This window comes from Oncorhynchus tshawytscha, linkage group LG01 (assembly GCF_018296145.1).
Source record: "Oncorhynchus tshawytscha isolate Ot180627B linkage group LG01, Otsh_v2.0, whole genome shotgun sequence".
Classification (NCBI taxonomy): Eukaryota; Metazoa; Chordata; class Actinopteri; order Salmoniformes; family Salmonidae; genus Oncorhynchus; species Oncorhynchus tshawytscha.
In genome coordinates, this window is record NC_056429.1 from 76,357,528 (window position 1) to 76,418,971 (window position 61,444).

At 41.7% G+C, this 61,444-nt stretch overlaps 1 protein-coding gene across 3 annotated transcripts; it reads right to left on the minus strand.

Moving 5' to 3' along the window:
- Positions 1–6,229: 6,229 nt before the first annotated feature.
- Positions 6,230–59,505, minus strand: LOC112257022 (1-acyl-sn-glycerol-3-phosphate acyltransferase epsilon). 3 transcript variants are annotated; one of them, XM_024430615.2, is made up of 9 exons: positions 59,453–59,505; positions 58,465–58,549; positions 36,876–36,945; positions 36,628–36,743; positions 36,414–36,503; positions 34,276–34,366; positions 26,938–27,099; positions 9,551–9,674; positions 6,230–9,076 (listed from the first exon to the last, which is right to left on the minus strand). In XM_024430615.2, the coding sequence occupies exons 2-9, from the start codon at positions 58,534–58,536 to the stop codon at positions 8,851–8,853; spliced, it is 951 nt and encodes a 316-aa protein (XP_024286383.1). In that variant the 5' UTR covers positions 58,537–58,549; positions 59,453–59,505; the 3' UTR covers positions 6,230–8,850. The 3 variants fall into 3 exon arrangements, with proteins under 3 accessions (XP_024286383.1, XP_024286376.1, XP_024286390.1); XM_024430608.2 differs by lacking the exon at positions 59,453–59,505 and having other exon boundaries at positions 58,465–59,442; XM_024430622.1 differs by lacking the exons at positions 6,230–9,076; positions 9,551–9,674; positions 59,453–59,505 and adding an exon at positions 15,502–16,784 and having other exon boundaries at positions 58,465–59,442.
- Between the last annotated feature and the right edge of the window lie 1,939 nt (positions 59,506–61,444).

Consider the following 61,444-nt stretch of genomic DNA (forward strand, 5'->3'; position numbering starts at 1 on the left):
ATGGGATGCTCGAGGTGAGGGCGTTCATGCAGGAACCAATGGGATGCTCAAGGGTCGGGGAATAACCACATGCAGGAACGCCCCAAATTGTGGGCTGCAATCACACACTATTGGGGAATTGGAGAGAACAGGAAATGGTGCAGATGGTTGTGAGCACATAACTTGTGCATGCACTTCGGACTTTCACCGATCACTTCATTATCGTTCTCCTGGCAGCAGAATATTATGCTGGCAGCATAATCTTGGATTTATTTAATTTTCTAAATAAGAGTCCTCCTACAAAGACATATGGAAGCCCTGAAGCCCAAGGCAACAAAAATCTACTAAAACTTAGACTCTTGGAATTATCTTGTTTGAATGAATTAGTATCTCGTTTGAAAGACAGTTATTTTGTCTAGTTTATTATAAAGCTTCTCAGAACGTGTAAATGCAGTGGTTCCCAAACGTTTAATAGTCCCGTACGTACCCCTTCAAACATTCAACCTCCAGCTGCGTACCCCCTTTAGCACCAGGGTCATCGCACTCTCCAATGTTTTTTCCATCATTGTAAGACTGCCACACACACAGTATACGACCATACATTTATTAAACATAAGAATGAATGTGAGTTCTTGTCACAACCTGGCTCGCGGGATGTGACAAAGAGTTCATAGGACCAGGGCACTAGTAATAATATAATAATAATCAATAATTTTGCTCTTTATTTAGCCATCTTACATATAAAACTTAATTGAATATTGTGAATAACTCATCCTAGGTTCATGAGAAGTGTGTTCTTGAAAGGCTGCACATAATTCTGCAATGTTGGGTTGTATTGGAGAGAGTCTGTCTTAAATACATTTCCACACACAGTCTGTGCCTGTATTTCGTTTTCATGCTAGTGAGGGCTGAGAATCCACTCTCACATAGGTATGTGGTTGCAAAGCGCATCAGTGTCTTAACACCGCGATTTGCCAAGGCAGGGTACTCTGAGCATAGCCCAGTCCAGAAATCTGGCAGTGGCTTCTGATTCAATTAAATTTTCACAGAACCTCTTGTTGCAATTTCGATGAGGCTCTCTTGTTCAGATATCGGTAAGTGAACTGGAGGCAGGGCATGAAAGGGATAATGAATCCAGTTGTTTGTGTCATCCGTTTCGGGAAAGTACCTGTGTAATTGCGCACCAAACTCACTCAGGTGCTTCGCTATTTCACATTTGACATTGTCCGTAAGCTTTAGTTAATTTGCACACACAAAATTATACAATGTATGTTGTAAAAGCGTTACATGCTTGCTGCCCATATCATTGCATGTTGCAGAAAATACACAAGAGTTCAGAGGCCTTGCTTTAACAAAGTTAACCATTTTCACTGTAGTGTCCAAAACGTCTTTCAAGCAGTCAGGCATTCCCTTGGCAGCAAGAGCCTCTCGGTGGATGCTGCCATCAGTACAGATACCAACACATCTTGACCACCAAAGTCCATTTGATGTCACAAAGCTGTCCAATACTTAAAAAATATCCTCTCCTGTTGTCCTGGTTTACAGTGGTTTACAGAAGAGGATGTCTTCCTTAATTGACCCTCCATAAATGTAACGGACATATACCAGGAGCTGTGCCAGGCCCGCCACATCTGTTGACTCATCTAGCTGTAACGCATAGATTTCACTGGCTTGTATGCGAAGCCACAATTGTTTCAAAACATCTCCTGCCATGTCACTAATGCGTTGTGAAACAGTGTTGTTTGATGAAGAAATTGTCTGTATAGTTTTTTTTTGCCTTTTCCCCCAGCATCATCCCAGCCATATCTGCGACAGCAGGAAGAATTAAGTCCTCCACATCAGTATGGAGCTTGCCTGTCCTAGCCACTCGGTAGCTCACCATATAAGATGCTTCTAGACCCTTCTTATTAATGGTATCTGTTGCTTTTATACATGTCTTACTACTCGAATCTCAAAAAACTCCTGTGGCTTATTTTTCAAATTGGCATGTTTTGTTTCTAAATGTCTGCACAAGAGCGAAGGTTTCATTGAGTTGTGAGATAGTACTTTTGCACAGATAACACTACTCCCAATATAAGTGAACCCCAAATAAATGTAGTTCTCATCATATTTGCACCTCTTCGATGGTCCATTGTCCCTGTCTGTTGTTCGGTGCTTTCCCGGGTAAGGGGGCAGCAGCTCTTCGGCTGCATCAGTTTCACAACTGTTAGTGTCCATGCTAGCTGGGCTAACAACAAGTGTAGAATTACTGATGCTAGCATTGGTTGTGCTCGTGGAAGCGGAACAGCTTGTGTCGTCGACAGGATGTTACTACCAGTAGAGCTGGTATGTGTCTCTATGGATGCGGGCATTTTTTTTAACCATTTATCAATTTTCGAGCAAAAGGAATGAGCAGCAGCTACGTTTGGCTACATACGGACCGTTAGTGGAGTTCCCGTGAGAGAGTAATGGTTAATGTGATTGTTTGTTAATTATTTGACTAGGCTACCTGTATTTGACATAGTGTTGTTGTTTCGCTGAACACTAGATGCTTTAATTTTATTTTTGGCAGTGAAACGAGGCTACTCAGGCCTGTGCATTACCAGTAGCCATATGGTCTCATGAGTTTTCTAAAGCAAGCAGCATAACAGCTGCACCAACGCATAGGTACTCACACAACCAAAGGACATGGGAACAATAACCGACAAAGACAGAAGGCACATATATAACATACTAATCAGGGGAAATGGGAACCAGATGTGTGTAATCAGATATGACAGTCAAGGGTTGATGATGATGAATTCCAGTCAAGGGTTGATGATGATGAATTCCGTTCAGTGAAGCCTAGAAAGCTGGTGACTTAGACCTCCAGAACTGGTGAACAGAATGAGCATAAGTACCAGGGGATCCGTGACAGCTAATTCAAATGAAATGAAATCAAAATGTATTTGTCACATGCGCTGAATACAACCTTACAGTGAAATACTTACTTACAAGCCCTTAACCAACAATGCAGTTTTAAGAAAAAGAAGTGTTAAGTAAATAATAGATAAGTGAAAAATGTAAATAAAAATAACAAATCATTAAAGAGCAGAAGTAAAATAAGAGTAGTGAGGCTATATACAGGGGGTACCTGTCATGTTCTGACCTTTATTTCCTTTGTTTTGTATTTATTTAGTATGGTCAGGGTGTGAGTTGGGGTGGGCAGTCTATGTTTGTTTTTCTATGATTTGGGGATTTGTATTTTTCGGCCTAGTATGGTTCTCAATCAGAGGCAGGTGTCATTAGTTGTCTCTGATTGAGAATCATACTTAGGTAGCCTGGGTTTCACTGTTTGTTTGTGGGTGATTGTCTATGTTAGTTGCTTGTGTCAGCACAGGTCTCATTTATAGCTTCACGGTCGTTATTTGTTTATTGTTTTTGTATTGTTTGTATTCAGTGTTCAGTGCTTTCTTTTATTAAATATTCATCATGAACACATACCACGCCGCATTTTGGTCCTCCGATCCTTCTCGCCTCTCCTCTTCAGATGAAGAGGAGGATGACCGTGACAGTACCGGTACAGAGTCAATGTGCGGGGGCACAGGTTAGTTGAGGTAATTGAGGTAATATGTACATGTAGGTAGAGTTAAAATGACTATGCGTAGATAATAAACAGAGAGTAGCAGCAGTGTAAAAGAGAGGTGGGGGGGGACAATGCAAATAGTCTGGGTAGTCATTTGATTAGCTGTTCAGGAGTCTTATGGCTTGGGGTTAGAAGGCTTTAAGAAGCATTTTGGACCTAAACTTGGCACTCCGGTACCGCTTCCCGTGCGGTAGCAGAGGGAACAGTCTATGACTAGGGTGGCTGGAGTCTTTGACCATTTTTTGGGTCTTCCAGGGACACCGCCTGGTATAGAGGTCCTGGACGGCATGGAGCTTGGCCCCAGTGATGCACTGGGCCGTACGCATTAGTCTGTATCGCCTTACGGTCGGACGCCAAGGCAGTGATGCAACCAGTCAGAATGCTCTCGCTGGTGCAGCTGTAGAACCTTTTGAGGATCTGAGGACCCATGCCAAATCTTGGGTCCTCCCTCACTAACTTTAAGCACCACCATCATTGAACAACCATGGGAAACCGTGTTTAAACCCTTTACAATGAAGATCTGTGACGTTATTTGGATTGTTATGAATTATCTTTGAAAGACAGGGTCCTGAAAAAGGGACGTTTATTTTTTTGCTGAGTTTATATATATACACAGCTGGCTCCCCAACTGGCTGCGAGTTAGTTTTAAGCCAAATATGTTAAATTCATAGATTATGCAGTGCCCAGCCAGTGGAGAAACAAGTACTCACTTGTCATACTTGAGCAAAGGTAAAGATACCTTAATAGAAAATGACTCAAGTATAAGTGAAAGTCTCCCTGTAAAATACTACTTGAATAAAAGTCTAAAAGTATTTGGTTTTAAATATACTTAAGTATCAAAAGTAAATGTATAAATAATTTCAAATTCCTTATAATAAGCAAACCAGATGGTGGAATTGATTTTTTTTATTTACAGATAGTCAGGGGCACTCAGACATAATTTACAAACAAAGCATTTGAGTTTAGTGAGTCTGCCAGATCATAGGCAGTAGGGATGACCAGGGATGTTCTCTTGATTAGTGTGTGAATTGGACCATTTTCCTGTCAAAATGTAACTAGTACTTTGGATGTCAGGATAAATGTATGGAGTAAAAATTATTATTTTCTTTAGGAATGTAGAAGGAAAAATTGTCAAAAATATAAATAGTAAAGTAAAGTACAGATACCACAACAAACTACTTAAGTAGTACTTTAAAGTATTTTTTACTTAAGTACTTTACACCACTGTGACCACCGCATTTAGAAGGATAGCTACTGACTGAAATGTAGCATGCTGGCTCACACTGGCCATGCAGTAGCCAACAAGCTAATCGTGGATTCCAAAAGACACAGCTATCTAGACTTGGGAGCTCATGGGCACAGAGGCTACATTAGCCAATTGGTTAGACATGATTACACCACAGGCAACAATAACTGGCGACTAGTTCGTTTTCGGACAAATCTTTTAAACTTAGTTTATCCACTGATCACAGAATTGAGCTAATTGCTTTAATATAGTTAGCTAAATAAGTCCAAGAATGCATTGTATGCCACTGCATAACTTTTGTAATATGCCAGGGAGATATGTATACTGTAGCTAAGAAAGTAATACTAACTGTATGTTGTGTAGTAAGATGTTACTAGTCCATGTGCCTCACCTTAATAATTTGGTCCATTAACCTTAATTTCACTTACTGTTCTGACTTGGTGGGGACGTAGCCTATAGCTTGTTTTAGAGAAATGTAATCATCGAATATTGTAAGAGCTGTCATTGTCTGCCCCTTTTATTTATCCTACGGTTCCGACTTGGTGTAAAGGGAGAACACTAAGAACGGCCTATGTTCTGAATTCTGTCGCTGTACATTTCAAAAGTGCTAAACAAATAGTTATATTGACTACGTCCATCCTAGCTCGCTTAATGGCTTAAACGAAATTATGAACTGCCTCTTATCCGCTTGTTGTCCCCTTATTCCATAGTTTGTACATCTCAATTTCCATTAGAAACCACGTGTTTAAACAAGTCATCCATATCAGCTGTTTTTTAAAAAGGCAATAAATGAGGCTGAATTAAACTGTTTCGCTGCCAGATAAGGTTCCGCTGATAGCCAGGTGTAGCATCGGTAAGATGTTGGTACAGCTTTATGTAGGCTGTTTGTGGACACTGTCAATGTTATAGTGCAATTAATGTATTCTTTAGTGGCTTTGCTGGCATTCATCCCACTTATTTCTTTGCCCCACCAAGATTTACATGCTAAAATCGCCACTGCCTATTTGATACATTTGGGTTAACTTGCTCATGTCAAGCAATACTACATACCAGTTTGTGGAAAGGTAAAAATAACAAGGGATCGTTTTTTGAATGATCGGACAGTGAAACCAAAATAAATTGGTAGCTAGCTGGTGAGACTTATTCATTTCCCAATTAATTTGGTGATGAAGCTGAAGCTGGTTTCCCAAGTCGTTCAGACGGTGCCAACTGCTCATACCGGCGGCACGAGCTAGCTAAACAGATGGCTCTGTAGAGCATCTGTGAAGTCACACACTCAAGAAGGCTCAACCAATCACCCAACAGGTACTATGTTGACTGATGAATATTCAGGATATTGACTGCACCCTTCTCGTTCAACCAGTTTTCAACCAACTAAAAAGTAAGAAATTCAATCCAAATTATTTTGAATGTCATTCCTTTATTACTAAAGTCTCAAAAACACATATGAACACATGCATGCTTGAATCATCACTGAACAAGTTTATGGTTTCTGATCAGGTTCATTTATGTGCTATAGGGTAAAGGAGAGTACATAAGGTCGAAGTACATAAGTATGTCTCTTTGGCTGCACTGCATTAACAAGTATTCAAGGTCAGGCATAAGAGCAGCACAATCTTCTGAACGTTCTAAGCAGTGCATTAGATAGTTTTAGAGGGACATTTTGAAATTAACATAAAAAAATTGAAATCTATTCAATCAACATGCAAAGATTATAAACTTCAGAGCCTTCAATTTTCATTCCATATATTTTTATAGGAATGTTTGATCTGTAGCGATGGCAGCGGTAGAAGTCCCAGTACTACAACATTTCAGCAATAGTCTATCCATGTACATATCAGAAAATAAACGACATGGACATTGAAAAAAAAAAAACTCCTCTTAGCTTAATGAAACACCAAGAGGTACTTTATTTACCACAAAACATTTCAAATATTAAAACATTACTTTAGAAATTCCACAAGTTTCTCAAAATCAAGTACTTTAAAACAAAAATATTCCTGCATATACTACTGCCCACCAAAAGCTCATGAACTGTGGTGCTGCGGTCTAAGGCACTGCATCTCAGTGCTAGAGGCGTCACTAAAGACCCTAGTTCGATTCCAGGGTGTATCACAACCGGTCGTGATTGGAAGTCCCATAGAGCAGCGCACAATTGGCCCAGTGTCACCCAGGTAGGCCATTAATGTAAATAAGAATTAGTTTAACTGACTTGCCTAGTTAAATAAAGGTTAAATAAAAAAATACAAAAAAACTGAACAGACCAATAAACTGTGGTGTGCAGAACAGTTCAAGTGCTGTCCAGTAGAGGGAGTCCCAGTGCAGTCATTACATGCCGTCCTCAGTAGAAGCGAAGCCAAGGACTGACTAACTCCTACAGAAGGCATACATTTCTGTGGACAATTGGCACAATAGTTTCTACAAGAATTGTTTTATTATTTACAATCAGCTTGTTTGCTTTTTTAATCAAATTGACAGAATTAAACAAATTGAATGAAGTAACGTTTTAACGGTTTTGTCGTTACATTGTTATTAAGGGAAGGATAAGTAAGCGAGGCCTTGGCGTGGCAGTTGCTATTACAACTGCCTAATTAAATCTTTATCGGAAGAGTCCTTTAATAAATAAATAAGCTAAGAATAGCGTCATGTAAAGTGACAGTGGAAAAAGTCATGTTTATATTATGAAAAACAATGGACATAGTATTTTTTTGTTATAGTGATGCATATTATGCAGTTGGCTTTGTATAAAGATATTAATTCTATATAGGAATCCTCTACAGTTGGCCTTCTCAATACATAGCTATCCATACCCCTTGTGTAACCTATAACATGGCATAAAGGCAGTGTACACAACATTTCCTCTGAATAACAAGCTGTACCAACAGAATTTGTTTTAGAAAATCTAATGAAAATGTAGTACACTTGCAATCTTTAGGTCAACTACAAAAGACAATACAATATTGGTTCTTCAGGTAGAGCAGACAGGACATTGACCTGATTACTGATGTGTTGCTCCACCTAAAATATCCATTTGATACCCCTGCACTTGTATGTAGTTTGGCAACAATGTGTGGAACTTTTGCAACAACTCAAACAAATAAAACAAATACAGCAGACACCTTGGAACTTGGCATTAAAAAAAGAGAACATTAAACATGTATGGCTAAGTAACCATCACTAGACCTAAACCCTACATCACCCTCATGAACATATCAATCAATTGGATAAACACTAATCACTCTTTTTTGAATGAGTACTGAATATTAAATCTGTTCTCTAATGCTGGGTTCACATGCTTCTTAGAATAGTAAACTCGAAGCTACTGGGAAGCTCAGACTCAGAGTATGATACATGTTATTGTTACATGTGAACTCCCCACTCCGATTTACTACTTGGAAACTCAAAGAACGTTTTTGGATGTTGTAACCTCAGTTCTGAACATTCTGGGAGCTTTTGGGGAGTTTCTGTCCCGAGATGTCAATAATTCCAAGATCACATGAGCGCAGCATAACATCTCAAACAGAGAGCTGAACTCTTAACTCTAGTCAACTAATGAAAGATTACATCATGTTGAAAAGGGATGCTGGACACTGGACATGCAAAAGTAAAGAATTGGCTACATTTATTATGTAACAGGCCTAAAGGGTTTAGGCAAGAAATCTATCGAGTCATACTTTATGGCTGAGATAAAGGGGGAAATTCAAGAAAGAAATATGCCTAATTTCAACATACCCCATTTATATTTTTCTCACCTTATCTGGATGCAAGTTCTGATGCACACAACAATAGAGCAAAAAACAAGCAGCACAAGAAACAAAACTGCTTCTCTCTCCCAATCTCTCTTACAGCTGTTTAGTTAGGAAATGAGCCATACATTTGGAAAGAATTGTAGAAGCCCATAAACCTTAACAGCAACAAGTGCTTTGTTTGAAAATAACACACTCACCTGCTTGATGGGTGAGTGAAAGGGCAAGGTATTTCCATACCCAGAGCAGATGGCATGATGACCACCACAAGCTTCCTATGGACTAACATTCACCCAGAGCCATCCCAACAGAGTCCCATACACCCAGGTTCGGACATAGAGTTTCCTGCCAGACTCCGTCATCAGCATTGGCAGTGTTAGCCCCCCCCAAAATAGCAGCGATGGCAACGTCTTCATAATACTCAGATGGGACCTTTGACCTTCTCCAGGGAATTTGCCTTTTTTGTCTGGATCCTCAGACTCATAGAAAGTAGTCAACATCCTGTGGATAAAGAGAAGGTTCATTTTAGAGTTAACACATATCCCCAGTTTGTGTATAAAATTTGCCAATTATACCAATTTATAACTGTAATTGTCAGTTCTAGGTTTGCAAATAGTAGCTAATTCCGAGATCTTCCAGAAATTATGATTGAAAAATTCACGGCATCAAATGAGAATAACCAAGAAGTCCGGACTCCTCCAATCAGATTTTCCCATAAACCTGGATATTCTGTGCACACTTTTATTGTGTAGTCAGGGCACTCATATGATTGAATGAGCAATCAAAACAGACCAGCTCTAACATCCTTAAAATTAACATTGCAGTCCACCATTTGAAGTGGTGGCAACAGTTCTGATGAATTTTCCTAACATGAACTGAACCTTGGCCTACACGTGGAAATTGTGTGTAGCAGGTTGGTCAGTGTCGTAATGTCAGACAGGGTTAGAGAGAGGGGGTAAGTATGAGGATACTCACTGGTCCTTGATCTCAAATCGCTTGTGCAGCCACCCACGGAAAAACACAGACTCTGGAGGAATTTCCTTCATGTCCACACGTTCAAAGTGGATGTGAACTCTTGGAGATTCCTTACACAGGAATTCTATCAAACAGAGAAAACATGAATGAGAGACAGAACAACACAAGGAAGAGCATAGGAGCCGAAGGCCACGTAGTCAGCCATCAAATCAAAAGTGTGTTCAACAGGTTGTTTATGAGGCACCATGTAGGTTCAGAAGATTATGGATGTGACCCTAAATTCTTCCATCCTCTAACTCCAAATTAGGGAATTAAGCGACTACAATTTGCACTCAGGTGGTTTCCCCCATAATTTCCAAAACACTATAATCTGAGCATAATTTGAATGCCCAGTTTAAGAAACTATTAGAATCCTCAAGAGCCCTGCCTGCTGTGTTTTTCTTTGATATCGGTGCTCAAATGTAATGATCTCTCTCTCTCTCCACCTATCGTCTTTTGCTTGCTTGTCCGAATACAACCGCATTGAAGGGTTGTAAAGGTTCTCGTATCGTCTCACCAGCTCACACAGACACTCCTCCAAACTGGACAGACAATGGCGCTTAGCAAACCTCAAAATAAACGTCCATCTCTTCGTCTTTATAAGGAATGATACTTCGGGTCTTAATTTCCAGGTAGGAAAAAACTGTGTTGAATGACGGAGCGTATTACAAAGAGCTGCCCCTTTTGTGACGAAAAACGGAATTGCAACACTGCGCTACGCGCCGTCGGCCCTGTTTGCATATTGTCTGTAGACCCGTTTAGAGTTCAGAAATCGACATTTTCAAAAAGCAGACCTTCCAAAAATCTGCGTTTGAAACAATTTCACCTGCGTTTTATATTGCAAATCGATCGAGCGTCAATAGTGCTTCAATTGAGTGATCGGGGCGTGCAACTAAAGTTTCCCTTCACAGAAAATACATTAGTGCAACACATTTGGCAGAAAATAGCTTCATTTTCATCAGATGACAAGAGAAGTGCAATGCTATTTGGCTGGCAGCCACAAAAGAAAATGAAGCAAGGGCATTTTTTTGTTGTTCCAAAAACAATGCATGGCCATCACATTTCTAATGCTTATCATAGAAAGAATGTAGCCAATGTTTTGCTCAAAGTTAATCTTGTATTTTACCTGAGAAAAGCAGGCTACATCGAAAAGTACCGGAGAAATGCAGCTACACATCAGTCCAGCACTGATGTCTGCTGATCGAATGCCTGTTCGTGAATGTCGAGCGGAAATTACAATAAAAAGCATTTTAGATCTGCGTTTAAAAAACACAGCAAGATAATTCTTCAGCGTTTAGTTTTTTTTCCTGAGTGAAAAACACAGAATTCTGCGTTAATACCGAAGCTTAATTTGCTAGTTATCGACGTAATTGGCTGAATTGAGAGACTGGGCATTATGTACCGGTAGCGTTCTGCCATCTGAAATCTGTACAGCTGCCACTGCTATCTTGATTTCCTTGCGTTTTTTCTAATCTCTGTCTGCTCCTTCCTCCCTCTTTTCTGAGCAGAGCAGGAAGGCCCGTTGCCCTAGCAATTCCAGACTCCACACAGTGTGTACACATGCTGCTCCAGGGCCAGTACAGTTCTTCCGTCAAACAAGCATGCATCAACATTTTGTTAATTTGCACCATGTCTCTTGTTCACATTCACTTGTAAATGTCAAAACAAAAAAAATGACATTCGGTAGCTCCTACCTACACTACAGTTCAAAAGTTTGGGGTCACTTAGAAATGTTCTTGTTTTTGAAAGAAAATCAACTCTTTTGTCCATTAAAATAACATCAAATTGATCAGAAATACAGTGTAGACATTGTTAATGTTGTAAATGACTATTGTAGCTGGAAACAGCAGATTTATTACGGAATTTATACATAAGCCTACAGAGGCCCATTATCAGCAACCATCACTCCTATGTTCCAATGGCACGTTGTGTTAGCTAAATCCAAGTTTATCATTTTAGAAGGCTAATTGATCATTAGAAAACCCTTTTGCAATTATGTTAACACAGCTGCAAATGGTTGTGCTGATTAAAGAAGCAATAAAACTGGCCTTCTTCCCAGGTGGCGCAGTGGTCTAAGGCACTGCATTGCAGTGCTAACTGTACCACCAGAGATTCTGGGTTTGAACCCAGGCTCTGCCGCAGCCGACCGGGAGGCTCATGGGGCGACGCACAATTGGCCCAGCGTTCGGGTTAGGGAGGGTTTGGCCAGCATGGTTATCCTCTTCTCATTGCACACTAGCGACTCCTGTGGCGGACCGGGCGCAGTGCACACTGACCAGGTCGCTAGGTATAGTGTTTCCTCCGACACATTGGTGCAGCTGGCTTCCGGGTTGGATGTGCGCTGTGTCAAGAAGCAATGCAGCTTGGTTGGGTTGCATTTCGGAGGACGCATGGCTCTCGACCTTCGCCTCTCCCGAGTCCGTACAGGAGTTGCAGCGATGAGACAAGACAGTAACTACTACTAATTGGATACCACGAAATTGGGTATGAAAAATAAATAAAAAAATGTTAAGGGGTTAACTGGCCTTTAGACTAGTTGAGTATCTGGAGCACCAGTTCGAATACAGGCTCAAAATGTCCAGAAACAAATAACTTTCTTCTGAAACTATTATTTTTCTGAGAAATGAAGGCCAAGAAACTGAAGATCTCATACAACGCTGTGTAATACTCCCTTCACAAAAGTGCAAACTGGCCCTAACCAGAATAGAAAGAGTGGGAGGCCCCGGTGCACAACCGAGCAAGAGGACAAATACATTAGTGTCTAGTTTGAGAAACAGACGCCTCTCCAAGTCCTCAACTGGTAGCTTCATTAAATAGTACCCGCAAAACACCAAACGTCAACAGTGAATAGGTGACTCTCGGGATGCTGGAGTCCTCTGTCCAGTGTTTGTGTTCTTTTGTCCATCTTAATTATTTTCTTTTTATTGGTCTGTTATTTTCTTTGCAACCCTGCCTAGAAGGCCAGCATCTCGGAGTCACCTCTTCACTGTTGATGTTGAGACTGAGCCGATGCCAGATGGTGAGGAAAGGCATCACCTCCGCCACGCTGACCCTCAACACAGGGGTGTGTGCTTAGCCCCCTCCTGTACACCCTGTTCACCCACGGCTACATGGCTACGCACAACTCCAACACCATCAAGTTTGCTGACGACTCGATGGTAGTAGGCCTGATCACCAACGACGATGAGTCAGCCTACAGGGAGGTGGTCAGTGACCTGGCAGTGCTGTGCCAGAGCAACAACCTCTCCCTCAAAGTCAGTAAGACCAAGGAGCTGATTGTGGACTACGGGAAATGGGAAGGCGAGTACGGCCCCATCCACATCACCTGTTCTGCCTTCGGCTATGCAACCCGGAACTGTTCACCGGACGTGCTACCTTGTCCCGAACCTGCTGTTTTAGTCTCTCTACCTCTCTCCACTTCTGAATGCTTGGCTATGAAAAGCCACTGCAGCCAAATGGCTGCAGTGGAGCAGGTCAAAAGCGTCAAGTTCCTCTGTGTCCAAATCACAAAAAACTTCAAATGGTCAAAACACACAAGATCGCGCCTCTTCCCCCTCAGGAGGTTGAAAATGTTTGGCATGGATTCTCAAATCCTCAAAAAGTTCTACAGCTGTACCATTGAGAGCATGTTACCAGGGTGCATCACTGCCTGGTATGGCAATAGCACCGCCCTCGCTTGCATGGTTCTACAGAGGGTAGTACGGACAGCCTAGTACATCACTTGGGCCGAGCTCCTTGCCATCCAGGACATCAATATCAGGCGATGTGAAAGGCTCGGAAAATTGTTAACTCCAACCCCCAACCCATAGACTATTCTCTCTGCTTCCACATGGCAAGCGGTACCGTTACATCAAGTTTGGCACCAACAGGCTCTTGAACAGCTTACATCCCCAAGGACTAAGACTGAAAAATAGCTACACAGACGGAGTTAACCGTGGATCTTTATTGACCTTTTAGTATTGCACACTCACAGGACCCTACACACACCATCATCTCCTCACTCACACATAATATGCACTTACTTTTATACTGACTCTCCACACACGCACACCTACAAGCTGCTGTTACTTTGTTTATCTTATATCCCGATGCCGAGTCACCTTACCCCTATACATATCTACCTCCATCACTCCAGTATCCCTGCACAATGTAAATATGGTATTGGAACTGACCCTGTATATACAATTGAAGTCGGAAGTTTACATACACCGTAGCCAAATACATTTAAACTCAGTGTTTCACAATTCCTGACATTTAATCCAAGTAAAAATTCCGTTTTAGGTCAGTTAGGATGACCACTTTATTTTAAGAATGGGAAATGTCAGAATAATAGTAGAGTGATTTGAGCTTTTATTTCTTTCATCACATTCCCAGTGGGTCAGAAGTTTACATACACTCAACTCAATTGGTATTTGGTAGCATTGCCTTTAAAATGGTTTAACTTGGGTCAAACGTTTTGGGTAGCCTTCCACAAGCTTCCCACAATAAGTTGGGTGTATTTTGGCCCATTGCTCCTGAGAGCTGGTGTAACAGTCAGGATTGTAGGCCCCCTTGCTCGCACACGCTAATTCAGTTCTGATTACAAATTCTCTAGGATCGAGGTCAGGGCTTTGTGATTGCCACTCTAATACCTTGACTTTGTTCTCAAGCCATTTTGCCACAACTTTGGAAGTATGCGTGGGGTCATTGTTCAGTTGGAAGACCCATTTGCGACCAAGCTTTAACTTCATGACTGATGTATGGAGATGTTGCTTCAATATATCCACATCATTTCCTCATGATGCCATCTATTTTGTGAAGTGCACCAGTCCCTCCTGCAGCACATCAGAATCTTCTAAAGCCATAACATCAGTTTCAGGAATTTTCCAAGCCGTTTAAAGGCACAGTCAACTTAGTGTATGTATACTTCTGACCCACTGGAATTGTGATACAGTGAATTACAAGTGAAATAATCTGTCTGTAAACAATTAATGGAAAAATTACTTGTCAAGCAAGAAGTAGATGTCCTAACAGACTTGCCAAAACCATAGTTTGTTAACAAGAAATTTGTGGAGTGGTTGAAAAATTACTTTTAATGACTCCAACCTAAGTGTATGTAAACTTCCGACCTCAACTATATGTGTATACATACACACACATACAGTACCAGTCAAAAGTTGGCACCTAGTCATTCCAGTTTTTTTTTCTTTACTATTTTCTACATTGTAGAATAATAGTGAATACATCAAAACTATGAAATACATATGGTATCATGTAGTAACCAAAAAGTGTTAAATCAAAATACATTTGATAATTGAGATTATTCAAAGTAGCCACCCTTTTGCCTCGATGGCAACTTTGCACACTTAGTAAATAGTCAAAATAAATTAAAACCCTTGAATAAGTAAGTGTCCAAACTCTTGACTGGTACTGTATATAAATACATAAAATGCTGCCAGCTGATTCCTGATTTCGACAGGCTGAGAAATGCTGCCTGCCAGTCTGTCTCATCCTGACACGTTCATTACATTACAGCTGGAGATCGAATTTGAAACAATCTTGCAAATGTCAGAGGCAGACAGCAAGGTTTATTTTAACCGCCGCCGTTGAAAACTAAATATTAGTCTAAAAGAAATGTGAGATGTCTAGATGCTTTTTACAGTGGAGATCAAGTTAATAAATTGGGGTTTTAGGCTGGGTTTCCGTACAGCACTGTGACATCAGCTGATGTAAGAAGGGCTTTATAAATACAATTGCCTGGCTGGACTGATGAGCCAGTGGATTGCAAAGTCAGATGGAGGTAAATAGGCATTTTAATGCCGTAGATTTAGCTGGTGGTAACTTGTGGAATAAACACGGGCTGGAATGCGGTTTTAACCAATCAGCATTCAGGATCAGAACCACCTTTATAGAAGAGTAAAAACACCAGGAAATCTGCTCCAAGTGATTTTAATTTAACAAAACTGTTCAAGTATTCCCATACATAATAGAAAGACACGTTAACGTATACAAATGTAAGTAAGGTTTGAAATTGTGTTAGTCAAATATATGTTTGGGCTTCTTGGTCAATTTTCAGTCTACAAATTATTTGTAATTATATTGGAGAGAAATGGTGAAGATACAGCACAAAATCCCAGCGGATGGTGGCTGTATTACATGTTTGTCTTGATAGCGATGTATTGGACGTGTCACTTCTTGGTAGAAGAGGTTACTGAAATTTTTCTTGATTATACATTGTTTAAAAGCTAACAGTAGTGGGTAAGTGCTCAACATATATAATCAGTAACCTATAACGATCATTATCACAAGCGCTGTTTGGCGCAATGGTAACGCATTTGAATCGCAGACATGATTCATGAAATCTCATTCTAACCAAAAACGGGGCATGCTAAATATAAATACATTATGATTTAGTTTCAGTATCAGAATTTCTTTTATGATTTTGTTTGCAGTGCATACACTCTGGCAGCTAACCGCCAGTTCACCCTATGAACACAAGGGAGAATTGGACGAGGCGTATGGCGTGCCATCCCTGCGCATGCCATCTCTTCCATAAAGCGCAAGTGGCATTTATATAGGGTTTGAGTTTGAATAAAACCAGTTAATTTAGTAAATCTACCCTGCTGTAATGTTTAAGACATAGGCATAATTTGAGTGATTCCATTTCATCAGGCCCATCCCTCAGCTTTTTACCGAAAGAGGAGCAGGAAGAACACGTTATTATTTCAACTGCTGATTGCCGCTTTAAGAAGTTAAATTGTAGATTAAATACCAAAATATGTTAGATACTATAAAAATGTCACATCACTCACAGTTAGTGAATACACAGCATAGCAAAAATGTTACAAATCCCTTTATACATCAAAATAATAACCAGTGGTTATAGAGGGTGCAGCACTTCACCACCTCAGGAGCAAATGTCAATTGGCTTTTCATCGCTGGGCATTCATAGGTCCAGACAGCAGGTCCGGGGGGTAGGAGGGCAAATGTGTCGAAACCGCAGGTCTGGGACAAGGTTGCACGTCTTTTGAAAAAGGTTTAAAAAAAAATCTGTATAAAAACAATTCCACTCAAATTGCCTCTATGCATGGGTGCATCTTTGAATTTGCTGTTGAATGGCATGCTCCTTCTCCATTTTCAGGAACATCAGCCCACTTCCCCAAAGTGACCACCACTTTCTCTCTTTGGGCACTCAGGAGAGTCTTCTGGGATGGTCCTAGAGACAGATAAAAGTTACACAAATAATTGTAGCTAATTTCTCTCTCCATGTCTACATCTGACATAGTCGTGGCCAAGGTACAAATCTGTCGTTCTGCCCCTGAACAGGCAGTTAACCCACTGTTCCTAGGCCGTCATTGAAAATAGGAATTTGTTCTTAACGGACTTGCCTAGTTAAATAAAAGGTAAAATAAAAATACAATAAAAACAGGGCTACACAGAGAAACAGTTTTGCAATTTTAGTTGCAGTTGAGTTGCTTGGTGGCGTTACACAAAACACTTCAGATGGAATTAGCTAGTTACCTTCAACTAGAGTTGCAACAAAGTTATCCAGTCTCAAAAGCTAGCCAAGTTAAGAACAGTCATGACTCATGATTGGTTAACGTTACCTCAGGCTCCATTGACTCATGTCGCCGCCTCTGTTCAGTCCGGCTTGACTCTGAAGTCAGCAATGTTGTTGGTCAGTCGGCAACCCCTACACCATAACCCTCAAATGAAAAGAGGGGCAGACAGAGGGCTTCAATGAAGGCCTATGAGTCCTTGCCATTCGGAAACTCCCGGTTGCCGCATCGAAAGTGCCCTTCATCTTGGAGTTAATTTGTACAGCCTGGCACTATACAGTTCATGTTTGAATTACTACATGTTGTTGCCAACTTCATGGTCCGCATCTAACCTCACTCTCTTCGACTCAATACCACAGACCAGGGGTTCTTAAACTTTTTCAGCCTGGGAGACAAATTAGAAACTCTGATTTTTCCTGGGACCCAAGCCTCGGAAACTATATGGAAATACATTCCCTTATGGCTAAAACAAATGCAATAGACAAAAACAAATGCAATAGACAAAAACAAATAACAATGAAATGAAAAACAACCATTTACATGGGTATTTCTACCCAATACTCTTTACACAACTGTCTAGGTTGGAACTGTTGCTGTTAAAAAAAACACGAATCATTTTCATTCTGAACTGGAATAAACAGATTTTTCACATCACACAGATGCAACCCCAAGTAACAGTACAGATTAAAAATTCAGGCCTACTGTACATCTTACTGTAGAAAGTATTACTGAAAAAAGTCTAGGTTGGAGGCCTGAACATTATTCTTAATTTGTAGCTTGCTTTGGCTAATGTTAGCGATTAGCTGTGTACAAGCCCAGGGGATTGTTTGAAAGAGAAAGTCATATCTCCTACTATGAGAGATAGTACTCCATTATTTTCGCTGACAACAATGCCTTGCTAGCCGACTTACTTTTCCACTGTCGAAGTACTGTTTCCTGAAGCATTCAGCTCTGTTTTGAAAGAACCTACATGGGTTTACGGTCATGCTGTGGCTGTTTGGTCAGGACGTTGTTTTTTTTACCCCTTTTTTTCTCCCCAATTTCACGGTATCCAATTGGTAGTAGTTACAGTCTTGTCTCATCGCTCCAACTCCCGTACGGACTCGGGAGAGGCGAAGGTCCTCCGAAACAATGAGGACCTTCGAGCCATGCGTCCTCCGAAACAACCCAACCAAGCCGCACTGCTTCTTGAAACAATGCACATCCAACCCGGAAGCCAGTCGCACCAATGTGTCGGAGGAAACACCGTACACCTGGCAACCTGGTCAGCGTGCACTGCGACCGGCCCGCAAGAGTCGCCGCTAGTGAGCGACGAGACAAGGATATCCATGCCGGCCAAACCCTCCCTAACAAGGACGACGCTGGGCCAATTGTGAGCCGCCCCCTCCCGGTCGCGGCCGGCTGCGACAGAGCCTGGGCTAAAACCCGGAGTCTCTGGTGGCACAGCTAGCACTGACATGCAGTGCCTTAGACCACTGCGCCACCCGGGAGGCCTCAGTAAATATTTAAAAGGGTGAATCAGCTTTAATATTGAGGAAAGATTTTTGCTTCCATCGATGTAATTGTCTGCATCATTTCCAATCTCCCATACATTATGAGTATATACAGTGCCTTGCGAAAGTATTCGGCCCCCTTGAACTTTGCGACCTTTTGCCACATTTCAGGCTTCAAACATAAAGATACAAAACTGTATTTTTTTGTGAAGAATCAACAACAAGTGGGACACAATCATGAAGTGGAACGACATTTATTGGATATTTCAAACTTTAACAAATCAAAAACTGAAAGATTGGGCGTGCAAAATTATTCAGCCCCTTTACTTTCAGTGCAGCAAACTCTCTCCAGAAGTTCAGTGAGGATCTCTGAATGATCCAATGTTGACCTAAATGACTAATGATAAATACAATCCACCTGTGTGTAATTAAGTCTCTGTATAAATGCACCTGCACTGTGATAGTCTCAGAGGTCCGTTAAAAGCGCAGAGAGCATCATGAAGAACAAGGAACACACCAGGCAGGTCCGAGATACTGTTGTGAAGAAGATTAAAGCCGGATTTGGATACAAAAAGATTTCCCAAGCTTTAAACATCCCAAGGAGCACTGTCCAAGCGATAATATTGAAATGGAAGGAGTATCAGACCACTTCAAATCTACCAAGACCTGGCCATCCCTCTAAACTTTCAGCTCATACAAGGAGAAGACTGATCAGAGATGCAGCCAAGAGGCCCATGATCACTCTGGATGAACTGCAGAGATCTACAGCTGAGGTGGGAGACTCTGTCCATAGGACAACAATCAGTCGTATATTGCACAAATCTGGCCTTTATGGAAGAGTGGCAAGAAGAAAGCCATTTCTTAAAGATATCCATAAAAAGTGTTGTTTAAAGTTTGTCACAAGCCACCTGGGAGACACAAACATGTGGAAGAAGGTGCTCTGGTTAGATGAAACCAAAATTGAACTTTTTGGCAACAATGCCAAACGTTATGTTTGGCGTAAAAGCAACACAGCTCATCACCCTGAACACACCATCCCCACTGTCAAACATGGTGGTGGCAGCATCATGGTTTGGGCCTGCTTTTCTTCAGCAGGGACAGGGAAGATGGTTAAAATTGATGGGAAGATGGATGGAGCCAAATACAGGACCATTCTGGAAGAAAACCTGATGGAGTCTGCAAAAGACCTGAGACTGGGACGGAGATTTGTCTTCCAACAAGACAATGATCCAAAACATAAAGCAAAATCTACAATGGAATGGTTCAAAAATAAACATATCCAGGTGTTAGAATGGCCAAGTCAAAGTCCAGACCTGAATCCAATCGAGAATCTGTGGAAAGAACTGAAAACTGCTGTTCACAAATGCTCTCCATCCAACCTCACTGAGCTCGAGCTGTTTTGCAAGGAGGAATGGAAAAAAATGTCAGTCTCTCGATGTGCAAAACTGATAGAGACATACCCCAAGCGACTTACAGCTGTAATCGCAGCAAAAGGTGGCGCTACAAAGTATTAACTTAAGGGGGCTGAATATTTTGCACGCCCAATTTTTCAGTTTTTGATTTGTTAAAAAAGTTTGAAATATCCAATAAATGTCGTTCCACTTCATGATTGTGTCCCACTTGTTGATTCTTCACAAAAAAATACAGTTTTATATCTTTATGTTTGAAGCCTGAAAAGTTCAAGGGGGGCCGAATACTTTCGCAAGGCACTGTATACACAGAGAATATATACATATATACACTGCTCAAAAAAATAAAAGGGAACACTGAAATAACATCCTAAATCTGAATGAATTAAATGTTCTTATTAAATACTTTTCTCTTTACATAGTTGAACGTGCTGACAACAAAATCACACAAAAATGATCAATGAAATCAAATTTATCAACCCAAGTGGAAAACCACACTACAGGCTGATCCAACTTTGATGTAATGTCCTTAAAACAAGTCAAAATAAGGCTCAGTAGAGTGTGTTGCCTCCACGTGCCTGTATGACCTCCCTACAACGCCTGGGCATGCTCCTGATGAGGTGCCGGATGGTCTCCTGAGGGATCTCCTCCCAGACCTGGACAGTCTGTGGTACAACGTGGCGTTGGTGGATGGAGCGAGACATGATGTCCCAGATGTGCTCAATTGGATTCAGGTCTGGGGAACGGGCGGGCCAGTCCATAGCATCAATGCCTTCCTCTTGCAGGAACTGCTGACACTCCAGCCACATGAGGTCTAGCATGGTCTTGCATTAGGAGGAACCCAGGGCCAACCACACCAGCATATGGTCTCACAAGGGGTCGGAGGATCTCATCTCGGTACCTAATGTAAGTCAGGCTACCTCTGGCGAGCACATGGAGGGCTGTGCGGCCCCCCCAAAGAAATGCAACCCCACACCATGACTGACCCATCGCCAAACCGGTCATGCTGGAGGATGTTGCAGGCAGCAGAACGTTCTCCACGGCGTCTCCAGACTGTCACATGTGCTCAGTGTGAACCTGCTGTCATCTGTGAAGAGCACAGGGTGCCAGTGGCCAATTTGCCAATCTTGGTGTTCTCTGGCAAATGCCAAACGTCCTGCACGGTGTTGGGCTGTAAGCACAACCCCCACCTGTGGACGTCGGGCCCTCATACCACCCTCATGGAGTCTGCTCAAACGGTCAGAAACAGACACATGCACATTTGTGGCCTGCTGGAGGTCATTTTGCAGGGCTCTGGCAGTGCTCCTCCTGCTCCTCCTTGCACAAAGGCGGAGGTAGCGGTCCTGCTGCTGGGTTGTTGCCCTCCTACGGCCTCCTCCACGTCACCTGATGTACTGGCCTGTTTCCTGGTAGAGTCTCCATGCTCTGGACACTACGCTGACAGACACAGCAAAACTTCTTGCCACAGCTCGTATTGATGTGCCATCCTGGATGAGCTGCACTACCTGAGCCACTTGTGTGGGTTGTAGACTCCGTCTCATGCTACCACTAGAGTGAAAGCACCGCCAGCATTCAAAAGTGACCAAAACATCAGCCAGGAAGAACAGGAACTTGTCTGTGGTCCCCACCTGCAGAACCACATTTTTATTGGGGGTGTCTTGCTAAATGCCTATAATTTCCACCTGTTGGAATGCCTATAATTGCTGTTGGAATGCCTATAATTTCCACCAATTTGTCAATCAGTGTTGCTTCCTAAGTGGACAGTTTGATTTCACAGAAGTGTGATAGACTTGGAGTTACATTGTGTTGTTTAAGTGTTCCCTTTATTTTTTTGAGCAGTGTGTATATAAATAAATAATTTTTTAAAAATTATTCCCCGCAAGCCCTACCACCCCTCCCCTAAATGGAGTAAACGAACAATCAATAGCACTTTAGGCTTCTACCTTCAGTTTATACACATTTTCCAGACAATCTATTTTACAATAGTTATATTTTGTTTTATTTGTAACTGTACTATTTCACAACATTTCTGAACTTACATTTTACAAACCCCGTATGTTTTACATTGGTCATCTTGTTAGTCCCACCCTTCAGCTCCATTCAACCCCTCCCATCTAGCTCTTAACACCATCCATTTTGGATTTCTATTTGCCAAATATTCTCAACTGTGCTGTGATGCTTCACAAAAGTACTGAACGTTCATATTCTCATAGCTTCTACAGATTGTAAATTAAATACAATTTTTTGCAAAAATAATTATGTTATTGATTGACTGACTTTTCAAGTCACCCAGTATTGCAATCTGCAGTGTTAGTTCCAGGTAAATGTTGAAATTTTTCAGCCAATCCTGGACCTGTGACCAAAAACGAGCTAACATATGGACAGTACCAAAATAAATGATCTAATAACTCTGCCTCCTCACAGCAAAATCTGCAGAGCTGGGAAGATTGCATCCCCCATATGAACTCAGCAAAAAAAAGAAATGTTCTCACTGTCAACTGCATTTATTTTCAGCAAACTTTTGTAAATATTTGTATGAACACAAGATCAACAACAAACTGAACAAGTTTCAGACATGTGACTAACAGATATTGATTAATGTGTCCCTGAACAAAATCAAAAGTAACAGTCAATGCAGCTGGTGGCCACACTAGATACTAAGTAGTGCAGTGCATCTCCACCTCATGGACTGCACCAGACTTGCCAGTTCTTGCTGTGAGATGTTACCCCACTCTTCCAAAGGAACCTGCAAGTTCCCGGACATTTCTGGGGGGAATGGTCTTATCCCTCACCCTCCGATCCAACAGGTCCCAGACGTGCTCAATGGGATTGAGATCCGGGCTCTTCGCTGGCCATGGCAGAACACTGACATTCCTGTCTTGCAGGAAATCACACAGACTGAGCAGTATGGCTGGTGGCATTGTCATGCTGGAGGGTCATGTCAGGATGACCCTACAGGAAGGGTACCACATGAGGGAGGAGGATGTCTTGCCTGTAACGTACAGCAGTGAGATTGCCTGCAATGACAACAAGCTCAGTCCGATGATGCTGTGACACACCGCCCCAGACCATGACGGACCCTCCACCTCGATTCCGCTACAGAGTGCAGGCCTCGGTGTAACGCTCCTTCCTTCGACAACAAATGCTAATTGACCGACATCCCTGGTGAGACAAAAACGCGATTCGTCAGTGAAGAGCACTTTTTGCCAGTCCTGTCTGGTCCAGCGACGGTGGGTTTGTACCCATAGGTGACATTGTTGCCAGTGATGTCTGGTGAGGATCTGCCTTACAACAGGCCTACCATCCCTCAGTCCAGCCTCTCTCAGCCTATTGTGGACAGTCTGAGCACTGATGGAGGGATTGTGAGTTCCTGGTGTAACTAGGGCAGTTGTTGCCATCCTGTACCTGTCCCGCAGGTGTGATTTTCAGATATACCAATCCTGTGCAAGTGCATGGTCTGCCACTGCGAGGATGATCAGCTGTCCGCCCCATCTCCCTGTAGCGCTGTCTTAGGCGTCTCACAGTACAGACATGGCAATTTATTGTCCTGGCCACATCTGCAGTCCTCATGCCTCCTTGCAGCATGCCTAAGGCACGTTCACGCAGATTAATTGTTTATAGTTCATTGAACAAGCATGGGAAACAGTGTTGAAACCCGTTACAATGAAGATCTGTGAAGTTATTTGGATTTTTATGAATTATCTTTGAAAGACAGGGTCCTGAAAAAGTTTAGTTTATTTTACATTTTTAAATCTGGCGTTGTTTTTTTGTGTCAATTCATAATCCATGTGCCATGGAATAGGTACATCCAAAATCTCTTCCCAACTTTTGCAATTTCTATGGCACAGCTGTCAATTTTTTGGTCCTTAAATTAAATTGGTATACATTTTTATCACAATTTTTTTTTAATGGTCTTTAATGCAGGGCCGGCAGACAACTTTTTACTCCCCCCCTTACACTTAGAACAAATAATAATACAAATATTGTGGTTGTCTTTTCAGGTGGATTAAACTGAAATTGCAACCAACTTTAAGGTTTGTTTTAAAAATATATATATTTTTGAGATTATTTAGTTTTCAAACAACTGAAAGTAAGCAGTTGTAATCTGAATAAATGGAAAAAGGCCATTCTAGAACACTATATCGACACTAAGTTAATCAGCTATTCCGATTAATTGGGAGACTTCTAATTTAAGCCTCCATATATCCACTAACTCCAATATATCCATGACGTTCATGATTTCTTGAAGTGCCCGAGGGTGAGTGTGATTTCTTTTACGGTCCATAGGTGTTTAAAACCATATTTAAAATCTCCCACTATAATAGTCTAGAGCTGCTTGTAGAGTTGATAAATACTTATATTTTCAAAGAAGCTTGGATCATCATTATTTGGACCGTATATAAGCCATATCTGTTATTTGTCCAATAACATTTAAAATAATCCATCTACCTTGATGATCTGTTTGGACAATAGAATTGAAACTTATGTTTGTAAACGTACCATTAAAAAGTAACATGATGATTGAGTGTCTATATAGCTGTACCATATTTGCATTGCTACTAAGTAAACCTCCAATTGGTCCCCACTACTCCACCTGCTCATCCCGAGTTGGGTTGTCATCCCAATGTCCGGCAGACCACCCCCAACCCCCCGGATCCCATAGCCCCGGACCCATCCTTCAAAAAGAGCACACAGTGCCACCCATAGAAAAGAAGCAGATCAAGCGCCAAATGCATTTCCATCACCCTCACCTCGATTTGTATTTTTTTTATAGCCATTAAAAAATTCTATATTTATATTTTTAAATCCTGCATCTTATTTTTCATAATTAGCTATTAATATTTGTAGTAACATGGGCAATTTATGCAAAGGAATTCTCACCAGTTTCGCCATTACCAAAATTACATTATGGCAAACAATTATTGTGAATCATCCTACATGGTCCCTAACATATTTTTTTCCCTCACAACAATTCTGGGATACCTACACACAACCATAGACTCATATATTATCAACAGTTGCACCATCACAGAGCCAACTCAAGAAAGGTCTTGATATACAAATCCATATACAGTTGCAGCTGTATGAGAAGGCTTGTAAAACTGCGCAAAAGAAATGGGCAGAAACGGGGAGATTTGATTAACCATTGTCACGTCCTCGATGTAGGTCAGATATACCCCCGTGTCGTGTCGTTTTATACATTTTTTTAGTTGAGACTCATTAAATCAAACTTTATTGGTCACATGCGCCGAATGCAAAAAGTATAGACATTACCGTGAAATGCTTACTTACAAGCCCTTAACCAACAGTGCAGTTCAAGAAGAGTTAAGAAAATATTTACCAAATAAACTAAAGTAAGAAATAATAAAAACAAATAACCATAATAACGAGGCTATATACAGGGGGTACCGGTACCAAGTCAGTGTGCGGGGGGTACAGGTTAGAGGTATTTTGTACAGTAGTGGCAAAAAGTTGAGAATGACAAATATTATTTTTCACAAAATTTGCTGTACCATGATACTCCAGAATGCTATGAAGAGTGATCAGATGAATTACAATTAATTGCAAAGTCCCTCTTTGCCATGCAAATGAACAGAACCCCCCAAAAAACATTTCCACTGCATTTCAGCCCTGCCACAAAAGGACCAGCTGACATCATGTCGGCGATTCTCTCGTTAACACAAGTGTGAGTGTTGACGAGGACAAGGCTGGAGATCACTCTGTCATGCTGATTGAGTTCGATTAACAGACTGGAAGCTTCAAAAGGAGAATGGTGCTTGGAATCATTGTTCTTCCTCTGTCTCTCGCCTCTTCAACCTCAGGAGGCTGAAGAAATTCGGCTTGTCACCAAAAGCACACAAACTTCTACATATGCACAATCGAGAGTATCCTGTCAGGCTGTATCACCGCCGATACGGCAACTGCTCCGCCCACAACCGTAAGGCTATCCAGAGAAAAATACCTGCCCTCCAGGACACCTACACCACTCGATGTCACAGGAAGGCCATAAAGATCATCAAGGACAACAACCACCCGAGCCACTGCCTGTTCACCCCGCTATCATCCAGAAGGCGAGGTCAGTACAGGTGCATCAAGGCAGGGACCGAGAGACTGAAAAACCGCTTCTATCTCAAGGCCATCAGACTAAACAGCCACCACTAACATTGAGTGGCTGCTGCAAACATACTGACTCAACTCCAGCCACTTTAATAATGGAAATTGATGTAAAACTATATCACTAGCCACTTTAAACAATGCTACTTAATATAATGTTTACATACCCTACATTACTCATCTCATATGTATATGTATATACTGTACTCTATACCATCTACTGCATCTTGCCTATGCCGTTCTATACCATCACTCATTCATATATCTTTATGTACATATTCTTTATCCCTTTACACTTGTGTGTATAAGGTAGTAGTTGTGGAATTGTTAGGTTAGATTACTCGTTGGTTATTACTGCATTGTCGGAACTAGAAGCACAAGCATTTCGCTACACTCGCATTAACATCTGCTAACCATGAGTATGTGACAAATAAAATTTGATTATTTGACCCATACTTTAAGGCTGCAACAGACAATTTGATGATCCCTGCCAGTGACTCACTGGCATCAGTCATTACTATTGCAATTTAAAATGGCGCTGACAATAGCTCAAATAAAGGGAAAGGGTGATACCTAGTCAGTTGTACAACTGAATGCCTTCTGAAATGTCTTCTGCACTTAACCCAATCACTCTGAAACAGCCTGGTCGATGATCAAAAAATTAAATATAGCGTTTGTTAAATTGCACGTGTTTAGTATTAGTGGGTTGAAAACATCGCTTTGCTTAGTTTTACTTCCTAAAGTGTTCCCCTTTAATACCTGAAAAAACAGAATTGTCTCGAACAACTTCATACCTGGCATGGTTGGGGCAGGTTGTCTATCACTGCTTTTGCCCAGTGTAGCTTCATACACAACGGTGATATCATAAACAGCATCCAGGTGATCCCTCATGGTCTCTATGGCAACGTGAGAGGCTTTCATTCTTGGGGTCAGAACATGGTCTAAGGCAGCCAGCCCTGAGGGAAATAAACAGGAGAGCATTGGTTAACTCTGATGTGCCAGGCAACATGCAGTGGTAGCCCTTTACACTCGTACCTGTATACATGTTGAAAATGGCAGATTTGGGCACTAATGTGTCTCAAATGGAACATGGTTGCTGTACAGTAAAATGCTATACATGACGTCAGAGTTCGGGCTCTGTGCTTCACATTGCTGTATGGTTTTTGATTGATGGCTGTTCTGAACTTGAGCGTGACAAGTAGTCGTCCCCCTCCTCCCTCCCAGTAATTGGGCAACTTTTGCAAATGTTTTGTCTGAGTGAGGGAAATGCTGTAAATTAAGAGGACAAAGTATTTTGAAAGATGAGACATTGATGATTATAATAAATACTGCTTTGATGTCATACAAGCCAAACACCCGTGAGTCCAAATGTGCACTGTACATTTCCAAATCATTAAACTCATGCCATACAGCTGAAGTCAGAAGTTCACGTACACCTTAGCCAACTACATTCAAACTCAGTTTCACAATTCCTGACATTTAATCCTAGTAAAAATTGTCTTAGGTCAGTTAGGATCAACACTATTTTAAGAATGTGAAATGTCAGAATAATAGTAGAGAGAATGATTTATTTCAGCTTTTATTTCTGTCATTACATGCCCAGTGGGTCAGAAGTTCATATACACTCAATTAGTATTTAGTAGCATTACCTTTAAAATTGTTTAACTTGGGTCAAACGTTTCAGGTAGCCTTCAACAAGTTTCCAACAATAAATTGGTTGAATTTGGGCTCATTCATCCTGACAGAGTTGGTGTAACTGAGTCAGGATTGTAGGCCTCCTTGCTCGCACATGCTTTTTCAGTTCTGCCCACAAATGTTCTATAGGATTGAGGTCATGGCTACTCCAATACCTCGACTTTGTTGTCCTTATGCCATTTTGCCACAACTTTGGAAGTATGCTTGGGGTCATGGTCCATTTGAAAGACCCATTTGCGACCGAGCTTTAACTTCATGACTGATGTCTTGAGATGTTGCTTCAATATATCCACATAATTTTCCTACCTCATGGTGCCATCCATTTTGAAGTGCACCAGTGCCTCCTGCAGCATAGAACCCCCACATCATGATGCTGCCACCCCCGTGCTTCATGGTTGGGATGGTGTTCATCGGCTTGCAAGCCTCCCCCTTTTCCCTCCAAACATAACCATGGTCATTATGGGGCCAAACAGCTCTATTTTTTTTTCATCAGACCAGAGGACATTTCTCCAAAAAGTACGATCTTTGTCCCCATGTGCAGTTGCAAACCGTAGTCTGCCTTTTTTAATGGCAGTTTTGGAGCAGTGGCCTCTTCCTTGCTGAGCGGCCTTTCAGGTTATGTCGATATAAGACTCGTTTTACTGTGGATATAGATACTTTTGTACCCGTTTCCTCTAGCATCTTCACAAGGTCCTTTTGCTGTTCTGGGATTGATTTGCACTTTTCGCACCAAAGTACGTTCATCTCTAGGAGACAGAACACGTCTCCTTCCTGAGCGGTATGACGGCTGCATGGTGTTTAAACTTGCGTGCTATTGTTTGTACATATGAACCTGGTACATTCAGGCATTTGGAAATTGCTCCCAAGGATGAACCAGACTTGTGGAGGTCTACAATTTTTTTTCTTTCTGAGGTCTTGGCTGATTTTTGATTTTCCCATGATGTCAAGTAAAGAGGCACTGAATTTGAAGCTAGGCCTTGATATACATCCACAGATACACCTCCAATTGACTCAAATGATGTTAATTAGCCCATCAGAAGCTTCTAAAGCCATAACATTTTCTGGTATTTTCCAAGCTGTTTAAAAAGGCACAGTCAACTTCGTGTATGTAAACCTCTGACCCACTGGAATTGTGAGACAGTGAATTATATGTGAAATATTACTTGTGTCATGCAAAAAGTCATGTCCAAAACGACTTGCCAAAACTATAGTTTGTTAACAAGAAAATTACAGAGTGGTTGAAAAACAAGTTAATGACTTCAACCTAAGTGTATGTAAACTTCTGACTTAAACTGTATATAGTGTCAACATTCAGTTACAAGATATCATGTCATAGCCTGGGTTGTTCTGAACATAATTAGCCTGTTCAGTGTGAAGAACATTTGCATGCACTGGACTCCTTTCTACGCACACAAAAATTACAGAATCGGTTTCTCTCTGAATTGCCTAAGATCGTATTTCATAACTTAGCTTTAGAATCATGCCCAAGTGACCCAGATTGTGGTTTTATAATGGACGTTTTTGGATTGTGTCTTTGGAGAGGTGCATGGCCACTTGTAGACACCATTCCTCTCACTCAAACCCTAGTTTGTTTATGTTTATTTTATTTAACTAGGCAAGTCAGTTAAGAACAAATTCTTATTTACAATGTCGGCCTACCAAAAGGCCTCCTGCAGGGACGAGGGCTTCGGATAAAAAAAAATACAATATAAATATAGGACCAAACACATCACAACAAGAGAGAACACAACAAAGGGAAAATTAAGACAACATAGCAAGGCAGCAACATATGACAACATAGCATGGTAACACAAAACATGGTACAAACATTATTGGGCACAGTCAACAGCACAACGATCAATAAGGTATGAGACAATACAACACACAAAGCAGCCACAACTGTCACAAAGTGTCCATTATTGAGTCTTTGTTAGATAAAAGTGTCCAGTTTGAGTATGTTGCAGCTCGTTCCAGTTGCTAGCTGCAGAGAACTGAAAAGAGGAGCGACCCAGGGATGTTGCACCTACCCCACATTTTCCAGGAAAATTCCTCTCATGTATCCAGAGTATTTTCAGATTTTGCTAACGAAAATGTACAGTAAATATAATAATTTACCACTAACTGTAATAATTGTACCATTATCTCCAAACTGTTCTGTCAATAAATGCTAACAGCAATACAGCACTCCATTTAAATAATCAGGTCATATATCTGAATGGTAGACAGTGGACAAATTGCAGGATCAATGGACAAACGAGCCCATACTTAATTGAGAGGTGACGAATGTAGTCTTTGTAATCACTAAAATCAGAATGAATGTCAGCTGCACTTGAGTCCAACAATTATCTAAAACCATATATGAATTGGCGCCGGAGGATGGCTGCCGTTTCGTGGGCTCTTAACCAACCGCGCGATTTTGTTTGTTTTTTTGCATTTTTGTAACTTATTTTGTACATAATGTTGCTGCAACCGTCTCTTATGACCGAAAAGAGCTTCTGGAAATCAGAACAGTGATTCCTCACCTTGAACTGGACGAAGAATCTCTTTAACGAAAAGGACGAGAGGGATTTACTCCAGACACCCGAACAGACCCTCATCTCTGTCATTCGCAGGAGAAAGAGACATCGCGGAAAGAGATCAGGGTGCCTTGTGAGGATCTGCCGACGAGTGGCTAATCTTCCCTTGCCATCCGTACTACTGGCCAATGCACAATCGCTGGAAAATAACGATATCTAAAGAAGTCAAGGTTTTGTTCACCTGAGGTAGAGTATCACATGATAAGCTGTAGACCACTCTACCTAGAGAGTTATCTATTTTTTGTAGATGTCTACATACCACCACAGACTGATGCTGGCACTAAGACCGCACTGAATGAGCTGTATACCACCATAAGCAAACCGGAAAGAGCTCAGAGGCAGCACTGCTAGTGGCCGGGGACTTTAATGCAGGGAAACAAATCGGTTATACCCAATTTCCATCAGCATGTTAAATGTGCAACCAGAGGAGAGAGAGAAATTAATTAATTAATTTAAAAAAACAGCAATCCCCTTTACTCCACACACAGACGCTTACCAAGCTCTCCCTCGCCCTCCATTTGGCAAATTTGACCATAATTCTATCCTCCCGATTCCTGCTTACAAGCAAAAACTAAAGCAGGAAGCAACAGTGACTAGATCAATGGAAAAAAGTGGTCAGATGAAGCAGATGCTAAGCTACAGGACTGTTTTGCTAGCACAGACTGGAATATGTTCCGCGATTCCTCCAATGGCATTGAGGAGTATATCATATCAGTCATCGGCTTCATCAATAAGTGCATTGATGACGTTGTCCCCCACAGTGACTGTACGTACATACCCCAACGAGAAGCCATGGATTACAGGCAACATCCGCACTGAGCTGAAGGGTAGAGCTGCAGCTTTCAAGGAGCGGGACTCTAACCCGGAAGCTTATAAGAAATTCCGCTATGCCCTCCGACGAACCATCAAACAGGCAAAGCTTCAATACAGGACTAAGATCAAATCATACTACACTGGCTCTGATGCTCGTCGGATGAGGCAGGGGTTGCAAACTATTACAGACTACAAAGGGAAGCACAGCCGAGAGCTACCCATTGACACGAGCTAAATTATTTCTATGCTCACTTCGAGGCAAGTAACACTGAAACATGCATGAGCGCACCAGCTGTTCCAGATGACTATGTAATCACGCTCTCCACAGTCGATGTGAGTAAGACCTTTAAACAGGTCAACATTCACAAGGACGCAGGGCCAGACGGATTACCAGGACGTATACTCTGAGCATGCGCTGACCAACTGGCAAGTGGCTTCATTGACATTTTTAACCTCTCCCCGTCCGAGTCTTTAATACCAACATGTTTTAAGCAGACCACCATAGTCCCTGTGTCCAAGAACACTAAGGTAACCTGCCTAAATGACTACCGACCCGTAGCACTCACGTATGTAGCCATGAAGTGCTTTGAAAGGCTGGTCATGGCTCACAACATCATTATCCCAGAAACCATAGACCCACTCCAATTTGCATACCACACCATCAGATCCACTCCACACTGCCCTGTCACACCTGGACAAAAGGAATACTTGTGTGAGAATGCTGTTCATTGACAGTAGCTCAGCATTCAACACCATAGGGTCCTGAAAGCTCATCACTAAGCTAAGGACCTTGGGATTAAACACCTCGCTCTGCAACTGGATCCTGGACTTCCTGACGGGACGCAACCCAGGCGGTAAGGGTAGGGAACACCACATCCCCCACGCTGATCCTCAACACGGGGGTCGTGTGCTCAGTCCCCTCCTGTACTCCTGCCCTGGTATGTCAACTGCTCTGCCTCCGACCGCAAGGCACTACAGAGGGTAGTGCGTATGGCTCAGTACATCACTGGGGCTAAGCTTCCTGCCATTCAGGACCTCTATACCAGGCAGTGTCAGAGGAAGGCCCCCAAAAGAATTGTCCAAGACTGCAGCCACGCTAGTCATAGACTGTTCTCTCTGCTACCGCACGGAAAGCGGTACCGGAGCACCAAGTCTAGGTCCAAGAGGCTTCTAAACAGCTTCTACCCCCAATCCATAAGACTACTGAACATCTTTTCAAATTGCTACAAAGACTATTTGCATTGTCGTCCACCCGCGGATATTGCTGCAGTCAGCATGCCAATTGCATGCTCCCTCAACTTGAGACATTGTGTTGTGTGACAAAACTGCAGATTTTAGAGTGGCCTTTTATTGTTCCCTGCTGTTATTGTGATGTGGAAACATCTAGGAGCAATGTTTCAACCGAGAAGTGGTAGGCCACAAATGCTCACATAATGGGACCACAGAGTGCTTCAGCTCATAATAATTGTCTGTCCTCAGTTGCAACACTCACTCAGAGTTCTAAACTGCCCCTGGAAGCAACATCAGCACAATAACTGTTCATCGTGAGCTTCATGAAATGGGTTTCCATGGCCGAGCAGCCGCACACAAGGCTCAGATTAGCATGCGCAATGCCAAGCGTCGGCTGGAGCAGTGGAAACGCGTTCTCTGGAGTTATGAATCACGCTTCACCATTTGGCAGTCCAACTGACAAATCTGGGTTTGCCAGATGCCAGGAGAACACTACCTGCCCCAATGCATAGCGCCATCTGTAAAGTTTGGTGGAGGAATAATGGTCTGGGGGCTGTTTTTCATGGTTCGGGCTAGGCCCCTTAGATCCAGTGAAGGAAAATCTTATAGCTACAGCATACAATAACATTATAGACGATTCTGTGCTTCCATTTTTGTGGCAACAGTTTGAGGAAGGCCCTTTCCTGTTTCAGCATGACAATGCCCCCGTACACCAAGTGAGGTCCATACAGAAATGGCTTGTCGAGATCGGTGTGGAAGAACTTGACTGGCCTGCACAGAGCCCTGACCTCAAACCCATCGAACATTTTTGGAATAAATTCGAACGCCGACTGCGAGCCAGACGTAGTCGCCCAACATCAGTAGACAACCTCACTAATGCTTGTGGCTGAATGGAAGCAAGGTCCAATGTTCCAACATCTACTGGAAAGCCATTCCAGAAGTGGGGATGCTTTTATATCAGTTAAAGGGGGACCAACTCCATATTAATGCCCATGATTTTGGAATGAGATGTTCGACAAGCAGGTGTCCACATACATTTGGCCATGTAGTGTGGTAGTCAGCTACTTTATGAAAGAAAAGGTCATAAACAAGAATCCATTTCAAACCTTTCAACTTGCTCTTGCTAATTAGGTCTAGCAACATAAATCACTTATAAATCAGCAGTAACATACTTTTGTAATCACAAATTAACCTTTAGCCCAATTTATAAGCTACAGCCTCTGGAATTACATTTTTGTTTTATTAAAAGGAGCTCACTGGTCCAAGCTGCCAAGCTCTTAGCACTGAACCAGCAATCCACTGACGTGGATTTTTTTTTAAATAGAACAGCCAGGCGACTTCTCATTTTGTCTAAGGTTCCACTAATGCGGTCAACAGACATTTGGGTTGTGAGATTTTGACAAGATTGCAAAAAATTAGTTGGGAGGGTAGATTGTATCCGCTGTCACGGCAAATGTATCTTGCTTTTAAGTTGCAAGTTGTATTTGTTAAAACCCTTGTTACCAAATACCTTCTTACCCAAAAACCATTATACAGTTTAACATTTTTTGGGGATTGAGTCCCCCTCTGTATTCTGCCACTGAACATGGCCAATGGGAAGTTGCTGAGTTTCAGAGGTTGAAAAAGAAAGCAGTGCTACAACAATCACTTTCAATGTGGGATAAGGAATCCATTAAGCATGGGAGGGGAAGTACCCATTCCAATGCATTACCCCTACATGACCCCCATTCGTTAATCCTCCCCAAAGCTTTGCGATTAGTCATGAAAGAATACACTAGCTCGGAATTTATAAATCAATGTGAAAGTATGAAAGAGCACCTTCTTTAGTGGCAAAAGCCTGACTGTCGCTGATCATCTTCTTGAGTTCAGGGTTGTATCGGGTTCCTTCTGGGAAGATGACAAGATACATCTACACCGAAATCAAAACAAACGGGGGTTTAAGTTACAGTAAGTGAAGTCTTGCAGGGGAGATCAGCACATCATTACTCGCAAGGTTAGTAGTCTAAGACTGTTTCTACATAGAGCGCATTCGGAAAGTATTCAGAGCACTTTACTTTTTCCACGTTGTTACCTTACAGCCTTAATCTAAAATGTATTAATCTACACACAATACCCCATAATGACAAAGCAAAATATCACAAGTGTTGAGACCCTTTACTCAGTACTTTGTTGAAGGACCTTAGGCAGGGATTACAGCCTCGAGTCTTCTTGGGTATCACGCTACTAGCTTGGCACACCTGCAGATCCTCTGTCAGGTTGGATGGGGAGCGTCGCTGAACAGCTATTTTCAGGTCTCTCCAAAGATGTTCGATCGGTTTCAAGTCCGGGCTCTGGCCACTCAAACACATTCAGAAACTTGTGCCGAAGCCACTCCTGCGTTGTCTTGACCGTGTACTTAAGGTCGTTGTCCTGTTAGAAGGTTAACCTTGGCCCCAGTCTGAGGTCCTGAGCACTCTGGCGCAGACTTTCATTAAGGATCTCTGTATTTTGCGCTGTTCATCTTTCCCTCAATCCAGACTAGTCTCCCAGTCCCTGCCACTGAAAAACATCCCCACAGCATGATGCTGCCACACCATAGGGATGGTGACAGGCATTCAGGCCAAGTTAAATCTTGATTGTATCAGACAAGAGAATTTTGTTTCTTATGGTCAGAGACATTTAGGTGCCTTTTAGCAAACGCCAAACGGGCTGTCATGTGCCTTTTACTGAGTGGCTTCCGTCTGGCCACTACCATAAAAGGCCTGATTGGGTGAGTGCTGCAGAGATGGGATAACCTTCCAGAATGCCTCTGTGGAGATGGTTGTCAATCTAGAGCCCTTTCAGAGTAGCCATCGGGTTCTTGGTCACCTCCCTGACCAAGGCCCTTCTCCCCAGATTGCTCAGTTTGGGCAGGTGGCCAGCCCTAGGAAGAGTCTTGACGGTTCATAACTTCTTCAATTTAAGAATGATGCAGGCCAGTGTTCTTGGGGACCTTCAATGCTGCAGAAATGTTTTGCTACGCTTCCCCAGATATGTGCCTCGATACAATCCTGTCGGAGCTGTACAGACTATTCCTTCAACCTCATGGCTTGGTTTTTGCTCAGACATGCACGGTCAACTGTGGGACCTTATGTAGACATATGTGTGTATTTCCAAATCATGTCCAATCAATTTAATTTACCAAAGGTGGACTCCAGTCAAGTTCTTGAAACATCTCAATGATAATCAACGAAAACAGGATGCACCTGAGATCCATTTTGAGTCCCAATTCAAAGGATCAGAATACTTATGTAAATAAGCTGTTTTCATTTTTTGCTAGAAATTTGCTAAAATTTCTAAAAACCTGTTTTCGCTTTGCCATTATGGAGTATTGTGTGTAGCTTGATGAGGAAAAGGCAGTAACATACCTAAATGTGGAAAAAGGTCTTAATACTTTCCGAATAAACTGTACCCATGCACATATGAAAACCTGGGTGTCATGAAGACAAGACTAGTCAGAAAATCATGACAAAATGCTAGCACAGAAGCCCAGGGACAAAGGGTAGCCCAGAAGCTCAAACAACAAGCTGTGGATCTTAGTGTCCTGGGAAGAAGTTATTTGGCAACAGCTGTCCTTCCTGATATAGACTAGGCACAGGGAAACATTTAGAACGGACATGCCAGTGACCAAAACGGCCTTTATAAATATTTATTCCAGTTGGTTTCATGTATATTTTAGACTAGCAACGCTCTTCAAAGAATGACAAATTGGGATAAAGTAAGAGCACTTTTATGGTATTTCACAGACACCCTCACAGCCCATCAACAGAATCCATTGAATGAAGTGACAGCATTAAACATTAGTTTTGTTGGCAGCCATGTAAAAAGTTATTGGCTGCGATGCAAGAAATAACATGCTTATCACCAAAAATACTTTCGGGAGTAAATAACATTCCCAAATAAGACAGTTTGTGCCAGTGTGCTCCTTAAATACTTACTGGTGTTCCCAACACTGTTTGTGACGAGAGCTTCTTTATCATTGCCTTCTCGTCAAACTTTGCGCTTCGCTTCACGTAGACACCGCCATGCTAAAAATGAACATTAAAAAATGATTTAAAAAATGATACCAAATAGGCTTAAATCACTCTTACCAATAAGCACAATATATATTATAGCATCTAACAGTACAAAACTTTTAGATAAATATATTACCTGAGAGAAATACCATCCGTATAATGGGAGCCATTTCAGCCCATCTTTTAGGACGTATCTCACATGGCCAAGTGCTTTCTGCCTAATGGCTAACATGTCAGCAATGATCCAGTCCGCTGTATGACAAGACAAGAGAAAGCAAGCGTTTTAGTCCAACTGCATCATGTGCCAAACTTGAACAAATTATTCTCACTCAGAATGAACAGAAATGAATTAGTTAAGCATTTTGTTGAAAAGGAACAGCTCACCTGTGCATTGATGGTTGGAAAGGTAGACAACATTCTCTTTTTTCTTTGGCACATCTCCATAAATAACAATCTAAAGAAGAATGAACACCGTTTTACTAGGCCTAAAAGACATAAGGGCATAATGACAAACAGAAAGTCATACATAAATCAGATAACATTGGCAATAGGCTAGATTTGTTCCTACCAACCTAAGGATTCATTTCATAACGCCCATGTAACAATAGCTCAAACACAGACCAAATCGAAGCTTACTTTGTTAGTTGTTTGGTGAAAACGTTGTGTAAAATAGGCCTGGGCGGTATACCGTATTTTACTATACCGGTATTGATGCACGGACTGGTTTGGGTTTTTACTTTATCTTCTATAACAGTACTTGAATGTTTGTTAAATGTGTAATGGTCAATGTAGCACATGCAACAAAGTTGTTTCCACTTTAACCTTAATATAAATCCACAAGCGTTCTATAATTACAATATTAGGTTGTGTTTCTTACATCAGCAAATAGCTAGTTTGTACTGTCTTAGCAAGTTAAGCTAAATCGTGTTAGCCACTAATGCTAATCGCTAGTCAGCTGGCTAAAAGTCAGAGCAAATGTAGCTAGCTAATACAGCCTGATACCAGTGCTGGTGGAGGCCTAAATCAGCATGTTTGTGCAACAGTATCTTCTAAATCAAAGAGAAATAGGCAAAGCGTGACCATGTTGGCTACATGAATAAAGATTTCATGTAGCCAAAGATTATAGGGTCCCCTAGGAAACACTGAACATCACTTTGGTTCCTACCCTGTCACAATAACTCACCCATCCATTTTTATTCATTGTCATGTCAAACACTGTATTCAAAGTGCCCACTATTATTAGTATTCTAACTGTAGAATTAGAATAAACCGTCTATTTCCATGATTCCAACAGTTCACCCAACTGTTATGATCTAAATCGCAACATTTGGTTAAAAATAAGGCCTCGTTTTTTTGCCCATATCATGGCAGTGAGTGCAAGAAATGCAGAAATTTATGGAAATGCAGGAAATTATTTTAGGTTGAAGTTGAATTGAACAGTATAAAACAATCAGAATGAGAAAGCCATTGAAATAATTTAGAATATGTGTGTTGCCTAGGGTCACGCATTTCTCAAAGCAAATGTATAACTTTTATTAATCAAAAACATAAAATACTGTTCAATTTGAAAAAAAAATACCATAATATTCTGGCCATATCGCCCAGCCCTAGTGTAAAATAAACATTTGGACTCAGGGCTGGTGGTCAAAAGCGGTAGGTCACTGACGGACAAATAAGACATCCTCATGATCTGTGGAGTCCCAGATTTCGGTGTGAATCAACGTATTCCATGTTAATTTTGTTTATGCTTCGCAACCCTAACCGGAAAGTAGGTAGCAGCAATCTTGAAATGAGGTCACCGGCTCGGCCTGCTCTTAACTACCATATGAATGGTAAGTCACACCAACGATTTTAAGGCACAGATCAATAGCCAAGATACTCGGCTTTCCGCAGACACCCTGCTTTTGCAGATTGAGAAGAGTAGAGGTCGACCGATTAATTGGAATGGACGATTAATTAGGGCCGATTTCAAGATGTATTTTTTTACCCACACCTTTGACTAGGCAAGTCAGTTATCACATTCTTATTTTCATTGACTGGCTAGGAACAGTGGGTTAACTCTTTTGGGATAGGGGGCAGCATTTTCACTTTGGGATGAATATCGTGCCCAGAGTGAACTGCCTCCTACTCTGTCCCAGATGCTAATATAATTATTATTAGTATTGGATAGAAACCACTCTGAAGTTTCTAAAACTGTTTGAATGATGTCTGAGTATAACAGAACACATATGGTGGGCGAAAACCTGAGAAAAATCCAACCAGGAAACGGGAAATCTGAGGTTTGTAGTTTTTCAAAGCTTGGCCTACCGAATACACAGTGGGATATGATAAAGTTGCACTTCCTACGGCTTCCACTAGATGTCAACCGTATTTAGAAACTTAAGAGGATTATACTATAAAGGAGGGGCTCACGAGACCTGTTTGAGTCAGTGGACTGGCAGAGTGTCTCAGGCTCGTGACGCGCGCTCCCGACAGAGTTACCTCTCGTTCCAGTGCTTTTCTTCAGACATAGGAATTCTACAGTTGGAACATTATTGATGTTTTATGTTAAAAACATCCTAAAGATTGATTCAATACATCGTTTGACTTGTTTCTACGACCTGTAACAGAACTTTGAGTTTTTGTCTGGACAAAGTGCTCGCACCTCATGAAGATGGATTACTGGGCTGAACACACTAACAAGTGGCTATTTGGACATAAATGATGGACTTTATGGAACAAATCAGTCATTTATTGTCGAACTTGGATTCCTGGGAGTGCCTTCTGATGAAGATCAAAGGTAAGTGAATATTGTGTTATTTCTAACTTCTGTTGACTCCAAAAAAGGCAGATATTTCTCTGGCTGGATTTTTTTTATTTTACCTTTATTTAACTAGAACAAATTCTTATTTTCAATGACTGCCTAGGAACAGTGGGTTAACTGCTGGGGATAACTGCGGTGGGTTAACTGCCTGTTCGGTATCGGTGTTAAAATCATTATCGGTCGACCTCTCGTTCTCATACCATGCGGAATTGAATAAAAACAAATCTAACATGGGGACTTTACATTTAAGAGGCGTGGTGCCACAAAATAAACAAATAAATAAAACAGCATACCACAGGTAAAACTGGATGCCAAATGCAATATCCCAGACTCATAAAGCACTAAAGGTATACAGATCACATTCACACGTTTTTAACAAGCCATTTTGCTCCCTAGAGGACTGGTGAAGTAGCCCAACACTAATGACAACTGGTTCGGTTTCAGTTAGCTTCTTAAAATAAATCAGTTTGTGAAGAAAAAAAAAGTGTCCAACCCGTCTGGGCTACACACTAATATGACCCCTCTGTGCAAAGGTGAGACTCTCACGAACACTGTTGTTTTGCTCTAGGACGCCTACAGGCCTCACAAGACTAGTCTGAAGGACACCCAGTAACAGTAGAACAATTTAATTGAAGTATATATATATATATATATGAGACTGTTTAGTTCCAAAAATATATCCTGAGCTTATCTCTCAGATATGTCAGACACTCAGAACAAACTGACTAAATTTTGAGGGGGGACTATCTGTTGTTCCATGTAGTGAATATATTATTCAATGAGTTTGTATGGGCTAATAGCAATAAGGCCAAATAAAATGTTTAAACAAAAACGTGTATATATTTTATACTTCAAGGGGTCTTCAAATTGATCAATTTTTGGAATGACCTTTAACACAGAATAAAACAATTATAGGGTAGTTAACATAAATGTAACATATGGATTTGCACACATCAAAAGTCCCAATGCAAAGTCACACCTCACTTCTCTATTTTTCAAGTTATTACTTAAACCAATCAGATTTCCCGAAACCACGTTGGGAATTGTTTGAGGTGATATAATATTTCCTGTAATGTAAACTCCAACTGAAATAACATCAAATGTATAACTTCAGCCAACAAATGTATTTTCAGCCAACAAGCAAATTTATTGTTACAAATCAACTTTACGTTAGCAATTGCCTGACTTGTGCAGTGCAATCAACACCTGGCTTACAGCTACAATAAAATAAACCAAAGTTTGGGAAATACATAACACTATCTAACCAGTTATCAAAGAATGTTAGCTATATGCAGTAATCCTAGCCAGCCTGCAAATGTTAGCCATTTCACCAAATAGCTATTAGCCTCGCCAATCACCACAGTTATGGTCAGCAAGCCAGAGCCCAACAACTGGGGACCAGCTAGACCACCACAACTAAAACATAACCACAGATCAAAAGCAAAGAGAGCAGAGACTTAGATTGTTGGCTGGGGCTCAGCCGACGATAAAACCTTTCAGAGAGTGCAGGTTGAGTTAGCTACAAATGCAAGGGGGGGGACTTCACCATGCTGAGGGAAATCTAATAGCAAGAAAATCTAAATTAGATAGATTCCAGATGTCAGTCAGCTAGTGTGCTAGCACTAAGCCAAGGAGGGAAAAGTTACAAAACTCCCATAGCCAACTCGACAGAGAATATGGTGAAAAGGTGACCAAAAGAAATAGAACAGACAAGGTGCTACACAATTAGAGCAATTGGTGGGAGCCCACGGCTAGAAGGCACCAGAGCCTGCCATGCTAACGGGTTCCCACTAGATAACAGTCATAAAATCTGAAGAGTATGAGGATTCTAACCTTCGCCAGCTACAGAGCTAGCATACGAACTTGGTAGCAGAGTAGATCCTCCATTTGACGTTGATAAATACTGCAGTGGGTAGTTTAGAAGATACATTTGTAATAACCCAAAAACATAAGTTTGTAGTTATAGGTGCCAGATCTTAGTTGTAGTCACGTTACTAACTCTGACCACATTGTTGTTACTTTGGTGAGTAAGAACTCATGCTTCATACCCTTTGACAAGATCCCCATAATGGTAGTGACTGCCCATTACTGCTTAACCATAATTTGTAAGCATTACTTTAAGTAATATACTGAAATATTGTTCGTTTTAACATCTTACCTTGCTTTAAAGTAGCCTAGCCAAAATCCAACCACAGAAAGGTGAGGGCAATTATTTTATAAAGACTTCCTATTAGTTTTCATAACTTTCTTTCATTGCCCAGAAGCCAAAGGCATAATCCTAGTCATTATCAACCAATCCTAGTTGTTACTATTAGATTCCCTCTCTTAACTGAAATTTTCATGTCTGTCACATATGGAACTACTCACATTCGGTGAACTGATTAGAACGGTGGTTTCCCGCAAATTGCATTTTGGCAAATGTTTGAAAATGGCTATTTATTAGCTGCTTCATTATACAGGAGTAGCATGTTCAATAATAGGCTATAGCATTTTGACTAAGATAGGCTTGCTATTGTTGCATGTTTTCATTAAGAGTCCATTTCTATGAAAAACAGGAATGACTGAAGAATGAAGCATCTGTTCAAGATGGCTTTGCTACACAGAAAGCAGCAATTGATTACTTCATTGTCACTGACTAAATCAGCAGACCTATAGTGCATTCGGAAATGATTCAGAACCCTCAACTTTTTCCACACTTTGTTATATTACAACTTAATTCTAAAATTGATTCAATTGTTTTTCCTCATCGATCTACACACAATACCCCATAATGACAAAGCAAATTTATAAAAAAAATGTAAGACATTTTTAATTTACAAGACCCTTAACTCAGGATTTTGTTGAATTAACTTTGGCAGCGATTACAGCTGGCACACCTGTATTTGGGGAGTTTCTCCCATTCTTCTCTATAGATCCTCTCAAGCTCTGTCAGGTTAGATGTGGAGCGTTGCTGCACATCCATTTTCAGGTCTCTCCAGAAATGTTCCATCGGGTTCATGTCCAGGCTCTGGCCAGGCCACTCAAGGACATTCAGAAACTTGTCCCGAAGCCACTCCTGCGTTGTCTTGGCTGTGTGCTTAGGGTCGTTGTCCTGCTGGAAGGTGAACCTTCACCCCAGTCTGAGGTCCTGAGCAGGTTTTTAATCAAGGATCTCTGTAATTTGCGCCGTTCATCTTTCCCTCGATCCTGACTAGTCTCCCAGTCCCTGCAGCTGAAAAAAATACCCATAGCATGCCGCAGCCATCATCATCATGCCAAATCGTGCTTTCATCAGACCAGAGCACTTTGTTTCTTATGGTCTGAGTCATTTAGGTACCTTTTGGCAAACTCCAAGTGGGCTGTCATGTGCCTTTTACTGAAGAGTGGCTTCCATCTGGCCACTCTACCACAAAGGCCTGATTGGTGGAATGCTGCAAAGATGGGAGAATTTCCAGAAGGACAACTATCTCCACAGAGGAATTCTGGAGTCCTGTCAGTGGCCATCGGGTTCTTGGTCACCTCCACCAATTGCTCAGTTTGACTAGGCGGCCAGCTCTAGGAAGAGTCTTGGTGGTTCCAAACTTCTTCCATGTAAGAGTGATGGAGGCCCCTGTATTCTTGGGGACCTTCAATGCTGCAGACATTTTTGGGTTCCCTTCCCCAGATCTGTGCCAACATTATCCCGTCTCGGTGCTCTATGGACAATTCCTTTTTGCATTGACATGTGTTAAGCTCGCTTGGACTCTGGAGTAGTGGAAACGCATTCTCTGGAGTTTTGAATCACGCTTCACCATCCGGCAGTCCGATGGACAAATCTGGGTTTGGCAGGTGCCAGGAGAAGGCTACCTGCCCTAATGCATAGTGCAAAATGTAAAGTTTGGGTCAAGCTAGGCCCCTTAGTTCCAGTGAAGGTAAATCTTACACTATAGCATACAATGACATACTAGACAATTCTGTGCTTCAAACATTGTGGAAACAGTTTGGGGAAGGCCCTTTCCTGTTTCAGCATGACAATACCCCATGCACAAAGCGAGGCCCATAAAGAAATTGTTTGTAGAGATCGGTGTGGAAGAACTTGACTGGCCTGCACTGAGCCCTGACCTCAACCCCTTCTTAAACCCTGGGGATGAATTGGAAAGCCAAATGTGACCCAGCCCTTATCTCCCAACATCAGTGCCCAACCTCACTAATGCTCGTGGCTGAAGGGAAGCAAGTCCCTGCAGCAATGTTCCAACATCTAGTGGAAAGCCTTCCTAGAAGAGTGGAGGCTGTTTTAGCAAAGGGGGACCAACTCCATATTAATGTCCATGATTTCTTAATGAGATGATCGACAAGCAGGTGTCCACATACCTTTTGTCATGTAGTGTAAATAGTTTGGAGGTGCATTTTCAAAAGGGTACAGTATAAATGCTTTTAGTACATAAGATAGGAGTAGTTAAGTAAAATCAATTGATTCATGCATTTGAAACGGTTTCCAAAATAGTAAAGTAAGCATGCTTCTAGTGCATAACATATAGTGGAGTAGTTGGAACCCTGACCTGTTCACTGGATGTGCTACTTTGTCCCGGACCTGCCGTTTCTACCGCGCTCTACCTCTGAATGCTCAGCTATGAAAAGCCAACTGACATTTACTCCCGAGGTGCTGATCTGTTGCACCCTCTTTAACCACTGGTATTATTATTATTATTATTATTAATTTGACCCTGCTAGTCATCTATGAATGTTAGAAAATCTTGAAGAATGATCTGGCCTTAATGGCCATGTACTCTTATAATCTCCACTCCGCCAAGTCAGAAGAGGACTGGCCACTCCTCGGAGCCTGGTTTTGCGCTGTCTTCCTAGGTTCCTGCCTTTCTATGGGAGTTTTTCCTAGCCACTGCTTCTACATAGGCATTACTTGCTCTTTGGGGTTTAAGGATGGGCATCTATCCATATAAGCACTTTGTGACAACTGCTGATGCATAAAGGGACTTAAATAGAATGTAATTGAGTAGTTGTACGACAAATACACTGAGTTAGCTGACAAAATACTTGAAAAGGTCCTTTCATCAAATCTCCAATATGGGATAAATGCCATTATTACGAATGCGATGTATGTGTATTTTCAAAATGGTACATAGCGTATTTGAAAGAGTATGTTAAACATTCACTGAGTCTGAAATACGGAATACATATTTTTAGAATATGAGATGAAACTAACCCAGTAATTACTTGTATTGGCAATCTACTTGAATTAGCTCTTCAATAAAAAAAATAACCATTCAAATATGATACATGATGATATTTGACAATAGGATATGATTAGAAATTCCAATTGTGGCTATACTAATCCGAATATGATTTTAAAATCAGACCCATGCCTTTATAAAGTAGTTTGATGTTTCTTTGTAGCAAGACTATTCCTGACCTAACTTACGTCATGACATCCAATTGCAATCATAGTTAAGTGCAATCTCAATCACTAAAGATGGTCTAACCGAACTACCGCGTGTTGTTTACAAAGCGAAACAAAATAAGGGTTAATAAAGTAGAGGTAAAGACAGTTTCAGGTTGGATATTCGAAAGATATTCGCCTGTAGTTTTCCTTACGTCCACCAACAGCAGTTAGGGACCGTCAACATAGTGACAAATCACATTTTTCAAATGTTAATAGCTCTTTAACCATTACTCCAAACACTTTCAAAACTGGTTGAAGCTAACCCGATGGCATAGACACACATTGCACACCCTTTAGCTTGTCCATTTTTATCTCACATGGTGTTACAAATTTTTAAAAATTTAGAATTTCAATAGCTCCTTGGTCATGTGACCTAGCGACTTCAAACAAGGTTCAGAATGTCCACTCAGTGGGCCTACACATTGCACACCCTTTAGTTTGTCCATTTCTATCTCACATGGTTTTCCATTAAATTTAAAATTTTGAATTTCAAATAGCTCCTTGGTCATGTGACCTACTGACCTTAAACAAGGTTCAGAATGTCCAGACTATCCCTTCATATTGCACACTGATGTTTGTCTACTTTCATCTCATGCTATTATATTTAAATCTGTATGCTTTGCAGGCCTTCATTTTACATGGGTGTTCAAAAAAATAAAAAAATAAAAACTTAAGTCAACAAATGTTTCATCCTCACAATAACGATCGTTCACATGGACACTGAAAAGATCCGCAAATGGCTGTGGAATGGATCAAGGACAGGAGAGGTGCTTAAAGGAAGGCGCTCAGGTAGGCCTCATGAAAAACAGTGTTTCATATGCTCTTTTTAATCACAGTAATAGGCAGTGATTTGTCAGTCACAGTGAGCTGTACATTAAGTGATACTGTACATTAAGACAAATCCTTCTACGTTGAGAATTAGAACACAGTTTACATAACCTGATAATGACTTGATATGAGTGCATTCACAACAAGCCACCTGCAGACAACTTAGAAAATGCAATATTGCATTTGAGGGTTAGTTTTTCTGATATAAATAGTTATGATGCATGGCCTACTATTTCTAACTGGGAAAATAAAATCGTACAGCTTTTGTGAGTAAAATCCTTTTTCCAAAATTGATTTAGGTACATTTTTGTGGAGAGGTATGAGGGTTGTGATACGGGTCATTTAATAATAAAATAATTTAAGGGATCAATACATTCTATATTGCTTCCCCAGTATCTGTATGAACCATCAGGCCAAGTGTTTTTGGTTGACCCTGCTGGGCAGAAAGAGAAGGGGGAATCGGAAGACGCTGCATTCAAATTCAGGTCTTAGTTATTCCATTGTACTGGATTTAATACATATTAGCATTTTACATACATTCATAAGTGTAATCATTTTTATGACATACTGTGAAAAACTCTTGGCTGCTGGCTCTGACCCTTTCAGACAAGCGAGAGCAGACTTGAACCACAGGGGTTCTCTGTAAAGAGAGGGTAATCCAAAAGGCACAGACACACCCCTTGACTTTCAATTGGCACCGTTGACCTGTATGTATTCTCTCCTGATTGGCTCTGTGGTGCAGTCTGGCAGTCTGACTAAAGTGCCAGAGGTATGAGGAGATGCATCCTCCTTTGTATTTATGGGAACAAATACTTCCTAACACTTTGGATCCTATTCTTGAACAGTTAGAAGACACAATGCATCAATGCAACAATTTGTTTTATTACTAATTACTGTCCATGAGTAACCCCAACCTTGTGGGTCTAAGGGGTTTGGGCCAATAAAGTGCCAACTCAATTCTACCACTGACTAGTCTCATGCCCCTATGAACGAAGACACAGGGCAATAGTTTTTAATCTAAACCAGCCCTTTTTTACTGGAGTACACCAACTCCTAATTGGGGCTCTTTTCTTGACACATAGTAGCAGTTTACCAGATAAGTCAAGAAGAACAAAAAGTATTTTGTTGTAAGGTGTATAACATCCTGTGCTGGCCCCATTGTCATATCCATTCTGGATTCTGAGTGATAAAATCATAGCTGAAAAATGATTTTATGTAAGTGCATACATTTTCCGCCAAGACAGAACTTCCAAAGGGGGTGGAGTTGCAATCTACTGCAGAGACAGCCTGCAGAGTTCTGTCATGCTATCCAGGTCTGTGCCCAAACAGTTCGAGCTTCTACTTTTAAAAATCCACCTTTCCAGAAATAAGTCTCTCTGTCGCTACTTGTTACAGACCCCCCTCAGCCCCCAGCTGCACCCAGGACACCATTTGTGAATTAATTGCCCCCCATTTATCTTCAGAGTTTGTTATGTTAGGTGACCTAAACTGGGACATGCTTAACACCTCGGCCGTCCTACAATCTAAACTAGATGCCCTCAATCTCATCCAAATTATCATGGAACCTACCAGGTACTACCCCAAATCCGTAAACTCGGGCACCCTCATAGATATCATCCTGACCAACCTGTCCTCTAAATACACCTCCGCTGTCTTCAACCAGGATCTCAGCGATCACTGCCTCATGTCCTGTGTCAGTAATGGGTCCGGTGTCAAACAACCACCCCTTGTCACAGTCAAACGCTCCCTAAAACACTTCAGCGAGCAGGGCTTTCTCATCGACCTGGCCCGGGTATCCTGGAAAGATATTGACCTCATTCCATCAGTAGAGGATGCCTGGTTATTCTTTAAAAGTGCTTTCCTCACCAACTTAAATAAGCATGCCCCATTCAAAAAAATGTAGACCCAGGAACAGATATAGCCCTTGGTTCAATCCAGACCGGACAGACCTTGACCAGCACAAAAACATAATGTGGCGTACTGCATTAGCATCGAATAGCCCCCACGATATGCAACTTTTCAGAGAAGTTAGGAACCAATATACACATGCAGTTAGGAAAGCTAAGGCTAGCTTTTCAAACAGAAATGTACATCCTGTAGCACAAACTCCAAAAAGATCTGGGATACGAAAGTCCATGGAAAATAAAAGCACCTCCTCCCAGCTGCCCACTTCACTGAGGCTAGGAAACACTGTCACCACCGATAAATCTACAATTATCAAGAATTTCAATAAGCATTTTTCTAAGGCTGGGCTTGGTTTCCACCTGGCTACCCCTACCCCGGTCAACAGCTCTGCACCCCCCACAGCAACTCGCCCAAACTCCCCCCATTTCTCCTTCACCCAAATCCATATAGCTGATGTTCTGAAAGATCTGCAAAATCTGGACACCTACAAATCAGCTGGGCTAGACAATCAGGACCCTCTTTCTAAAATTATCCGCCGCAATTGCTGCAACCCCTATTACTAGCCTGTTCAACCTCTTTCGTATCGTCTGAAATCCCCAAAGATTGGAAAGCTGCAGCGGTCATCCCCCTCTTCAAAGGGGGAAACACTCTAGACCCAAACTGTTACAGACCTATATCTATCCTACCCTGCCTTTCTAAGGTCTTCGAAAGCAAAGTTAACAAACAGATCACCGACCATTTCGAATCCCACCGTACCTTCTCCGCTATGCTATGGTTTCCAAGCTGGTCATGCGTGCACCTCAGCCACGCTCAAGAGCTTAAACGATATCATAATCGCCATCGACAAAAGACAATACTGTGCAGCCGTATACATCGACCAGGCCAAGGCTTTCGAATCTGTCAATCATAGCATTCTTATCGGCAGACTGAACAGCCTTGGCTTCTCAAATGATTGCCTCGCCTGGTTCACCAACTACTTCTCTGATAAGGTTCAGTGTGTCAAATGGGAGTGCCTGTTGTCCAGACCTCTGCCAGTCTCTGGGGATGCCACAGGGTTCAATTCTCGGGCCGACTATCTTCTCTGTATACATCAATGATGTAGCTCTTGCGGCTGGTGATTCTCTGATCCACCTCTACGCAGACGACACCATTCTGTACACTTCTGGCCCTTCTTGGAAACTGTGTCAACTAACCTCCAAACGAGCTTCAATGCCATACAACTCTCCTTCCGTGGCCTCCAACTGCTCTTAAATGGAAGTAAAACTAAATGCATGCTCTTCAACCGATCGCTGCCCGCATCTGCCCACCCGTCTATCATCACTACTCTGGACGGTTCTGACTATGAGGAGAACTACAAATACCTAGGTTAGACTGTAAACTCTCCTTCCAGACTCATATTAAGCAACTCCAATCCAAAATAAAATCTAGAAAAGGATTCCTATTTCGCAACAAAGCATCCTTCACTCATGCTGCCAAACTAACCCCCGTAAAACTGACGATCCTCGACTTCGGCGATGTCATTTACAAAATAGCCTCCAACACTCTACACAGCAAATTGGATGCAGTTTATCACAGTGCCATCCGATTCATAAACAGAGCCCCATATACTACCCACCACTGCAACCTGCGACCAGTGTTAGGGTTAGAGCGCCGACAGCGATGGCCACCTCGCTTCGAGATTCCTAGGAAACTATGCAGTATTGAGTTTTTTTACGTGTTATTGCTTACATTGGTACCCCAGGTAATCTTAGGTTTCATTACATACAGTCAGGAGGAACTACTGAATATAAGAGCAACATCAACTCACCATCATTACGACCAGGAATATGACTTTCCCGAAGCGGATCCTGTGTTTTGCCTTCCACCCAGGACAATGGATCGGAACCCAGCCGGCGACCCAAAACAACAACGCCGTAAAAGGGCCAAATGAAGCGGTCTTCTGGTCAGGCTCCGGAGACGGGCACATCGCGCACCACTCCCTAGCATACTATTCGCCAATGTCCAGTCTCTTGACAACAAGGTTGATGAAATCCGAGCAAGGGTAGCATTCCAGCGAGACAGAGACTGTAACGTTCTTTGCTTCACGGAAACATGGCTCACTCGAGAGACTCTTTCGGAGTTGGCGCAGCCAGCTGGTTTCTTCAGGCATCGCTCCGACAGAAACAAGCATCTTTCTGGTAAGAAGAGGGGCGGGGGGGTATGCCTTATGAATAACGAGATGTGGTGTGATAACATACAGGAACTCAAGTCCTTCTGTTCACCTGACTTGTCGACCGCATTATCTACCAAGGGAATTCTCTTCGATTATAATCACAGCCGTATATATTCCCCCCAAGCAGAAACATCGATGGCCCAGAACAAACTTTATTTGACACTATGTAAACTGGAAACCACATATCCTGAGGCTGCATTCATTGTAGCTGGGGATTTTAACAAGGCTAATCTGAAAACAAGACTCCCTAAATTCTATCAGCATATCAATTGCGCAACCAGGGCTGATAAAACCCTGGATCATTGTTATTCTTACTTTACAACGCATATAAGGCCCCCCCCCCTGCACTCCTTTCGGAAAAGCTGACCACAACTCCATTTTGTTGCTTCCAGCCTACAGGCAGAGACTAAAACAAGAAGCTCCCGCGCTCAGGCCTGTTCAACACTGGTCCGACCAATCTGATTCCACGCTTCAAGACTGATTCGGTGAGCGAGTTCATTAGGAAGTGGATCGGCGATGTTATACAAAGAGCAACGATTAAAACATTGCCAAACCAGAAACCGTGGATTGATGGCAGCATTTGTGCGAAACGAAAAGCACGAACCACTGCTTTTAACCAGGGCAAGATGACCGGAAACATGACTGAATACAAACAGTGTCTCTTTTCCCTCCGCAAGGCAATCAAACAAGCTAAGCGTCAGTAGAGACAAAGTAGAGTCGCAATTCAACAGCTCAGACACAAGAGGTATGTGGCAGGGTCTACAGTCAATCGCGGATTACAAAAAGAAAACCAGCCCCGTCGCGGACCAGAATGTCTTGCTCCCAGGCAGACTAAACTTTTTGCTCGCTTTGAGGACAATACAGTGCCACTGACACGGCCCGCTACCAAAACCTGCGGACTCTCCTTCACTGCAGCCGACATGAGTAAAACATTTAAACGTGTTAACCCTCGCAAGGCTGCAGGCCCAGACGGCAGGCCCAGACGGCATCCCCAGCCGCATCCTCAGAGCATGCGCAGACCAGCTGGCTGGCTGGTGTTTACGGACATATTCAATCAATCCTTATCCCAGTCTGCTGTTCCCACATGCTTCAAGAGGGCCACCATTGTTCCTGTTCCCAAGAAAGCTAAGGTAACTGAGCTAAATGACTACCGTCCCGCAGCACCCACTTCCATCATCATGAAGTGCTTTGAGAGACTAGTGTCGTGTCTTTGGCTATGCCGGATTAAGTGATATGACATGCTATTCTATAAAATAATTTCTCCGTAATTAATATCACCTGATTGAGCTAATCATGTAAATGTAATTAACTAGAGAGTTGGGCACCACAAAATAATATTTAAAGAACTGTTATCTTCTGAATAAACTCTTAAAGACCTAGTAATATTTTACATCAATAGCAGTCAACATTAATCTTCATCTTACTTCAGTCTCATCTGAAAGTTGTAAATTCTTGGTTATCTGCAAGAACCCTGGCTAACAATTTGAATCAGCAATACAAAAAAATGGGTTTAATCAGTTATTTACTAAATACCTAACTACTCAAACACATAATTAAGTCATAACTTGATTACAAATTACGTCATAAAGGAAAGCGTCCCTAGCGGGCGGAACAGATATGACAGCTTGTTACAAAGGAAAAGGGTCTGGGTTGAGTGAAAGAGCAGGAGACAGAGGAACAAAGGAAAAACAATCTGTGCTATCGGAAATACATGTTTGAAAAGCGTGTTTGAAAAGTTGCTATCGTAAATGCATTCTAAATTACCGCCCATTTGGAAAAGGAAAATGCAATAAATATTTACTCTGAGCTGCGCTTCAATAAGTTGGTGGTAGATGGAAGACCGTGTTGCCAAACCAAGTCCTTTGAAGAATGTCTATGGTGGTCAATTGTATATGTTGTAGTAACGTTGTTGTGTGGTAGATGGGATACTCTGTCTGTTCCTTCCTAACCTGCGTTTGCAGCTGCGGTCTCTAACTCAACGGCTAGGAGGTATCACTTGTGTCGCGAATAAGAGTTCAAAGTTCATACCATTCGCAACCAAAGCTCATGCGGATGTTGGCTTCATTCTGTAGTTATTATCTGAACCATTCTGACATCGGACCGTCGTCCTCACATCAAATCAAATTTTATTTGTCACATACACATGGTTAGCAGATGTTAATGCGAGTGTAGCAAAATGCTTGTGCTTCTAGTTCCGACAATGCAGTAATAACGAGCAAGTAATCTAACTAACAATTCCAAAAAAAACTACTGTCATACACAGTGTAAGGGGATAAAGAATATGTACATAAGGATATATGAATGAGTGATGGTACAGAGCAGCATAGGCAAGATACAGTAGATGATATCGAGTACAGTATATACATATGAGATAAGTATGTAAACCAAGTGGCATAGTTAAAGTGGCTAGTGATACATGTATTACATAAGGGTACATGTATTACATAAGGGAACAGGAAGTTATGTTGACATCAAGGCTTTATATAGGAAGGGAGAAGAGGGCGTGTTTGAAAAGTTTTATAGCTCATGTCCCTTCACAGGGACGGGTCACTGATTGAGCAGCCCTATCTTATGAAAATCCAAATCTCTCATTTTAGAAGGTAAAATCACATCTCATCCCATCACAAATAATTTAATATTCAAACATTTAAATTGAACAACAATTCCATGTGAATCCGATAACTGATGTGTAGACTTTGTCATCTTATCATTGATGAGAATGTCTCAGATGATAACCGAACTGACCACATATTCATTAACCTCTTGAACCTCTGGGGGCAGTATTTCATTTTTGGATGAAAAACGTTCCCGTTTTAAACAAGATATTTTGTCACGAAAATATGCTCAACTATGCATATAATTGACAGCTTTGGAAAGAAAACACTGACGTTTCCAAAACTGCAAAGATATTGTCTGTGAGTGCCACAGAACTAATGCTACAGGCGAAACCAAGATGAAATTTCATACAGGAAGTGAGCCAGATTTTTGAGGTGCTGTGTTCCAATGTCTCCTTATATGGCTGTGAATGCGCAAGGAGAGCCCCTACACTGTCGTTTCCCCAAGGTGTTTGCAGCATTGTGACGTATTTGTAGGCATATCATTGGAAAATTGACCATAAGAGACTACATTTACCAGGTGTCCGCTCTGTGTCCTCCGTCGAAACTATTGCGTAATATCCAGGTGCGTGCATGTTTCCATTTTGAACAGAGGAGAAACCAAACTGCCACGAGTGACTTATCATCGAATAGATATGTGAAAAACACCTTGAGGATTGATTCTAAACAACGTTTGCCATGTTTGTCGATATTATGGAGTTAATTTGGAAAAAAGTTTGCGTTGTAATGACTGAATTTTCGGGGGTTTTTCTCAGCCAAACGTGATGAACAAAACAGAGCGATTTCTCCTACACAAATAATATTTTGGGAAAAACTGAACATTTGCTATCTAACTGAGTCTCCTCATTGAAAACATCCGAAGTTCTTCAAAGGTAAATGATTTTATTTGAATGCTTTTCTTGTTTTTGTGAAAATGTTGCCTGCTGAATGCTAGGCTTAATGCTATGCTAGCTATCAATACTCTTACACAAATGCTTGTGTAGCTATGGTTGAAAAGCATTTTTTGAAAATCTGAGATGACAGTGTTGTTAACAAAAGGCTAAGCTTGTGAGCCAATATATTTATTTCATTTCATTTGCGATTTTCATGAATAGTTAACGTTGCGTTATGGTAATGAGCTTGAGGCTATAATTACGCTCCCGGATACGGGATTGCTCGTCGCAACAGGTTAACACCATAGTACCCTCCAAACTCGTCAACAAGCTCGAGACCTGTGCAACTGGGTACTGGACTTCGACGGGCCGCCCCCAGGTGGTGAGGGTAGGTAACAACATCTCCACCCCGCTGATCCTCAACACTGTGGCCCCACAAGGGTGCGTTCCGTGCCCAGTCATGTACTCCCTGTTCACCCACGACTGCGTGGCCATGCACGCCTCCAACTCAATCATCAAGTTTGCGGACGACACTACAGTGCTAGGCTTGATTACCAACAACGGCGAGACGGCCTACAGGGAGGAGGTGAGGGCCCTCGGAGTGTGGTGTCAGGAAAATAACCTCACACTCAACGTCAACAAAACTAAGGAGATGATTGTGGACTTCAGGAAACAGCAGAGGGAGCACCCCCTATCCTCATTGACAGGACTGTAGTGGAGAGGGTAGTAAGTTAAGTTCCTCTGCGTACACATCACGGACAAACTGAATTGGTCCCATACAGACAGTATTGTGAAGAAGGCGCAGCAGCGCCTCTTCAACCTCAGGAGGCTGAAGAAATTTGGCTCGTCACCAAAAGCACACAAACTTCTACAGATGCACAATCGAGAGCATCCTGTCGGGCTGTATCACCGGCTGGTACGGCACCTGCTCCGCCCACAATCATAAGGCTCTCCAGAGGGTAGTGAGGTCTGCACAACGCATCACCGGGGGCAAACTACTTGTCCCCAAGGACACCTACACCACCCGATGTCACAGGAAGGCCATAAAGATCAACAAGGACAACAACCACCCGAGCCACTGCCTGTTCACCCCGCTATCATCCAGAAGGCGAGGTCAGTACAGGTGCATCAAAGCTGGGACCGAGACTGAAAAACAGCTTCTATCTCAAGGCCATCAGACTGTTAAACAGCCAACACTAACATTGAGTGGCTGCTGCCAACATACTGACTCAACTCCAGCCACTTTAATAATGGAAATTGATACATTTTTTGCATCACTAGCCACTTTAAACTATACCACTATGTTCACATACCTTACTCAACTCATATGTATATACTGCAAAAATCACTGAAGCTGGAGACTCATGTCTCCCTCACTATCTTTAAGCGTCAGCTGTCAGAGCAGCTAACAGATCATTGCACCTGTACGTAGCCCATCTATAAATAGCCCATCCAACTACCTCATCCCCATATTTTTTATATATTTTTTGCCCCTTTGCACCACAATAGCTCTACTTGCACATTCATCTTCTGCACATCTCACTCGTGTTTATTTGCGAAGTTGTATTTCGCCACTAAGGCCGATTTATTGCCTCACCTCCCTAATCTTAATTTGCACACATTGGATATAGACTTTTGTATTGTGTTGACTGTACATTTGTTTATTCCATGTGTAACTCTGTTGTTTGTGTCACACTGCTTTGCTTTATCTTAGCCAGGTCGCAGTTGTAAATGAGAACTTGTTCACAACTGGCTTACCTGTTTGAATAAAGGTGAAATTAAAAAATACTGTATGTGGGAGCGTCTTATGTCCGTCCTACACGTAGTGTTGGTACATGGAATATTCCTCAACAGCATATATCATAAATTGCTATTGCAATTAGAAGTATTATGTTCAACAACTGACATTTTCAGATATTATTTTGACAAACACACTTTGGTGCTTACAATTCATTCTCTATTGTCATAGATTTGTTGGGCACTGTCATCTGATCTTTGTGATATGACTTTCTTTAAGCACGTACTGATGAAACCTTCACTTAATATTTTTTTTCTTAAAGTCTACAAACGCTCTACAGTCGTGGCCAAAAGTTTTGAGAATGACACAAATATTAATTGCCACAAAGTTTGCTGCTTCAGTGTCTTTAGATATTTTTGTCAGATGTTACTCTGGAATACTGAAGCATAATTACAAGCATTTCATAAGTGACAAAGGCTTTTATTGACAATTACATGAAGTTGATGCAAAGAGTCAATATTTACAGTGTTGACCCTTCTTTTTCAACACCTCTGCAATCTGTCATGGCATGCTGTCAATTAACTTCTGGGCCCCATCCTGACTGATGGCAACCCATTCTTGCATAATCAATGCTTGGAGTCTGTCAGAATTTGTGGGGTTTTGTTTGTCCACCAGCCTCTTGAGGATTGACCACAAGTTCTCAATGGGATTAGGGTCTGGGGAGTTTCCTGACCATGGACCCAAAATATCAATGTTTTGTTCCCCGAGCCACTTAGTTATCACTTTTGCATTATGGCAAGGTGCTCCATCATGCTGGAAAAGGCATTGTTCATCACCAAACTGTTCCTGGATGGTTGGGAGAAGTTGCTCTCGGAGGATGTGTTGGTACCATTCTTTATTCATGGATGTGTTCTTAGACAAAATTGTGAGTGAGCCCACTCCCTTGGCTGAGAAGCAACCCCACATGAATGGTATCAGGATGCTTTACTGTTGGCATGACACAGGACTGATGGTAGCACTCACCTTGTCTTCTCTGGACAAGCTTTTTTTCCAGATGCCCCAAACAATCAGAAAGGGGATTCATCAGAGAAAATGACTTTACCCCTGTCCTCAGCAGTCCAATCCCTGTACCTTTTGCAGAATATCAGTCTGTCCCTGATGTTTTTCCTGGAGAGAAGTGGCTTCTTTGCTGCCATTCTTGACACCGGGCCATCCTCAACGTCTTCACCTCACTGGCTGTGCAGATGCACTCACACCTGCCTGCTGCCATTCCTGAGCAAGCTCTGTACTGGTGGTGCACCGATCCCGCAGCTGAATCAACTTTAGGAGACTGTCCTGGCGCTTGCTGGACTTTCTTGGGCGCCCTGAAGCCTTCTTTACAACAATTGTACAGCTCTCCTTGAAGTTCTTGATGATCCGATAAATGGTTGATTTAGGTGCAATCTTACTGGCAGCAATATCATTGCCTGTGAAGCCCTTTTTGAGCAAAGCAACGATGATGGTACGTGTTTCCTTTTAGGTAACAATGATTGACCGAGGAAGAACAATGATCCCAAGCACCACCCTCGCTTTGAAGCTTCCAGTCTGTTATTTGAACTCAATCAGCATGACAGAGTGATCTCCAGCCTTGTCCTCGTCAACACTCACACCTGTGTTAACGAGAGAATCACTGACATGTCAGCTGGTCCTTTTGTGGCAGGGCTGAAATGCAGTGGAAATTGTTTTTTTGGGGATTCAAATCAAATCTATGTCACATACATGGTTAGCAGATGTTAATGCGAGTGTAGTGAAATGCTTGTGCTTTTAGTTCCGACAATGCAGTAATAACCAACGATTAATCTAACAATTCCAAAAACTACTACCTTATACACAAGTGTAAAGGGATAAAGAATATGTACATAAAGATATATGAATGAGTGATGGTACATACCCCATCCACACTGAAGAGGCTCTGAAATGTACATCGACCAGGATAAAGAGAAAGTTAACTTCAATTAAGTATGAAACATTTCAGTGTTAAGTGTCTTTTGACATGCTGGAAAAGATTAAAGGTCTACAATTTGTTTAATTTGTCAATATTATATTTTTATTCATTGATTTACTGGCCACAATTACTGTGGTTACATGTTCAATATATGTCTTGACAAGCAAACCCACTGCAGTCTACCTCACTAGCTCACTCTCCATCCCTGCTTTGGACAATTAATAGCATGACTCTCGTACTTTGCCCTTTTCCTTTATGGTTGATATTAACGACGAAAGGAGATATTATCTGTCTCTCTCCTATTGTGTACCACTGATAAATACTGTGGAAAACAAAAAAAAACAGGGTACTTAGAACAACCAATTATTGTAGATAAATATTAAAGATAAGGGTACACACAACACTGACTGAACCCCCTAATTGTCAAACTAATAATAATGTACAACAATATAGAAGATGCATGACTAGACGTTTTGCAATATGGTGTATATCCACTGCATGCTTAGGTGTGTAATTGACATTGACAAGGAGCTAATGTACATTTTTCGTAGTTAAAAATTTGCGTTACACCGCGTGATTTTACAGTACACAAACAAGAGTGTGCAATATAGAAGGGTAGTCAGCGGACATTAGGTCACATGACCAAGGAGCTATTGAAATTCTACATTTTGAAAAATTCATGTAAAACCATATGAGATAAATATTGATAAACTAAAGGGTGTGCAATATAGAAGAGTAGTAAGTGGACATTCTGAACCTTGTTTGAAGTAAGTATTTCACATGACCAAGGAGCTATTGAAACTTTACATTTGGAAAAATTCATGTAAAATCTTGTGAGATGAAAATTGACAAACTAAAGGGTTTGCAATATAGAAGAGTAGTAAGTGGACATTCTGAACCTTGTTTGAAGTAAGTATATCACATGACCAAGGAGCTATTGAAATTTGAATGTAAAAAAGTTTGTACTTTGTTCACGCTCCCTAACTAATTCAACTAGGAATACAAAACGCTGCTCACATTTCCACATGCTTATTAGCTTTGGAAAGCAAATTCATGTCTACATCGTGAAAATAAGACCTGTGGAATGTTGTGCGCAACTTTTCCAACATCATGACACTTACTTGGAGTCTGTGGCTCAAGTGGTTTGAAAGCGCGATTATCCGTCGAATATCGAACTTGAAACTGTTTTTTACCTCGGTGAATAAAGTCGATACAAATTCACTTCACTTTTTGAATCATGTAACTGGGTGTAAACATCACGTCATCATACAATTCACTGGCAACACTAAATATGTTCAGAAGAGGTTCATAGATCGGAGATTCTCTCCTTTCAAGCATATTCCGCGTGATACCATAATGTACAGTGTATGCGCGCACTTAAATTCTACAGCTCGTATGGCTTGACCGATCATTTTCAGGATAGGTTGACTGCAGTGAGGATTCCCCACGTGCAATCAGCTATCGTATAGCAAGCCAGGAGGCAATACAGGTTGCATGGAATTCCATTTAGGACCTAACAGTTTAATGTGAGTGTTTAAAATTCCATTTAGGACCTAACAGTTTAATGTGAGTGTTTAAAATGAAATGCAGGCCTACTCACCTCCACCCCGGTATAGTTTTCGAAGAAAAATAGGACGAGGCTCTGGTATATGTTATAGAGGTGGTCGTCCATCCTGCGGTATAGTCTTGATGGGAGGACAGCGGTAAGCACACGACATGCACCCCATGACAGCACATAAACCGGAGCTGTGCCTAGCATTACCACTGCAGGAAACCAGTACCGCAACGAGTATGTGTGCACAACCAGGGAGAGCAGCATTCTGTACTACTGCACACTTATAGCTAGTTCAACTAGCTATAACTATAAGATATGCATGTTCACTTCTCGGTTTACTATTTCCGGTTGAAAGTAAGCTAGGATGAGAAGTTGCAAATATAGCTTATACAACGGCCACATAGTAACACCACATGTCAACGTTATGAATATCGCAACAGCTCAATGTAACAACCAGCAAACGACATCGAATCTCCGATAGCCAGCTAACTTTACCTAGCTAGCGAAGCTGACTTACTTTGCGGCTAAACACTGTTCAACCGCACATGAACCAAACGAATGGTTTCGTACAAAACCACGCTTAAAACAGCAGTGGTAAATCATTACTACATGCTTAGCATTTAAATTCTCCTCGGTCAACAGTGAAGTGTTAGTTCAAAAACTACCTCTACCAAAGTCACACAAGCCTCCTCATGGACTCAATGGGGAAATCTCAATCACATTCTCCTCGTCTCCTCAAAACCCATTGGAGGAGTAGGTCGGAGGGGCAGGACTTCTGGCTCTCTCGTCCAATGTGGTTTGAGGAGGGAAGAAGCAATTGCGATTGGTCCGTGCTATCCGGTATCATTGGGACGTCTCTACTCCACTGAAGTTAACATTTTAAATTCAATTTTAAATTAATAAAGTAGGGGTTAAGGTCGGGACATCCCAATGATCCCGCTTAGCACTGGGTATTGAAATTATATCCATGTTTAATAATGATTCATGATATCTGGGGTCCTTGGGGCTTCTATACCCTAAACTTCATCCATACCACGCTGCAGTAGAGAACGACCAGTTGAAACACCGGAAGGGTTGTAGGACGCTACCAGCATCGCTACTTCCCTTTAAATACGTATTTCGTTGCTTGAAGCCACACCCACCAAACGGGAGCAAACGTCTTGTTTACACTGACAGGGTTTTGGTACACCAGAATTACATTACACATGATCACACCGACAGCATCATTGCATTTTTGTACACTAGTACATTAATTTCGAATGGAATGCTGAGTTTGCCTTGCAGCATTGTGTTGCAGAGGCAGTTGCAGTATGTTCTGTGATGCATATGTTGGATTTATATATATTTTTTGCATCAAACTATGCATAGAAATGGTAGCAGAACGTGAATGTTGAACTTCTGTTGCAGGCATATCCAGGTGATGCTGCATACTATTTTGCGCAAAGACACTGTAGGTGTGATCAAGGTGTTTGCCTTCCAGCATTGAGTTGCAGAGGCAGGTGCAGTGCATTCTGTGTGGCACTTACCTTGTATTTATCAAATTGTATGCTGTAGCCAGCTTGCTGTTGCGTACCAATTTGCGCAATGATGCTGTAGGTGTGATCAAGGTGAAAGTCTGTTCAAGAAAGTACAATAACGTTTTGTGGAAACTTGTCATACCGTACAAACCCGTTCCGCAAAGTAGCAAACTGAACGCACCTCTAGTGTCATATCAGATGGCGTCACTCCTATGCTACGCTCGTCCCTCATCATCATCATGCACTACTCGAAACGAGGAAACTCAGAAATGTCCGACTTGCTAACTGGTTGAAGGTGGCAGTGGCACCTGTATAACTACAATCATTTGGCAAGTCGGAAATGTCCGTTTCCTAGTTCCAACTACCACATAAATGCGGAATCAGTGTAGACTGAGGTCATGCTATCTGACTGAAAACAATGACCCTAAACCCTACCCTTACGCCTCGATCACACCTACAGAGTCTTTTGCGCAAAATGGTACGCAGCATCATCTGGATATGTGTGCAACATAAATTCAACATTCACCTTCTGCTACCATTTCTGTCAAGCTGCCGAATTATTCAATTTGATGCATACCTCGACAACATCCAACATATGCACCACACAGAACGCACTGCAGCTGCCTCTGCAATGCAATGCTGCAAGGTAAACGGAGCATTCCATTGGATATTAATGTACTTCTGGTGTACCAAAATGCAATGACACTGTTTGTGTGATGGAGGCTGGAGGCGTAAGCTACTTGCCAACATTGTGCAAGCTGATTGGTTTAAAGAAGAGTTCTGAGATTGGTGGTTGGTAAGGGTGGATGACAGTTGCTAATGTGCTGGTCTAAACGGGATACTTGAGACATCCCATCTGACATCACCCCCATTTAAGTTGACATTTAAAACGTTATAAAGGTTCCAATGCAGACATTTTTTAAAATCTCAATTTCAAATAATTTCTGGGTAACAATTAAGTACCTTACTGTGATTGTTTTAAATTAAAAATGGTAAATAAAATAGCTTCTTAACAATAATTTTGCAAGATGTCTGGGAGGCGTCTGAGTGGGGAGGAGAAAATAAAAAATTATGTTATTGGCTGAGAGATTTGGAACTGTTATTTGTAACTAATTCCCCAGGCAGGCAAAAACTCTACCCACCAAAACAGGCTGACCTTTCAGGCTGTCTTTTCAAACAACTCTTACACAAAAAGGGCATTATAATTTTCACAATATTATTCTAACCTCACTGTGGAAATAAAATAAACAGGGAATCACATTTTTTGGCTGCACTGGGCCTTTAAGGTTAGGGTAAGGTTGTCCCAAGGACCCGGCATTGAACAAACCCTGGTGTCAGTGCCAGATGCCAGCAGCAGTAAAGCAAGATCTGCCGAAAACTAAGGCTGAGTTTTAAAGTTATTTAGATAGTGTGTGTCTGATGAAACCTGACAAGTGTGTGACCTGTGCTATCCAGTATAACTTGACAGTAAATTACTAAGTGAATTGTTAAATAGACACTGTATAAGC

What these genes read in the sequence shown, in the direction of transcription:
- LOC112257022 (XM_024430608.2), bottom strand. Translation starts at nt 58,683, where the DNA reads ATGCTGCTCTCCCTGGTTGTGCACACATACTCGTTGCGGTACTGGTTT. An exon ending in AAAACTATACCGGGGTGGAG is followed by an intron (nt 36,946 to 58,464) that starts GTGAGTAGGCCT and finishes ATTCTTCTTTAG; the next exon opens with ATTGTTATTTATGGAGATGT. An exon ending in ACGGATGGTATTTCTCTCAG is followed by an intron (nt 36,504 to 36,627) that starts GTAATATATTTA and finishes GTTCATTTTTAG; the next exon opens with CATGGCGGTGTCTACGTGAA.